A 71,697-nucleotide genomic window follows, 5' to 3' on the forward strand; every position below is an offset into this window, starting at 1 on the left:
GAAACTCATTTTTAAAGTTTTTTGCTCCAACTCTACTCCTAACAGATACTGTTCCCTCAGTACTAAGGCAGAACAGAGTCTGGCCTCCTTTTGTTGGCCCATGGAAAGTGGCTTGCACTCCAGCGGGAGCTCTCCCACACGACCTGGATTGGCAAGCCACAGCACATGTGTTTCTCTGTGAGTTGACATGGTATTGCTCAACCTCAGGGGTAACAGGCGTTGAAAACTGGAGCAGAGCCATCATCTGAAGCCTTGGCTACTTTTGTGTGTGCAGTTGCTTTGGAGGATGATTCTAGGGCGAGAGCTTTGGGTCTCATGCACTGTACATGCTGAGCTATTGGTGGAATTTGTGGTGGCACTGGTCACTCTCCAAGCTGTCACTGACGTGTGGGCTGATTCCTGCAGACGTGTATGACAGAAGCTGCCCAGAACTCCACTGGGAATTCGGTTTCTATTCTGAGAAGTCAGTCAGGCTAACTGGTCCATTTCCACACTATGGACACTGGAGACAGAAAACTATGATTGTGGCAACAATTTACAGCTGATCTGTCACCACGGATTAAAAGTTCATGTCCTCTCTGACCACCTAGTCAGAAGTGACCTTTCCACAGAAATGTCAAAGCAGTCTCTGCCACAGAACAAGGCACTTGGGTCATTGGCCAGTGTGTCTCTCCCTTCCTAAACAAAGCCCCTTAGGAGCTGAAGACTGCCTCATTCTGTTCATCCCAGTACCCAGTCCAGGGTTTCCACAAAGTGGATGCCTCGTGTGCTTGTTGGAGAGCAGTAGAAACACAATGTGCTGATGGAGTGATCCGGAAGTGACTGAACTAACGGTGAATAGAATATCACTATCCAAGATGGTCAAAAACGTTCTCGTGGGGATGGAGAGAGGGCTCAGCAGTTAAGAGCACTGGCTGATGTTCCAGAGAAGCAGGATTCAATTCCCAGCACCCACATGGCATCTCACAACCATCTGTAACTCCTGTTCCAGGAATCCAATTTCCTCTCCTGGCTTCTGTGCACACCAAGCATGCAAGTTATGCACAGACATGCATGCAGGCAAAACACTCACAATATATAAAGTGAAAAGCAAAAAAAAAAAAAAAACAAACAAACAAGTTATTGTTGTTTTTGTACTAGAACTGTTCACCCTTGGTCTTAAAGTCCTCTTGTGTCCCTTAAACATCCACAGATAGAGGAACTAGAAATGACCATTGGAAACTTTCCTTTCAAAAGTTCAGCTAAATAGAAAAGAATGACAGACTCAGGTTTGATATAATTTTCTAAAATACTTGCTAATGGATGGATGAATTTGTGTTCTTGAGTGTCTCTTCCCATCCTCATTTGGAAACACTGATAGCTTGAAATCAGTCAACTGGCAAAACACAAACAGAACTCTTATCTTTCCTCCAGAGAGCCAATCATTCAATATTTGTCAACATGCCACCGATTAAAGATGAAGTAGCTGGCATAAAAGGAGTCTGCACATGAGACCCTGCACTGTAACTCTGCTTGCCAAGGAGGCCCTTTAAGCCCCTCCAACAACCTGTGCTTCTTCCTTTTCGACACCAGCACCTTCACAGGGTGGACACCTCACCCACTGAAACTCCACGATGGAATTAGCTGGAGGTCAGACTCTCTGACACTAATGCTGCCATCCCCACCAGCTCAAGATATTGACCCCAGCTCCATACACACAGCTTCAGAAGCTGGCAGCTCAGAGCCTGGGTTGACAGCCTTCTTGGAATTAGGTTCTGATCATAGAATGAGAGCTTCCCCCAAGCTCCCCACAGGGAGGGAACAGCCTGGATGCTCTGCTCCTGCACCAGCTAGAGTGAAAAGTTCCAGAAACTGAAGGTGTTTTCCTATGCCAGCTCCTGGCATCCAGTCCCCACAGGGAACAGATGTCCATGGGGCCACTGGGATAGAAGGGTAGGCACCAGAGTCAGGATAGACACAGGTGGAGGCAATTAGCAGCTGTTACCAAAGAAGGCTGCGATGGCAGTGGCCTTCACTGCCTAGGCGACACTTGGCATCTTCCCATGAATAAGAAACTCATCTGCCTTTAGTTTTCTTGACTCCCACCATGAAGTTTTGGCTACCTATTTTTCAAGGCCTGCCACACAAAAACACTCAAAAAGCATTTGTTGAGTGAGCTAGCAATGAGAAGAGCATTGGAGAGCACAGATGGAATCCCTTTGGAGATTCTAAAAAGGTTCATTTTCTCCAAGAGACTTCCCAAACTCAGATGCCAAATAAATCTCCAACCCAGGATACCACCAGCACCTGAATCACCCTTTCCTTTCTCAAAAGCTCCACAGTGCAGTCAGACCAGCCTGGCCCTCTACTTGGGTTTGTCTTGTTTCTTCAGGGAGAACATGAGTTCTATGACATCAAGGACCACAATCTTCTGTTTGGTCCTGGGTCCTTCCATGGAGTCTAGCTCAATGTTCTTGAGTTACACATGTCATAGGAGTCCCATGAAATCATGACAGTTGGTCATTAGCTAAGATCTCATCCACTGGATCCAGTTCAGCTCTAGAAGAGGCTTTACACACACACCTTTTTTAAATATAACATTTTATTAATTCTTTTTTTATATAATGTATTTGGATCATTCACTCCCACCTTTAGTCCCCAACTCCTCCAAATCCACATATATCTTTTTTACATCCCCCAACTTCATATCACCTTTTGAAAAAACTAAATAACTATTGGGGCTGAAGAGATGCTCAGTGGTTAAGCGCACTGGCTGCTCTTCCAGAAGACACAGGTTCAATTCCCAGCATTCACATGGCAGCTCACAACTGTCTGTAATCCAGCTCCAAGTGATTTGACACCCTCATACAGACATAAATGCAGGCAAAATACCAATACACATAAAATAAAAATAAATAAATCATTTTTTAAAAAGTAACTATCAAGTCCAATTTATGCTCCCAGGAGAATTGTAGGTGTAGGGCCACCTACTGGAGCACAGTACCATCAATCTACCAGAGGCCACATCCCTAAACAAGACTGATTCTCCCTTCCCAAGAAGCAATCAGCTATCCATAGCTCCTCAGTTAGTGGGTGGAAGCTAATGAGACCCTTCCCCCTCCATGCTTGAATGTTGCTTGGCTTGGTCTTGTGCGATAGTTACTGTGAGCTTATGAGTATAGCGGTCTTCCATGTCCAGAAGACACTAGTTCTCTACTGTCCTGCCCAACCTCTGGTTCTTACAAGCTGTCTACCCTCTCTTCCATCAGGGTCCCGCAGCCCTAAAGGGGTTAATAGTCCCATTGGTGGCTGAGCACGTTACTGACAGTCTCTGCACTTTGATGAGCTGTGAGCTTCTGTCTTAACCACTGTCCACTGCACAAAGAAACTTCTCTGATGGGATCTGAGAGCTACACTTATCCGTGACCCCCCTCTATTAACACACATTGCCTAGGCGATTCCAGACGACGTTCTGTTCTTCACCTTTGGCAGTCACTGGGTTGCACAAGAGACTCCATGTTAGCATTGTCACCCCTCAGCCCCGAGGTTAACGGAGTAGCAGTCACAGCCCCAATGAGGAAGATGCATGACCAATGGGCCAAGCACAAACAACCCTGCCATTACTCAGCTGATGCTAGGGTTGGTACCTCCATCATCTTGTTAGTGAAGATCATGGGCTGTGGAAGGGTAGAGCCAGGAGCAAGGTGCCCCACAGAATCATGGGAGCTGCAGAAGGCACCTGGCTTTCCCCTATTCTAACTTGGGCTCAAAAAAAAAATCTCCAACTCTGGGAAGGAAATAATTTCCTTATCACTGAGAGACTAAGTCATGCAGGGAATATGGCAGGCACTTTGCAACCTAAGATATAAATTACATTTTTAGTTCCTTGTACAGCTTACAGTGTTAGTGTAGATATTAAAACTGAACAATGAAAGTATCTGCTACTTCACTACTGCAGAACAAGATAATCTCTCTTCTCTCCTTTAATCTTCTTAGATAAAAACTCTAAATCCAGAAGACTTGGTATTTGTAATTGATTCCAAGCTTGGCTCCATGGGAGCAGATTTGTTTGTTCAAATCAAATACTCTTATTCTATTATCCTTACATATACTTATCTGTCTTAGTCAGCACAGGCTGCCTTAAGCAAGCATCACAGACATTTATTTTCTCAAAGTAACAGAGACTGGAGGTCCAAGATCAGAAAGCTGGCACCGTCCTAGAGAGGCTTCTTCCCCCTTCTAGATGGCCATCCTAGGACGTGTTCCCATGGCTTTCCTTAGCATGTGCACATGGAGTCGGGGTAGAGAGATATGGGGACAGAACATTAAAGGCTGCCAATCCTAGTGAATCAGGACTCTACTCATCTGGTATCTTTAAGCCTAATTATCTCCCCAAGCCACACTGGGGGCCGAGTTCTCAGCATAAGCATTTGGAGGTGGGGCACATTTTGGTCCTCAGCAGCATCTGTGAAAAGTTTCACTGTGCCTCAAAGTCCAAGGTTCTTACAGCCCCAGGAATCTTTCTCATGGGGGGGGGGGGGCTGTGATTAGACTGCATAACCCACTTACAAGAATCCTGTAAAAATACTCTCCATCCGTAGCCTCCCCCTCCGAAGCACCATTAAACCACAGAGGTAATTACCCATCTGAGGTCTGCAGTCCTCCCACATAACCTGAAGCCATAGCCTTTTGTCACAAGAGATCATCTCATGAACTCTGACAGCCAGCCCTAGGAGCAGGAAGAATGCTCATTTCCCTCACCCTGCCAGGGTTTCAGAAAGAACTCAGCTCAAAATAGATGCTATTGAAGGTGGAGACACACGAGGAGGTACACACGCAGCCTGTCAATACCTCCTCACCGGCCCCTCCTCACCCGCCAATCCTATTGACTGTGAGAGCCACCGCTGGAAGCTTTGTAATCCAAGACCATTAGCATTTGTGGGGCTGGCAACCGCAAATAGAAACGGAGTTGGCTCGCTCCCTTTCAAATTAGTATAATGACATTATCTGGGAAATGATGATTTAAAAAAAAAGAGTTCAGAATATTGGTTTGAATTTTCTTCCACCCTTCTGTTCAGGCTGTTTCCTCTGTTTTTCACCATGTTTCTGTTGTGGTTTGGAGACCCTGGTGTTCAGTGGCATGTCCCCAAGGAGAGAAGCTCAAGTCAGCTTTAACTTTGTGCTCCCATCCTGATATGACTTTTCAGTCAATCCCACACACACACCTTAATACACACACACGCACACACACACACGCACACACCAAGAAGCCCTCTGAAGTTTTTCATCTTAGTTGTCCTTGAATGTGTCTCTCTAGCATTCCGTCTTCCCCTCTCTCAGTGTAGGGACCACTTCTTCACCTGGGGAACATGGCTGCTTCCCTAACAGGTCTCTGTCTGCACGTTCTCCATAGAGCAGCCCATTCTCCAAATGGATGCCCAGGTCACTCTTCTTTAGATGTCACATGTCCTTCCTCAGTCCTCAGGAAAGCTCGAGTGCCCCTGTGGCCCTCCAGATAAAGCCCATGCACTTCAGAATAGCAGACAAGGCTTTCTGACCTGATCACCTGCTAACTATGGTGTGACCGTGGTCCAGGCCTCCAGGGGTTGCTGAAACCGACCACCAAGCTTCATGAGATGTCACTGAGGTCTAATATACCTCTTCATCCTAACCTTGGCAGTCATGCAGGTAAGAGACCTGAAGAGGCACCACACAAGGGCCCTAGTCTCCAGCAAAGACACAACTGCCATGTCTCAAAGACCCTCTCCCCGACTCAGTTTGACGCTGAATGTGTCCCTTTGCCCATCAGTGTTTGGATAAAGAACAAAAATACCACACACAATGCTCTGCCCGGTGAACTTCACATGGAGCAATGGATTGAGAAGCTCTCACATGGCTGCCCTTCCTACAGAGCTAACTGAAAGCTTCATCACAGCACAGTGCTTCAGATGACTCACCCTAGAGACATCTTCTCCCCAGGGCAGCCCGCTCCATTCATGTGCAATTACAGTTGTTGTCTTACACAACACGAGAACCACTCTGACAGTTGTGCAGATCCGAGGAGAGCAAAGAGGATAAGGCAAGCAGGACAGATTCGTTCTGGAAAATTGGGCATTTGCTGGCTTACCGTGGAGCCTTCAGCTTTGAATTTGGCCTCCCAGAGCAGTAAGTCAGCCTGAAATCTTTCTAAAATAAGAACCATTACAGCACCAGTCACAAAGAGCCATTCTTGGGCTGCCAAACAGATAGGAGCTGTGTGGAGATGGAGGTTACAAAACAATGCAGGGCAAGAGCGAGTCTGGAGCATGGCCGCACCTCCACATCTTAAGTGACAAAGTCACAGTGTATCCTAGGTACTCCCAGCTCCCCTCCCAGAAAACCCATGCTCCCATTGAAGGGGACCAATAGGCAGCCAGAGCCTTGAGTGGGGAAGCTTCACTTGAAGTCTGCTTCCCCATTCATTTGCCATGCCTTCCTAAATAATCCATGGCCCCAAGTCATGGAGAACCCCATGCTCAGTACAGCAGACCATTTGGTCACATCATAGACAGCAAAAGAAAAAAATGGCCAAGGCTTTAACTGGAAGCTTCATGCAGGAAGTTCAGGGCCAATACTGGGAGCTAAAGGCACAAAGCCCTCAAGTTACAAGCCTTCTATCTGGTCTTTTGTGGGTAGATTCCAACAGCACAGAGGTGGTGCTGCCACCTTCAGGCCAGGCCCAGCCAGGACCAAGCTTGCTAGTCCATTAAATGTTGCTCAGTCCTCCCTTCCTGGTCCTCTCTTACTCTTCCACCTGCAGGCCCAGAGGGCAGAGAACTTCTGAGACTCCACTAGCTGGCTCTGTATTAGTCACTGTTCTGTCGCTGTGATAAAACACCACAGCCAACAGCAATTGTGTAAGAGTTTGTTTGGGCTTATGGTTCCGGAGGGATGAGAGTCCATAGTGGTGGGGAAGCATGTCAGCAAGCAGCAAGCATGGCAGCAGGCACTGGGAGCTGAGAGCTCACCCCTCAACCACAAGCATGAAGAACAGAGCGTGAACTGAAGAAGTGTGGGGAAGACTAGAAACACCAAAGCCCGCCCTCAGTGATGTACTTCCTCCAGCAACGCCACACCTCCTAAACCTCCATCACACACCATCACCAACCAGGGACCAAGTGTTCAAAAACCAGGAGCCTATGAAGGACATCCATCTCTCATTTAAGCCACCATGGATTCCATCTTGTGTCCTGAGCTCTGAATGCTCAAGGCTCTGCCCAGGCTTCCCACACTGGGTTTTATCATCCTTGAGAATGAGCCTCACTGTGGGATTTTCCTCCAGAGTTTTCCTCATGAGCTAGGCAAGCCTGTGTATCTGCAGGAACTGGCTGGGCTCTAGAGTACCTTCTGGTATCAACAGACTAAACATGAAAAGAGAACAGTTACCTACCCTCAACCCCAGCAACCCGCAATATTCTACTGAGTCATCTGTTCCTGGGAGTGGGCATGTTCCTTCCCTGTCTTCAGAATGGAGAAATCCTCCTGGTAGAAGTGAAGAGCATTACCCACTCCCAGAAAGTTCGTTCATGTGGGTAAACCAATTAGATCCTGAGTCCCTTGGAACCCATCACTGGTGGCACCTTGTTTAGTCCCCCTAGACCATTCTCATATCACCATATAACTTCCCACTGCAAGTCCCAAAAATTCTTTAGTTTTCCTAGACTAGTGGGGCCTGCCCAGCTCATGAACGAGAAGCCCAGAAGGCTAGACGGTTAAAAGCTGAACCTATTATGATTGGGAGTTGAGGTTCAATGCCCCAGCTTCCTTAGCCTGGTGTGACAACTCAGGACCTACTTCTCCTGTCCTCAGGAGTTCTCAAGCCAATGCATCACCCATGAAGCTGATCTGCTGGGTAACATGGCCTGCACTAGATGACATGTCCTGCTCTGAATGATGACATGTCCTGCTCTGGATAACATGTCCTGCACTAGATGACATGTCCTGCTCTGAATGATGACATGTCCTGCTCTGGATGACATGTCCTGTGCTGGATGACAACATGTCCTGCTCTGGATGACATGTCCTGCTCTGGATGACATGTCCTGCTCTGGATGACTACATGTCCTGCTCTGGATGACAACATGTCCTGCTCTGGATGACATGTCCTGCTCTGGATGACATGTCCTGCTCTGGATGACATGTCCTGCTCTGAATGATGACATGTCCTGTGCTGGATGACAACATGTCCTGCTCTGGATGACTACATGTCCTGCTCTGGATGATGACATGTCCTGCTCTGGATGACATGTCCTGCTCTGGATGATGACATGTCCTGCTCTGGATGACATGTCCTGCTCTGGATGATGACATGTCCTGCTCTGGATGACATGTCCTGCTCTGGATGATGACATGTCCTGCTCTGAATGATGACATGTCCTGCTCTGGATGACATGTCCTGTGCTGGATGACAACATGTCCTGCTCTGGATGACATGTCCTGCTCTGGATGACATGTCCTGCTCTGGATGACATGTCCTGCTCTGGATGATGACATGTCCTGCTCTGGATGATGACATGTTTTGCTCTGGATGACATGTCCTGCTCTGGATGACATGTCCTGCTCTGGATGATGACATGTCCTGCTCTGAATGATGACATGTCCTGCTCTGAATGATAACATGTCCTGCTCTGAATGATGACATATCCTGCTCTGGATGACATGTCCTGCTCTGAATGATGACATGTCCTGCTCTGAATGATAACATGTCCTGCTCTGAATGATGACATGTCCTGCTCTGGATGATGACATGTCCTGCTCTGGGTGACATGTCCTGCTCTGGATGACATGTCCTGCTCTGGATGACATGTCCTGCTCTGGATGATGACATGTCCTGCTCTGGATGACATGTCCTGCTCTGGATGACAACATGTCCTGCTCTGAATGACAACATGTCCTGCACTGGATGACATGTCCTATGCTGGATGATGACACGTCCTGCGCTGGATGATGACATGTCCTGTGCTGGATGACATGTCCTGTGCTGGATGACATGTCCTGCTCTGAATGATGACATGTCCTGTGCTGGATGACATGTCCTGCTCTGAATGATGACATGTCCTGCGCTGGATGACATGTCCTACGCTGGATGACATGTCCTGCGCTGGCTTCCATCCCTTCCCTCTTTTCCCTTCTTCTCCACCCCACCCTCAATGTCTCTTGGGAGAGAAGCCAGGCAGGTCTTTTGTGACTCCCAAGTCCCAGACTTTCACAACACTGACAACACCCTACCCACTCTGCCCCTGGTTATCCCTTAAGAGGTAGACAGGGAAGTGGGACCCCACAGAATCCTGTCTTGGAGAGCCCACATTGCCTAAGGCAGCAGCTTGACCACAGATGCTGAACTCTTGGCACTCTGTGCCTAGCCTCTGCATTCAGAGTCCAACCCAGGTGTTTGGCTGACTACCCAACCCAGAAGGTTTTTCCTTTTCTATCCAGTCCAGGAGGTTTTTTTTTTTTTCTTTCTTGAAGCTAGGCTGCCTTAAATCTCTTCTAATGTCAGGGACTCTGGCCTTAGGTACCCCTGAGGTCACTGTGGCCTTCATGTTCTACAGAATGATTCCATCACCCAAACAAAAGTGGAAGTGCAGAACGTTTCCCTTAGAAGTCAGGGTTGAAGGTTTGTTCTAATCTTGAGGTCCTGATGCAAAGAGACCACAGCATAATTAACCTAGCCCCAGCTGCAGCCTCCTGGCCCCTGTGAGGTGGACATATATCGTTGTCTTCACACATGTGCTCATCTGGATTTGGGTGGCCTCGGGGGACTGAGGCATGCAAGATGAAATCCCACAAATCTCCATTATTAAATCCACAGTACACTTGAAATCCCATCCTCCATCTTGGTCATGATGCCTCTGACATCCCTCCAAAGTGAAAGGGAGAGAGGGAAGGCATGGGAGGGAAGAGGAAAGGGGCCTCCCTGACATTTGTCCAGTACCTATAGCCGCCTTCCTGTCATCTTCCAAAACCGCCCCTACAATGACTGTCACAGGGCATTTATACTCATGACAGGTGTAAATCTGCTCAACTCCACTTACCCTGGTGCTGTGTCTCCAGGCTGCCTTGAGCTACCTTAACTCAAGAGCCCTCTACTGAGGTCCAGGATTCTCCTTGGCCTATAGCCAGTCTCCCTTCTGAGCTCCTCACACCTCAGTGCCAAGCTAGACCAGGACCAGGGTAATCTGTGCATGTCTGTTGTGAGAGGATGATCAGCAAGGTCTGAATGATCAGTCTTTAATCAGAGAGCACTAACAGGCCAACAGGAAACTGAGGGCAGAGCAGTAAGAGGATATGCCCAGGCCTGGCAGCAGATCCAGAACAACTAGAGTGGTAGCTCCTTTATCCCACCACAAACATAAAGTCAACTCCCAGGCTCCTATGGGCAGTCTGGTCTCTCAGGATGCATAGACTTAATGCACAGATCTGGGTACTACTCTAACTCATTCCAATGAAAGTACCCAAGTAGTGTGGTACATGAGAAGGTAGAATCTGGAAGCTTGCTCTACAAGAACACACACACACACACACACACACACACACACACACACACACAAAGTTCATAATACTGATTCATTTCCTGCCTTGATGGGCCAAGCCTTGCTGGCTTGAGAGCCCAGTGTTCTAACATTAACATGCCACTGCTTACCAGGACCTAGAAGTCAGTGGTCAGTCATGCTGGAAATATAGTGTAGACACTTAAGCAGAGCTCACATGCCTGTGGACATTTACAGGATGACTTGGAGGAAGTCCTGCACTGCAGAGTGACAGCTGAGTGCTTAAGGACCTTTGTGGATCTGAGCATCGCCCTTGGGAACTGACCAGTTAAACTCACTGCCATCCACTTTGCTCAAGCTTCCACAGAAGACAGGCAGGGGGCTGGTGAGAGCAGGCAGACACAGCTGCTTGGCTTGAAGTCCCAACCACACCACCCCAAAGTAGCTGGCCCACTTTCTTCTCGAAATGTAGAGACTTTCTGTGTTGAGAGTCATCCTTGAGTGCAGGGCAGGTCATGGGCTTATGGATAACTCATGGGCAGTCCAAAACCACAGGAGATGTGGGGACTGGGAACTCAAAGGCCAGTGGTGGCCGCGCAGCTCATGGAGGAAGCCAGCCTCGGTTTCTGGGCAGCCTCTTGCTCACAGGGTGCTGATGCACTTCTATGGTCAGCCTGTCCCTGCCCCTCATCCTGTGACCCCAGGGATCCTCTGTTTGGCAAATGTTACAATTAGCACAGGCAGAAATAGGGAGGGGGTCTCCCACAAGCTTGTCCCCCCCATCAGTGACTTTCTTCCCTGTTTTTCCTGGGGACAGGAAAATGAGACTTTAGAATATGTCTGTGTCTCACGGCTCAGAGAGCCTCTCAGGGTATCTAGGGGCCCTGAGAACAACAGCAGTGGCGGGAAGGTGGATGAGGAGGACCTTGCCCATCAGAGCCTGTGAACAAGTTCACCTCTCAACAGGGAGCTGAGGCCTCCTGGGTCTGGACCCAAGAACCTTACTAGCGTTATACCCTGCTGTCTCCCCTCCCCCAACTCCCAGGGATGCTCATTGCTCACACAATGTGCTGCCCCAGTGTGCTTGCCCTGGCCTTTTTCTGTCCTCCTGTGTGGCTCTTCTCCCTGGAGAAATCCTGCCTTCAAGAGCTTTGTCTGTTCTCACTTCTGAGTCCTTTCCTGGGCTCACACTCACTCAGACCCTAAAGTTGCCCTAACTGGGCTAAGTACCCCCCCATCTCCATGTCTGCTGTAGCCCTGGTCATGAACATGGGACTGAAAAGCTCTGAGCATGTCGCTCATCCTGCTGACCCCACAGACAACACCACAGGATGCATTGCGGGCCAGAGCAGGATGCACTTACTCACACAAAGAGCCACCACCCCACTTCGTCAGAGCTAAGCCACCTGATCCGGATGAACAATTCACATTTGATCTGTTGGCCACAGGCATGAAAAGGAAGACACTTTCTCTATCATCAGCCAAGAAAAAATATTCACCATTTTCTCCACACACACAATCAAACAAGCTTCAAAAAAAAAAAAAAAAAAAAAAAAGCACAAAATTAGAAAAATGTGATCTGGCCCCATCCAGATTTGGACCAATATAAGGGCTCCTCTACCTTGCAACCAGGCATTTCAGAAACCTCATGGGAAAAATCAAGGAAATACTCACTTTACCGAAAAGGTGGGCACAGAATCGCATTTCCTGAGTGGTCCCTGCCACACCACTGTCACTGTGTGTGCCACCACATAAGCATCACTGAGCTGTAACTTACTATACATTTTTCTTCAATTAGTGTCGTTCTTTCAATGTACTTCATGTTCTTGGTCTCCACTAATCTAAGTCTGAAACCATGGGCATTTCAAAAGACCTGGCTGCATTCAGTCTGTACAAAGCCACTGCACAGAAGCCCCAGTTTGCTCTGCCGACCTCTCGATGCTGGGGGTTGAAATGTCAACATTGTACTCTTCTGGTTCAGGGACCATGCACAGTGACCACAGCTCTCAGAATGACTCATGGACCCTGCCCAGCGGCTCCTAAAGGCCCAGCCAAGGAAATTTCTGTGAGCAAAATTTACAAACGCTGGAAGGCAAGGCAGTAGGTTAAAGCCAGGCCTGGTGCTCATTTCAGGGAATAACCACACCCACCCCAGTGGAGGCTCACACCCACTGCCTCCATGCTCAGGGCACCCCTACAGTGGAGAGAATCGGTACAGGGAGTCCTTTCATGAATGCCCAAGAGCTGCAGGCTCTGCTGAGGGTGGGCTGGGAAACCTACCACCCCCTCACGGGATCCCTGGGGCAGAAGCCACAGCAACAACTGAAGCATCCCTAATGGTCATGATGACATTGTGCCTTCCCAGAAGTCCTATTGCCCAAGTGCTGGGCACATTTCCTATAGCACCTGACACTTGGCATTGAGCATGGCTAACCTTTGCCAAGGCTGAGGAAGAAAAAAAAAGATCATAGTAATTCTAACTACGGGCACTTCCTCTGAATCTAACAGGGATGAGAACTCTGACTTAAGCCTCATATAGTCCCTCAAGGTAGTTATAACCAAAGGAAAACTGTTTCTAGAAAGAGGGCCAGAGGCCCAGCCTGCTGAAGCAATTTCCTTGGCTGGGCCTTTAGGAGCCGCTGGGCAGGGTCCATGAGTCATCCCGAGAGCTGTGGTCACTGTACGTGGTCCCTGATCCAGAAGAGTACAATGTTGACATTTCAACCCCCAGCATCGAGAGGTCGGCAGAGCAAACTGGGGCTTCCGTGCAGTGCTTTGTACAGACTGAATGCAGCCAGGTCTTTTGAAATGCCCATGGTTTCAGACAGCCCACAGTAGCTTCTAGATCCTTGAGTAGCCTACTGCTTTTCCAACCCCAAGACTAGCCTTCCACAGGCATGCTAGTGTCCTCAGGTAGACACAATTTTTCTTTCAGAGTGACTGACGCCCCACTCCCAGGCGATAAGCACCATGCTAACAGAGAAGCAGCTGGCTTCAGCTGACCTACCAGCTATTCTAGGCCAATGGACACCCAAGATCCGAGCCTGAGGTAGAATTCTGGGAAGGAAGAGGTGAGAAATCTAGTCAGGAAACTGAATTAAACAACTCCAGGACTTCCCAAGAGCAAGCTCTTGATGCTAAAAGGCTTTTGCCTTTCAAAGCAATGGAGCCAAGAAGGGCTGTCCATTCACCACACATTGTTGCCACGGCAACATGTGGATAAGCAGCTAATATGATGCTGCAGGCACCTTGAATACATGTCTTTGTGCTGGGTCCAAGGAATCTTCGGTGCAGGGTGACTCCAGAGGGTTCTAGTGTCTGAGAGGCTCTGGTGCTCCCTATCCTCCATGCTCCCTTCTCCCCCTCAGCCTTCCGTCTGTCTGTCCTCATGGCTCCTAGACAGTCACACAATTTTGTTTCTGCTTCACTGAGCTACAGATCAAGTCCAAGGCTACTGTCTTTCCCATTATCATCACCTTTTAGTAAAACTTATGTCAAAAATCTCTTACTCAGCCTCATCTTTTCATTATCTTCTAACATTTTTCTCGTTATAAATATATGTACATTGTGCAATCAGAAAACCTGAAAAGGAGCGGATGAGCATCACCCAAGCCAGCCGCCACCCAGACACATGCTCTGTTCCCATGCTGCTAGCACTTCTTTGCTTCTTTCCACCACTGTTTCTGTCTCTGATTATTTTTTATTTAAAAAAATGAATCATGCTATCTGTAGCTTGTATCGTGTGCTTTTCAGTTAGTATATAGTGAGCATTCTCTCATGTCATTTGGTGAAAGGATTCTTCAGAAACATGACTGCAAATGACAAGACTATCCATCATGTGAATGGGCCATGACGTAGCTAACTCTTACCACATTGTTGGAAATTTCATCTGTTTCCAATCTTTTCATATTAAAATAATGCAACAATGAGTACCTAACTATCTGAGCCTGTGTGTGGATCCATGACCCTTCCTCAGACTAAAGGCGTACAAGTTCAATTGTTTGGCCCTCACTATGGCTAGTTTTCAGATTCTTACTAAAAAGCATTTTAGAAAACTGGTCCAGGATGCCCATCAACACCTGAATATCAAAGTGGCCATTTCACTGTATCTCTGCACGCCTGGACCCTAAAATACTGAAAGCTTTTCCCTCATAAATTCTGAGAAAGGATACATTGTTATACTGTGAATTTTTTAACTTTAGTGAAGCTTGGCATTTTCCTCTTTTACGTTTTCTTTTGTGGTTGGATTGTTCGTGTCCTTTGACCTTTTTGTTATTATTTTTAACTATAAAAGTGATAAAGAGAAGTGTATCAACATACCCCCACACTGTCTTCAGGCTTCAGGCTAGCAGTTCTGATGTTCACCCTCTCATCCATCTGGAACACATTTGGATGGATCTTATTTAGCAACAGTTCCCACACTCTAATGGCAACTGTGTACCCTCCATCCCACACCCTAACTGGAGCTTGGGAGTTTATAAGTGCCCTCCCTAGAGGCTGTAAAGCCTTTGGACACAACTTGATAAGCCCGGATATAAAGAAAACTTTTTTCAGCAATGAATGAATTGTCTGATGTGTTTACTAAGTGACTGTCGCCAATTGCTGTGAAATGGGAACAATACACTGTCCCTTCATCCAGTTAGATATAGTCTTAAGTTTTACTCTCTTCTGTTTTTCAGTTCTCATATCAAAACCACCACCCTGTGGTTAGCAAGACCTCGGACTACACATAAGCAGCTGCACACAAATGCCCCTGCATCTCGGACTACACATAAGCAGCTGCACACAAATGCCCTTGCATCTCTCATTCTGGACTTTATGTTAAAGACTTCCTTTCTGACTATGCGCACGTCTGTGGGTCTGTGTGTGAGTATGTGTATGTGAATGCCAGTGCCAGCAGAAGCCAGAGATGTCGGGTCTCCATGGAGCTGGAGTTACAGACAGTTGTGAGCTACCCAGTGTGGGTTCGGGGAGCCCAACTCAGGTCCTTTTTCAAGAGTGATCTTAACCACTGAACCATCTTTCCAGCCCTGTATCTCTCAAAATTTTCTTGACTATTCTTACCAACTTGTTAAAAAAGTAGATAACCTCGGCAAAGTTTCTCCCAAATCCTTTCAGAATTTTTCTGCATATTCCCATAAACTGAAACCATTAATTTAGAGAAATGGATATAAAAATAACAGCTAACATATACTGAGCCATTTCCCCACCACAGGCACTGTTCACAGTGCTCCACAAGTACAGACTTGCAGTGATTGTATGAGGTAGATGTCATTACCATCTCCATTTTATGGATGAGAAAATCGAGACCATTGTTTAGTAACTTGACCAAGACTACACACCCAGTAAGTAGTTAGCTAGCACTTGGGTCTAGTGGTTTAACTACCAGCCCCTTTACAGGCTGCATACAGCACTTGTCTCAGACACTCAAGCTACATTCTGCTCTCTTCATGAACATAACATGCATTTCTATTGATTCAAATAATCTTTAGTGGCTTTTGGAAATGTTCAGTAGTTTTTCTCAGTATCCATCCTATGTTTTAATTCCATTTTTCCTTGGGTATTTTATATATTAAGACAATTAAAATGAGATCAATCTTTTGTATTAAATACTTTTCCAATTGGCTTATTATTGGTATGTAAGAAAATTATAGCATACAAAGCATTTACGTAGTTTGCCAACTTACTGATCTCTTTTATTTGTTTATTTATTTTTATTTTATGTGCATTGGTGTTTTTCTGCGTGTATGTCTGTGTGAGAGAGCCAGGCCTTGGAGTTACAGTTGTGAAATGCCATGTGGGTGCTGGGAATTGAACCCAGGTCTTCAGGTCTTAAGGAAGAGCTGTCAGTGCTCTCAACCTCTGAGCCATCTCTCCAGCCCTGACTTCTTTTATTAATACTAACACTTCTCTTGATGCTTTCAAGTTTTTGGAAGGTAATTATACCACTTTAAAATACTGGGGAGTTTCTTCTTTGGTTTTCGTCTTGTTTTTGTTTTTTTCAACAGTATGTATTTTCCTCTGGTTCTAAGCCTTTTTGCCTGGAGGGATATGAAGTAGAAAAGCCGTGGCGGTCAGTCATACCACACTGGTGGTTTACAAAATAAATACAGAGGAACGTCTCTATTTACTTTTCCTATTTTCTACAGTTTCGGCTATTAGTTTAGACAATATTCTTTATTGTGTTAAGGAAACACTGTTGGCACCATGGCATTTAAAACTTTTAACTATTTCTGGGCTTGGGAGATGACTCAGTCATGAAAGTGCCTTCCACAAAGAGCAAGAGGGTCTGAGTTCAAATCCCCACCACTTGCCATGGCAGCACGTGCCTGCAACCCAGCCTTGGAGATGGAACAGAGGGATGGGCAGATCCCTGAAGCTCATTGGCCTTACAGTCTAGTGGACTCAACAAGCGTCAGGTTTTGTAAGAGACCCTGGGTAGAAGACATACGAAGACATCTGATGCCAACCTCAGACCCCCACATTTGGGCACACACACATGCACACACAGAAAATAATTTTTAAACTTTTTTTTTTTTTTTTGGTTTTTTCGAGACAGGGTTTCCTCTATGTAACAGCCCTGGCTGTCCTGGAACTCACTTTGTAGACCAGGCTGGCCTTGAATTCACTGAGACCCACCTGCCTCTGCCTCCCAAGTGCTGGGATTAAAGGCATGCGCCACAACCGCCTGGCTAACTATTTCCGATTTTAGAATCTAAAACTGCTGCCTGCCTGCCTTCTTCAAACAGCGCTTATGGAACACAGCTTACATTGAATATTCAGAATTATCGATCATAGACCCATTGCCATATGACTTCAAAACAGATGGCACTCTGCTTCCCCATTCCCCAACATTGTGCCTCTTGGTATCTTGTCTCTATGCTTATTGTCATGCTTCTGTGGTGTCATTTCTTGCTGTCAGAGGACCCATCTACTTACCCAGCTTTGGCTTCCAATTTTTTGTCAACATAGGAATTAGAAAACTCCACCCAAGAAAATAATACAGGAAGTGTGGATAAGCCCTCTGGAAGTGATTTTATATGATTAAGGGTCAGAGGTCATTTCATAGTGCACCTTGAACCATTTGGACCATTCAGCAAACTCTTAGCTTTGATTGCCTCTGCTGTGGACAGGAAAGAACTCCAGGTGGCTGAAGTACTGTGCAGAAAGCAAACACAACATGCCTTGAGAGTTTCAGCAACAGCAGTGAGCGGCACAATAAATCAGGGGAAAAGATTGATTCCAACACATTCTGCAACCATCAGTAGGCATCCCACAAGCTTAGTGGAGGTTTCTATAATAAAATATAATGAGAGATATTTTCATCAAAATCCTTACTGCCTTGGAATGGGTTTGGAGGGAGGGGATAAATAATCTAGAACGAATAAACCCGTTTTGTTGTATGCATTCTACTCTTGCTAAATTGCTGACATTACATAAGGCGTGAGACTCTCAGGGAATTCTAGGGGGCACATAATTCTGTATGAGAATCAGACTTGCACATAAATAATTAGAAGGAAATCAGCACGCATGTGAGGGTTGGGGGTGGAATTTTTCAGGCCCAAGAAACACAATTTAAGTTGGAATATCAGCCATGGGGGATAGGCAATTCCTTCATATGCAGCAAGAAGAAAAGGCCATAAAACTGTGTCTGCATGTGGGGCTGCATGTGGGGGTCACTCATTCCCCTGCCTGGGTTCTGCCTGCCAGAGCTGGCCTCAGGCTGTCTTTGATTGGACTAGGAATATTTTATTGGCACCTAGCAGATCCTCCATACCCCTCTCATTTTTTTGTTACCAAATGGCCTACAGACATCTACTTTAAATAAGTACGCACTTATAACTGACTTTTAAAACTGAGTTTTTCACTGTAAAGTGATATAAGCACATGGTTTTTAAAAAAAAGTAAAAATAGACACACATTTAAAAGTGAATCTGTTTTACCTCAGCCCCTCCAACACACACTTCATAATATACCCATCAATTTCTAGTGTATCCTTCCAGAGAGGTCTGCATATATGAATAGACAAGCAGTTCCCTTTCACACAGCTTACAGCAGCCCACATGCTTTGTTCTTCCCCTGGCTTTGGTCGGTGTTGCGTGGCCCTGTTCCCAGGAGATGTGCACAAATGTCTACTCACCCCAGAAAGGAATTCACCAACAGCACAAAGCATGGAAACTACCAGAGGCCAACCTGGGGAACCAACGAGTCCTACAGGAGTTACTTAAAGGGGTGGGGGTGAATGGGTAGTCACAGGAGCAGAAATGTCCCAAAGACAGCTGCACCACCAAAGCCCACCCTAGCATGACTGACAGCTCATGAAAGCTGGAAACCTGGAGCTCACTGCACAGCCTGCGGGCAGCTTGTCAGGTCGGAGAGTGTCCTTTCCAGGTAGTTCAGCTGGTCTCTGCTTCTTCCAGGTACCTTGGCTGATCTGAGCACTCCCTGGGCCACTCAGCTCATCTCAGCTTATATATGCTTGGGGAGGGAGAGGTCCAGTGAATCTTATCAGCCTCAAGGACTTCCTGAAGTTAATGAATTGTTACTCCTCCAGTTTAATGATTTTCCCTGAGGACAGAACATACCACCTCCCTCAGAACATTCTGTTGTCTTACCTCCTTCTAGTATCCTGTGTCCTCCAACTTGGAAGGTTTATCTCAGAAAACTGTTATGCAACAATTGGCTGTCTTAAAGATGAAGCTAGTTCTACACTGGACGGACTCAAACCATCTCCTATGGTCCCAGTGGGGAGGATATCTAAACCACATACTGGAGATGGTAACAGGACTGTGTATCTTTTCCACCTCAAATGAGCTCTGCACCCTGCCTCCTTGAGCCCACGATTCAGCACCAAGTCCCCTCAGAGATGAGTCTTCTCTGGTCCAGGAAGCACCCTCTTCCCCATCCCACATGACTTCTTCACTACATGCAACATAGTATCCAACTATTTTACATGCCATTTATTATTAGTTTATCATTAATCTCTTCTCACGAGACAGGGAGTTCCATGAGGGCCAAGCTCTGATGACCTGAGCACCATTATATTCTTGGCACTCAACAGGTCCACCCCTATGGTAGATGCTCTATGTATCCTCAGTGAGTAAATAACAGGGCACTGCTTACAAAGCTCATTGACGTCTCAGGGGAGCATAGCTGAGGTGCTAAGAGATGGCTGGGTTTAAGAGGGAACCCCAATTTACAGATGGATAAGTAGGTTTTGGTCCCATCGTGGATCACTGGTGAAGCCAATGGTACAATTCAACATGATCCCCAAACCCATGTCCCTTTCACCTGCAGGAAATGCCAAGTCATGATGATTGAATCTCAGCATCCAACATGCCAGACCCTGCTTTCAAATAGAATGTCCACTTGACAAAAGTCCCCAAAGGCCTGTGACCTCCTTCATACTCCCTCCAGTTAAGACTAAAGATGTGCCCCAGGTCACTTCAGGAAGCAGCAGGTCTCTCAACAGACACAAACCACCCTCTACATGTACACTTCCTCTGCCACCCAGCCTGCCTACTTCCATGAGTCAGTGACGAAGACAATGAAGCAGGCCAATCTGCGACATGCTCCCTGGGTGTTGTCACCCTGCATGCCGCAACATATGTACTGCCACTGCATAGCCAAGGGTGGAGAGGCATGGCCCAGGGCGAATCCTGCCCCTCCGCAGATGCACCCGCCTTCTGAGAACTGATTCTTTAGCTGGCCCACTGGGAGACATGCCAGGCCAGCTACATGTGAGTAAAGCTCTGCTCCCTAGACAGCAGTGGCTCACCTCTGAAATGAGCTACACAGCACACTCATCTTCATGGAGGAGCCCGATCCCGCTGTGGGCATCGTCAAATGAACCTGAACTATAATAGCCATTTGAGGTATCTTTCAAACTAAGACCGTTCTGAGAATAGACAGAGATGTCGTAATATTTGCACAGGGATTTCAGGGCTACTTCAGGCAAACCAAGCATAGACTAAGGTAACAAATCTGCTGTCTGGACTCATTTCCAAGCTTGAATCTTTTCGCCAAAGGCTCACTAAGCTGCACATCTCCACTACCTTCACTTATTTATTTAAAATTCCTAAGCTTTTTTGTAGCCATAATGTTCTTGGGAGCCATGAAAACAAGTGTAAGCCCTACTTTAGAAACGAGGGCACAGAGGTGAGACAAGGCAAGGACACTTGTCCAACCTACACAGAGGTCAGTGGCAGAGATGAAAAAGAAACTCAAATCCAGTGAAGAAACTAATCCTGCCTCCCTTTCCACTGCCATACTGATAGCCAGACGTGTCAAGACAGAAAACCAGCCTGTTCTGAAGTCTCCAGATACATTTCCTAAGAATGAATTCAGTAAGAATCCCCAGCTGAAGGAATTCTCCCTCCACCTGTTAGGGTTTGAATATGCAATGTCTTCCATAGACTGTTTTGAATGCTTGCTCCCATGTTGGTGGTGATATTTGGGGAGCCTGTGGAGCCTTCAAGCAGTGAGACCTACTAGACAGGTCACTCGAGGCCAAACTTTGATGACAGGCAGGCCCTGCCAATCTCTGTGTGTCCTGGTCTGCTGTGATGTGAACAGCCTTTGCCACATACTCCCACCACCATGGGCTCCTCTGTCATCCTTCTCCATCATAACAGACTAGAACCCTCTAAAACTGTGAACCAAAATTAATCTCACCTCCGCTTTACAGTGTTTCTGCAAGGTGTCGTGGCCATGGTGACATAAAGGTAGCGAACAAACTACTTAACCAATCCGTAGGGTTTTAACTTATTTCACTTAGAAGCAGGAAGATACACACACACACTCAGAGATGCACATGCAATCGGCGTCTAAGCCAATCAGCAACAGTACATAGAATCTACACAGCATCTCTGAGCACTGCTGGCCTCATTCCAGAACACTGTGTGGGCCTCATCCTCCTGGAGGCAAGAAGCTGTGTCACACAGAAAGCCCAGTCCAGGTCCTCAAATCTCACAATTGGATGGACTGTGGAAGAAGAAATGCACACGTGCCTAAGTATGTACCTGCATGGAAGTGAACTTGTCTCTTCTAGTTGCTACGTTATACAGCTTTCCGTCAAGACAAAATACCTGAGAAAAATCAACCTAACAGGAATAATGGCTTCTTTTGGTTCAGAGTCGTCGATATTCATGGGCTCTAGAGCCGTGGGCCCGTGGTAATGGACGGTATGGGAAAGAATGTGGTAAGGCAAAGATGCTTACCACATAGCAGCTAGGAAGCTGAGAGAGGAAGGGGTGGGCTCCAAAATACCCTTTAAGGCCACACCCCAGTGACCTAAACTTAAGTTTCCACCATCTCCCAACAGCTCCATAGCCTGATGACCAAGCCTTTACCCTACAGCTCTTTGGGGACATTTAAGATCAAACCAGATGACTAAGGATCAACTATAATTATCTATCCAGTAAAACTTGAAAGTAGATCACAGTCTGGTTTAGTCTTTGATGTCAACTGCTTTCCCCATTGATAATTCAAGGGCGACCCAGGAAATGAAGGAAAGGGGCTGGAGGCCATTCTACCTCACTCAGTGAATACAATGAACACAGGAACCCGAGCTGCTGGGCAACCTTTGGAAAGCAGCCTAGGAGGTGACAAGCAGACTTGGTGACACTTTGAGGTTGTGGGGTCCAGACTATGTCCCCTGGGGAAGAGTTCTTGAGGCTGAGATGAGCCCAGGGCAGGTCAAAGCAGGACACAGTGTGAAGAGGGAGGGGGTACAGAGAACAGAAAAAGAATTATGTGCTTCGCAGGCAAGGAATTCTAATTTACTGTTCACAAGCCATGGGGTAATTTCATCTGTTTTATTGTTCTCTGAACTATAAAAGCAAAGCAAACACATTCAGGCCTGCTTCTCCAGGCCTGGAAATCCTCTCCTTTATGGTTAGGGGGGGTTTGCTCAGAGCCACAAAAACAAAGGTACTGAAGGTAGAGATGCTGTTTTCCCAAGACCCCCTTGCTGGTCTTTTGTAGAACACAGGCCCCAGAAACTTTCCTGGACAGGAACTTGTCCTGTGTACCAGGGAAGATCCTAGATCCCAGAAGCTGGGCTCTGGTTCAGGGTCTGCCATTAATTGGACAGGACCCTGGCAAGCCACTTGACTTCGAGCCTGGGCTTCTTACATGTTAAACCAACTTGACAATGGTGCTGGTTCCGGCAGTGATGAAACTATCGTGACACACAGCGGGCTTTTTCTTGACCTCGAAGCATTCTATACATGTACACTGGAATCACCTATTTAGAGGATTAAAAAATCTGATGTTTTGTCTGAAGGTAAATGCTTCTCAAATATTAAAAATAAAAATTAAAAAAACCGGAGTCAGACTCGAGCAAACAGTGAGAGGGTCTCAAATTAATGTTGAGTTGAATCCTAATTAACACATTGCCCTGCCTTGCCCAGATAGACAATAACTCTTACTCCTTCCTGCTCCATAAAGATGGGCATTTATTGGGAAGAAAACAAGACTGCTAGAATACAAGTCTGCGCAAATATCTGGGTCTCTGTCCAGAGGCAGGCCCAGACGCGGTTTGGTTGCATGTCTATGCAAATCCAGCCCAAAGAGTTTCGAGCCTGTCTGCTCTGACTAAATGGCCAGATGTCATTCTTTCCTCTAGGGCTGAGACTGTCCTCAGAGTACTCTGCAGAGAAAACTTGGGCTCTCTCTGCTACCGGTCTGCACTGTGTGTCATTTCGAATGGAAAAGGAAACTGCCATGCTCATCACTGCCAACAACTCTGACATGTGCTAAGCAGGCCTTGCAGGTGGTAAAGCTTCCAGTGCCATGTTCCAGTTCCCCTCCATTGTTGGGTCCCCCGACACCAGGGTGTCATGGAGGGCATGGGCAAGAAGGACATCTGTGTATGTAGGAGGTAAGATCCAGAGCAAGAAGGATGTTCCAACCCTGAAGTATCCTAGCAAGCATGGCGCTGTCACCAACTGCGACAACATGGAAAAGATCTGGTACCACCCCTTCTACAGCAAACTTCACACTGCCCCTTAGGGTCACCTGGTGCTTCTGACTGAGGCCCCCAGAGCCACAAGGCTATAAGACAGATGATGATGTAGATAATGTCTGAAACCTTCAACACCCCAGCCATGTAGGTGGCCATTCAGGTGGTGCTGTCCCTGTACATCTCTGGATGCACCACTGGTATTGTTATGGACTCTGGTGACCAGAACATATATACAGTGCCCATCTATGAAGGCTATGCCCTTTCCCATGCCATCTTCCATTTGGACCTGGCTAGCCAGGTTCTGACAGACCATCTCAGGATGATCCTACTGAGCAGGGCTACAACGTCACCGTCATGGCTAAGTGAAAGTTTGTGAGTGATATTAGGAGAAGCTATGTTATGTTGTCCTGGGTTCTGAGCAAGAAATGGCTACTGCTACATCCTCATCCTCTTTGAAGAAGAGGGGTAAGTGATCACCATCAGCAATCAGTGGTTCCAGTGTCCAGAGGTGCTCTTCCAGCCCTCCTTCCTGGGCATCCCTGAGACTGCCTTCAACCCTATCATGAAGTGTTATGTGGACATCTGCAAGGACCTGTGTGCCAACACAGTGCCGTCTGTGGCACCAGCATGTACCCAGGCATTGCAGACAAGAAGAGAGATTATATCCCAGCATCCAGCACAGTGAAGTTCAAGAGGGTAAGCACCCATCTTGATTGGTAGCTTTATCCTAGCCTCCCTGTCCACCTTCCAGCAGATGTAAACCAGCAAGAAGGAGTATGGTGAGTCGGGTCCCTCCATCATCCACTACGAATGAATGCTAGATGGACTGAGCAGCTTACAGGCATCTGCCCCACGAACTTGATCACTTGGTGGTTGGAGAGAGCATGCTGTGCAAGAGAATCCCCAGCCTGGTGAGCATCGTGCAGGGTATTAACTGGCAGCTGACAGTTCCCTGATTTCTTGAGGCTGCTGGGTTTCCATCTTGCCAGCCTAACAAAGTGGGAAATCAGAGCCTTAGGACCCAGTTTCCATTGCAGTGATTTCCCCTGACCACCATGGGTTATTACTTGCCTTGAATTAGGAACGTTTGCATTTACACCTGTAAATTTATTCATCCTTGAATTTATGCAAAGGTTTTGTGCTTGATTCTTGAAAAAAAAAATGACCAATTTTTGGTTTTCTATGCTTAAGTGAGAACATTAGGACCCAGAAACACATCAACACATCGTTGTGCAACAAAAAATGAAAGGGGTTCAATTAAAAAGAGAGAGAGGAAACTTATTCCATCTTAGGCACAATAAGCACGGCCCTACTTGGGCATTATATCGGAAAATACAGTGACATGAAATGCTGGCTTTGACCAGCCAACGCACTCTCAAAGCAAGGACTTCATCACTCCAAACTTGCATTTTCTGCGTCCACATAGATATCTCTCAGCTCAACACTGAGACTCATAAAAATAAGCATCTTCCCAGGTACCCACGACAGTGCAGAAGTGTCTCATCTAGCTAGAGATTTCATGGTATCTCTCAACATGGAACAATCTTCACGTTCACTAGCACATTCACAGATATCAAATGCTCAGCAAGAATGTTAAATGCACATATTTTTTTGGAAAGCTGGTATTCAAAGAAAATTCAGTCTACAGTGGCCATTGTGGATAAGGGTCCCTACAGCATTTCTATAGGAACAGGGACCACTCAGGACAGGACAAAGGAGAGCCTGGAAGAGGCAGGCCTTAACAGCCTTACTCTCTGGGCATTCAAACAAGCCTTTGAGTGTCTCCACACAAGAACTCCCAGGCTCTCAGAAGATCACAGTACTCGCCATTTAGAATTGATCTTGTAACAGGGATGGGACTGGAGTCTGGCATAGAAAAATACTCTTTGTTTTTAAATGTCATTTTTAATTTAAAGTAATCCATGCTCATTGTAGATAATAGAGAAAATACAGAATGTTATAAAGAAATCAAAACCATTCCCTTTTTACAACAGAGACAATCATTTGCATGTATATAAATGCATGTGTACACATAAAATTAGAAGCATAATGTATATAATTTTGCAGCCCACAGTTCTCACCTAAAATTACTTAAAAGCATCTTTCAGTGACACTCAGTGTTTGCATTCCACGAACACCCACACAACACTTACTCTGTGCCAGAGACTGTTCTAAGTATCCCACAAGCATCCATTCTTCACGGCACGTCCATGGGCTGTTATTATGAGCCTGTCTGCAGCTGGAGACAGTAAGAGACCATGGAGCTGATGGAGAAATGAACTCATTCTTTCCTGACTCCCAAGGCATGCCCTTGACCACCACACTGGACATCTCTGTGGACTCAGGGACCTTCCTGCTTATGACTCTGTAGTACTCTAGGGTGGTCTTCTATGACTGGGACAATACCATATTAAAGATCTTGATGTCCCTTCTTAGTGAGGTCCCTCCAGCTCTGTGACTACAAGGTATTAAGTGGGACCCACCCAGATAAGTAATTCATCGTGAACTGTGGGAAGACACCGCCCAGGCACTGTGCTGCAGGCTGTTCTGACCCTGGCCTCCTGTTCCGTGGGTCTGGGGACTGGCTAACCCCACATACTGGTGAAGTCCGGCACTGAGCTATTAGCCTCCATTCCTCAGCGCTGACGTGAGAGTTTGTAACTGCCCATCTGGGCACAGAGATTCCTACCAGGCACCTGGCCCACGCCAGGGCAAAGGAAAGGCCTGTCTGCCTTTTTGTTTGCTTGGCTTTATGGTTTACTCATTCACTCAGTTGGACACATACTTGTACAGCACCTACTGGGGTTACACTGACAGATTCTGGAGACCAACAACCCTGGGATAGACCACTAAGCACATCTGTGGCACTCAGAAGAGTTCCTTCCTGCCTCGACCACTTTCCTCTTTTATTATCAGGTGAACCCACACTCAAGGCTCCTGGGAAGACTCTGAGAGTCAAGTTCAAGTCAAAGAAGTTAGCCTGCCTATAGCAAGGACTCAGTAGCTGTGGGCTTTGTTTCCTGCCCCTTGCCTACTCTTTCTGCTCCCCCTGAGCACATCTGCTTGCCTCTCCACTGGGTGAATTGGGAGGGGAGTAAGGCATCAACCACCAACTCCAGCCCTGTGATTCGGGAACCCTCAGCATCCTCTCTAGTTCACAGCTGAGGTGGTCGGTGTGCCCAGTCACCAAACCACGTGGGACAGTGAAGACTCTTCCAGAAGTGCCCAGAGCCATCAGCATCCTGTTCTTAGGTGTCCTGATTTGCTCTATGTTGCTGCAATAGACAAATAAAAAGACACGGTGGCCAAAAATCACTTGGAAAGGGTTAATTTGGCTTCTACTTCCTGATCATAGTCCATTATCGAGAGAAGCCAAGGCAGGAACCTGAAGTCGGGAACTAAGACCGAGAGCATGGAGGAATGATGCTTACTGCCTTGCTACCTTTCTTATATAGCCCAAGCCCACCTGTCTAGGGATGGTACTATAGACCAGGCCCTCTACATCAGTTAGCAATCAAGAAAATGCCCCACAGACATGACCACAAGCTAACCCCAGAGGGGCAATCCCTCAATGGAGGGTCCCTTTTCCCAGGTGTGTCAAGTTGACAACCAAGATTAGCCACCACACTAAGGCAATTGCCTTCTCCTTCCAGCGAGTAAGTTGGGGGAGCTGCGTCCAGTCCCTAGGCTAGAGGACCCTGCTTCTGACACTGTTGGTTCCATGGGTCCTGAGGCATGCAGGAAGCTGCCTGTCATCACCACTCAAGTCGGCCAGCCTCAGGACACTGGTCCCCAAGCTCTGAGCAGCATTTCCAGATGAGGCACAGGGAGCCACATCTGAGCACGTGACCAAAGGCAGTGCCGCCCTGCAGAGTTTGCTCTTCTTCATCAGGATTTCCACTCTGCCCTGGAGCTGAAAGGGAAGAATGGGCTTCTCAGAGCCTGAGTGGTAATTGCAGGAGACTCTAAGCTCAGTGAGGCTAGCCTCTGCCTGGAGTCATCCACCTGCCCTCCTAAGAGGAGCTTCACAAAGCATCCCAGAGTGGCCAGGGGCTGGATGGTGCTGTGGAGGGTGGGGAGCATGGCCTGAGGAAACTTGAGAGGCAGGGGCCAGAACAGTAAAACAGCCCCAAGCTACAGTGTGGGCCACTGAGGGCATTTTTTTTCTTTTCTTTGAAGCCTATTTGACCTAATCAGTAGAGACCCAAGGAAGCTGACTGCAAGGCAGACCCAGCAGGTCCCTCGAGGTTTCTGCTGCTCAACTGTTTCACTCTATATCTATAGCCTCCTGCTGTCAGACCCAGACAGACAGACAGCAGTGTTTAAGGTTGTGTGTCTGACCAACAGAAAGCCTAGTACTCATCTGGGGGCCTGGCCCTTTACCCAGAAAACTGCATGTAAGGGTTGCAAAGCTCAGCCGGGAGTAAATGTGCTTTGCAACAAAAATAAATGTTCCACACAATAACCAAATACACCCCCAGGACTCAAGAGCTCCAGGGAAAAGAGATGACCAAGCCATCGCACACAAACTCTCCATGGGACAAGGGCAGAGACAAAGCCCCTTAGAAGCTGGTCTCTTCCTTGGCACTTCAGAAGCCCATACCCCTCCGCTGTGGTAAAATCCACTGAAGGATGTGGAACATCTGGCTTTCTCCCCTTTGCCTGCTGGTGAGCACATGGTGGGAAATGGTCAATGTCACTGAATCTTCTCTGCTTCTGCAGCGTGTAGTAGCACGTGAGGATAAAACACAGCTCACCTTATCAAGTGCAGCAGAGCTGACTCTCTCCACAGCAGAGGCTCAGGTTATTGACTGTGGGCTCTGGCTGAGTACCTGTGAGGAGACAGGAGGTTTAAAGACTGGTGCCTGACCTGGACTGGAAGGAAGATCCATGCCTACCATGTGCTAAGTGGCAGGCACTGAACGAGGGAATCGATATTGGCAACATCCCTCCCAATACACCTATGGGGTGGGCATTGATAACTGTGCTTTGTAAAGTGCAAGGACCAAAGCCAAGAAACATTAAAAGCCAGGGCCATGAGCAGGGGAGATATTGTATACAAACTCAGATCTTCAGGCCTTACTTGGGGTCCCAGGAATTTGAAACTGCAATGCCTTTTGGCTGGCCAGGCCCTGACCCAGGTGACAATGGGGGACAAGAAGGCAGAAGCCACAGTGACAAGTCTTGCTGAGCAGCTCATGGCTCTAAAGCCCAATAGAAGGGGGTCTGGGTAACAATGGGATGGGACCAACTAAACAGAGCTGGAAACCTAGAGACAGAGAGAAACATTCAAATGCTATGTGACCCTAGAGTTCCAGTCAACCCAACATTCTCTCCAGAGGAGCCCCATTGGGTTCCAAGGTACACCCCCAAGTGCTACTGGAGTTGTTGGGTCAGAACTGGTCCCTGGCAGCCCTAACAAGCTCATTCCACCACTGGTCTTCAACATACCAGTGAAAGACACAAAGTAGTGATGAAAAGGAGGGGAAATTTAGTCTATGTGGCCACACTTGGGAGAACAAAGAGCTCACTGCACTTCTCCACATCCCCAAGTCCATCATCTGGGTTCTGACACAAGATTTACATTTAAATAGCAAGCAAGAAACATTGGGCTGGTGAGATGGCTCAGTAGGCAAAGGCACCTGCTACCAAACCTTTTGATTTGAGTTTGATCCCCAGGACCTACGGGGTGGAAGGAGAGACCTAACTATGATGTCCACATGTGAGTTATGGATGCACATGTAAATAAATAAGTGTGAGGGGGGAAACCAAGGTAAGTATTTGTAACTAAGCAGTTCTGGTCCAGGTGTGATGCTCCCCAACCTCATCCACGCTGTCTCTGCTCTGGTCTCTCCAGCTAAGTGGGCTGACAAGTTGTCAGAACTCTGTGAATTCTTTTTCCAGGAGAAAGCTAGTTCCCACTCTGGCTGGTACCAGGCTCCCAGCAGGAGATTCCTAAGGACATTCTAATGGGGTGGTCTATTGTTTTCAAAGTCCACCAACCAAAGGGAGGGGCATAAGTGTCTCTTCAGGACATTGTTAGGATTTCTGCCAGGGCCCTGCAGGAGAATCCCACCTCTGCCACTGACCTCTGGGTTCTCAGACCCAGCATCCCCCAGCCTTGGGAGCTGTGAGCAGCCTGCAGAGAATGTGGGGACAGACCTTGCCCAACCTGGAGCAAGAAGACAATGTTACTCATCTACTTCCCAACAGCTTCTAGTTGGAATGTTCCAGAACCACCAACGTGGCCCTGGAGCTATGAAAGCCTGGAAGCATCGTTCCTACCTTAGTAGTTTAACCTACTTTCAATCAGCCAAGTGCCAAAGACGAGTCCCTGGCATGAGAAGCTATAATGAGGTCAACATAGGTTTCCTTGACTACTCAACACAGCACAGTGATGTACTGAAGCCCCAGGGAACATGGAGAGAGACAAATGGATTTTTTTTTTCCTTTCAGATATTGTCATGGCAGGGACAAACAGGAACAGGCTCTTCCCAAGCTCCTTGCCATGTTCTGACTTCCCACAAAGTTTGTGAAGTTTCACAAGTTTCCCAGAGAGGCCACCCCCATCCTTCCTGGGCAAGCCCTGGAGTACTGCAGCCAGGCTAGGGCTGCGTCTTCTCCATCACGGCTGCCTGCACAGGGACGGGCCAAGGTGACACCAAGACATGTCGGCGGGATGAAATGAGCAGAAAGGGAGGATACAGCTCCACCCTCTGCCCACCCCCTCCCACCTCCTTCTCAACCGCATCCCTGGACCTGCACTCTCACCCACAACAAAAGCACCTAACTTCCTGCCTAGTTCACCTCCCATACCTCTCAACCACCAGGTGTCCTTCCTTCTCTTGTTAAAACCAGGTGACTTAACATTTTAACTCCTTTACTCCTCAAACAGCCTGATCAAAAATGGCCGTGGGCAAGTCACCTGCCTTCTGCCTTTGGTTTTTCCTACTGGCAAGCTGCGGTTCATAGCCATCTGGCTCAAGGTGCTGGGCACTGTGCTGGCAGGTTTTACATGTGCTAGCTCCTCCTCCACAGATCTACTCTTTTCAACACAGAGTGAGTCATAGAAATGCTAAGTAATCCAATGAAGTCACACAGGCAGCTAAGTAGCACTGGATTTCAGCCCCCTGCCAAGGGTAGCCAACCCCAACACTCCATCAAAGGGAGCAGATTCCAGCAAAAGCTGACACATGGGCATCTGGAGGCTGAGATCTTTCAGCGTATCCACTGGACAGAGGAGAAGGGAAGGCCAATTCTGGGATCATGGCTGCTGGATGACTGTGTTCTGTATTCAGCTCAAAGGGTCGCTAAGGAAGAATGGGTAGTTAGCACATGACATGTGATGCTCTGCTTGCTCAGCAGCTGCTACAGGATAAGAACCCCCTCACCTGTTCTAAAGAACAGTGTGGGGAGGTGACAAATGGAGATGATGGCCAAGACAAGGTAGCTGGCCACCCTCCTTCCAGGCCATGAACACCTGAGCATGTGTGCTCACTTGAGGGCCTGCATCCAGGAACTCTGACCCCACAAATCAGGCAAGAGACCCCTCAGATGATGGACATGAGGAGAAGGGACCAGGGTGCACCTGACTGACAACTGCAGAGGCTGAGCCCTTAGGCCAGATCCTGAGCCCCTCAAAGACCCTCCCCTCTCTAAGGGACAGGGGATACAGTTTTGCTGATAAGCCTTGCTAACCTTTTCCTTTCCCCAGACTTTCCCCTGGCTGCTTAGCCCAGGGGTGAAATCATGCGTCTTTGTGCACAAGTTCAACAACTGTAATTTGCAGGGAGTTAATTACCTTCAGACTTTGATCTGTGGCATTTCATCTCTATGGTTACCAATCTAGCATAAACAGTTATCACTTGTCTCTTTCTCATAAAATATTCTCAAAAAAATACCCCCAGGGCTCCAGTCATGGAAATCAAATACACAAAATGTTCATGGACTCTTAAATGTTTTATGTGAAATATCTCTAACTGCAAAAATAGAGAAAATTGAGCAACTATTGGCTATAAATAATAAGTCAAGGATTATGAAAGTTTGCTTTTCAGCCCAACCTTCCAGAGCATAGGCTCCTGTGTGAGGCAAGTGTGGAGGGGGATGAGGGGTTGACTGAGTGATGGGCAAGGTGTCCTGAAAGCATGTCTAGCCATGAGTGTGTTCACACTCAGTGACCAGAGTACAGAGGACTGATGCTCAAAAGGACCATTGGGTAGGGGATCACATAGTTGATTGTACCTACAAGGTGCCCCATAAGACCTATACAACTAGAATCAACTCACGTTGCATGAATAAATGAATAATGATAATGATAGTTAGGGTGTCTAACATGTAGAGTGTATGCCAAGCTGCTGGGATGTACACTTTACAAGTAATTCTTCATGTGACCCTCACAGTATTCCTAGGAGCTAAATGGGCTTAATGCATAACTTGCAAATGAGTGAACAGAGATTCAAGAAGGTCATTGCACCTAAGGGACAGAGCCAGGGCTCACACCCAAGCCCATCTCCATTCAGAGCTCCTGTTCTCTCTGCCACTCCTCCACTGTCACCAAATAGCAACCTCTCAAGTCCTGATGTCAGGTCTGCTTAGCCAAACTGAGGTTTTCAATGCAAGAGGTAACTGTTCTGCTAACCTACTGAGGGGCGCTCCTTAGACAGATGACCCAGTATCTCTGGTCAGTGGTGTCCATCTGTACTGTGCCCCTGGCAAATAGCATCTATTCACTGGTCATTCTGCATCCCTGGCCAGAAGTACCTGTCCACAGGTAAACTTCTAATATAGGACCCATGTCATAACTCCAAAGGTGTGCAATGGTGTTCTATTTTGCTTTCTGATACTATAATAAATACCATGACCAAAAGCAACTTTGTGAAGAAAGGAATTACTTAGCTTACAGGGTATAGTCCATCACTGAGAATAGCCAAGGAAGGAGCTTAAAGCAGAACCCACCTAGGGAACGCTGCTCACTATCTTGCTCCCAGGCTCATGTTCAGCTACAATTTTTATATAGCCAGACTCACCTGCCTAAGGATGGTACCACCCACAGTGGGCTGAGCCTTTGACATCAATAAGCAATCAAGAAAATGCCCCACAGGCGTGACCACAGGCAAATCTAATGGAAGCAGTTTTTCAATTGAGGGTCCTTCTTCCCAAGTGTTTCAAGTTGACACCCAAGATCAGCCACCACTAATAAGAATATGGTACCCGGTGGACTTGAGCAACACCACAGCACTGCCCATACTGCACACAGCAAGAGATGGATGGAGGCACAGCTGGGTAGGGCAGTGAGCACTTCAACCATGACATTGCCTCAAGATGCTAGATGCCACCTACCTTGATCAGGGACCATTTGGAAATGAGGCCTAAGACAATGCCCACAAAGCTTAGGCCTGGGGTCCTAAACTGGAAGTTAGGAGACCACTGTTCTAGTCCTAGTACCGTTCCTGGCTCTGAACTTTAGATTCCTTATCTTTGAAATGGGTGTAAGGATCAGGGCAGCTCTAACGGCAAGACAAAGGCTTATTTACGTAAATGCATGCATGAATGGGCACTTCCCCCTCTAAAGACCACCAGATGAGGCTCCTGGGCGTCCTCCAAGCTGTGATGCTTGAGAGAAGGAAGCATGGACTCCACCAGGCTTTATCACCCTCATCCTCATTCACTCATCTCTCCTGTATTTCCCCTTCCTCTTGGAGGCAGCTGCCAGAAGAGCACTCAGGAGCAGTCCAACCGTCAACCACGCCCACAGTCCAGACCTTCCCAGGCCAGGCACTGGGCAAATACTGTCTCATGTTCTCTCCACGGGCATCCTACCTGGGGACTGAATGCCCCATTTGACAAAGTAGGAAACTGAGGTTCAGAGTTCTGGTAACCTGCCAAAGTAACAGAGGCCATTAGCCAGCAAAATTTGAACTGCACACTGCTGGGTTCCAATCCCTACAGGTCTCACCATACATCATCAGCTCTGCACTGGGACAGCTCTGCACTTAGGACCCCAACCTTCCAAGTTTTCCCAAATCTTGGTTCTATCCAAGAATCCCCAAATGAAGCCATTTCCCCCAAGGAGAAATTTGCACAGAAAACCATTCCACAGTTAGAGAGCTGCCATCTCAGCGAGACTAAAAGGTGCTATTGCTGAAACCCTGGTGTCCTTAGACGCAAAGACAAAGTTGCTGTGGTGGCCCTCCAACTGTCCTCCTTCACCCCTGAGGTCACTGTGGTGGCCCTCCAACTGTCCTCCTTGACCCCTGAGGTGACTGTGGCTCAGAGTGTCTTTCTTGCTCTTGAATGAGCTTTATTCCTCACCAGGGTGGTCCCTCCAGGGAAGTATTCATTTACTCAATGCTATTTTTCCAAGTCCCTACTGTGGATGGGACGCTAAGCCCTGACAATGAAATAACATGGCTCCTGTGGCACGTAGCTTGTGGTCCAGAGTGGTGATCAAATTCCTATAGAAATGCTTGTCTGTCAGTCCACCCCTCACATACCATCCTCCAACATGCATCCTGGAATGCCCTGGAAACTGTGTCCAGAATGGGAATTGGAGATGCTACTTAATTCAACGACATTGCTACCCCAGGTCCATCAAAGGCCCTTTCATTTCTTATTTCAACTGTACTTGCCAAAGTTTAGAAAGGCTAAGTGTCCACTCAGTGGGGCCTGAGATTGTGACATGAGGGTTATGGCTGATGTTGACTCTAGGGTCACAGCACAAAGATCTAGATATGGCTGAGCCTCAAGGAACAAAGTAAACAGGTCACTATGGTTGACCAGCATCCCCTGAGGGGGTGTTGTATGCTTGACTCTGTAGCTATCAAGGTCGAGAAACCCTGGCTCTGCCCTCTGGAATATGGATGCTGAGAACTTAACACGGTCAGGAGGAAGAGGAGGAGGAGCAAGGAGAGGCTAGAAGAGGAGGCCATCAGAGGCAGTTGTTGGGGTCACTGGTACAAGCAAATGAGGGTCCATTTTCACCAGGATCTTCTGAATTTGCCCTATCAGAAGCAGAACAAGGTGCTGCCTTTGAAAGGAAGGGCTGACTCACCAACACCCATGTCTAGGGGGCAGGGGGTGTGTGCGCTGGCCTCTTGTAGCCTTCTCCATCTCCAGGCTGAGCCTCAGAAAGAGCAGCAGGGGACACTATGGTAGAAAAATGTCCATTGTGAGCTGCCCTGCCAGACAGCCAGAGAGAGTCTGGATCTGAAGTCCTGTGCAGACAGGCTGTTGTCTTTCCTACAAAGCCTCCATCCTGGGAGGGAGCAGAGCAGGCCGGGCCCAGGTGGTGGGGAGGAGCAGGCCAGCAGCAGCCCTGGAAATGCTCAAGCTTTACAATCCCTCAGCACATCTCTGTTCTCCTCCACGAGCTCAGCCCTCAGCCCTCAGACATTTCAAAGCCATGAATTTAAGCAAACCAGGTGCCTTCATTTAAAAAATAAAAATCTAAAATGCAAGTGATTTTGCAAGGGGAATGTGGTGTGTTCTTGGTGTCCCCAGTTTTATAAGCCCAGACACCAAGCAAGGACACTCAGGGACCATGCAACACTCCCCAGCACCCATAGGCTGCCTGCCAAAGTCAGGTCCTGTGGGCAGAGACAGGGTGAGAAAGGCCTCTCCTCCTTTACCCACCCCTATCCACCTGCAGCCCTGCACCTTGCCAGAGGGCTGTGATGCTTTGCACCTTGACGGGGGGGGGGGGGGGGGGGGGGGGGGGGGGGGGGGCGGCGAGGACAGAGGCCCATTCCACGGGAAGCTCCTGTTGGGGCCTGCCTTTCCCCTGAATCTGCTTTACCCTGTAAAGTATAAGATGGTGTTTTGGAAGCCCCAGATGGGAACACTCCAAATGCCACCTCTTCAGGCACCCACGGAAAGCAGCCCCTGCTCTGCTCCGAGCAGGCGAACCTGAGAAATGTTCTGCATCAAGAAAGACAATAGACTGGGTTGAAAAGACACCTGTAAAATCTCCCATATTTACAACCCATGAGACATCCAAAATTCAAAGTACTTGAGACAAGACTGTGGCTGCCACTCAGTACACTGAAAATGGGCAGCTGTGGCAAGACCCGGAGGCCATAATGTTATCTTAGTTATAGAAACCAAGTTGTGGTTAGCAGATACTTCAAAACCCCAGCCCTTCTGCATAATAATGTTTGGGAAACTCCCCTGGAGCCCCAGTGGACTGAGCCCCATGCCTCAGAGGCTGTAGTCAGCCCAGCTGCCTGGCAGGGGCCGGGACACAGCTCACCTGGAGGCAGCATGCAGCTGAGAGAGGTGGGAGTGAGCTCTGAGGGCTTCCTAAACCCATACTGCAGATTCACACTAGAGAAATTTATTTACACCCCCAAACTTAAAACCACTAAGCTAAGGTTCATGCATAGTTCACAAAGCTTGCATCTTACCCCAGGGTCCTGTTAAGCCTCCCTGGGCATTTAAAATAGGAATTAAACAGAGTAAGAGATCTTGTGAAATGATACATGCGAAAGAAAGATGGGTAGAGGGGGCTATGATGTCATACTGTAATTACCAAAAGCCCCTTCATGCAGGGATAGCCTGGGCTGAGTCCTGGAGGGACAGAAGGTTCCATGGTGCCCCTTCTTTCACGTTGCCGCACTGATTTCAGAGTGGTGGGACTGACTTGGTTTCGGGTTTTGTTACACTGTTTTGTTTTTGGCTGATTTTAGCTTGTTTATTTCCTGTTTGTTGGTTTAAGTAATAAACACTAAGCCCAATTTTCTAGTACAATTAAGTACATGCTCCTGGTACCAACACTCAAGACTCTGGCCAAGACCCCCTTGCTGTCCACTGGTTCTTGTTCATCAAGCAGTATCTCCCTGGTCACAGCCCACATCTAACTTGTAGTTCCTGCCTCCACTGTTCTGCCCTGTAGGCTGCTCACTCACCCTCCTCTACCCATGGAGGTACCACCTGTCCTTAAAAGTCAGTCACTACTACCGGCTCAGGAATACTTTCCTGAACCTTTAACTAGAACCCACAATATCGTTCCAGGCTGCTGGTCTGGGATCCCTCTCCCTGGTAGATCTCCAGTGAGCTGCTGGCTGGCTTGCAGCCCTGCAACCAAACACAATCCCTCCCCTATCCCAGGAAAAGATGGCAGCCTAGTCAAGCATGTTTCTTGCCCATGGATTTCTACATGCCTTCACTGCTTTTCATTCCTGTTTGGAATAAACACATTTAGTCTCTAAACACGTTTTCAAGAGTTATGCCAAGTGTTGTGCCTTCAAAGACGAAATCACAGAATCTTGTGAGATGCTTGTTAGTCCAACACGTGTAACCTCAGCTTCTGCCTTTCCCTCTGACCCGGAGCTTCCGGCTGAGGCCTGCGGGCGGACCACGGCCTGAGCCAACTGAAGGAGAGGCTCCTGCCTTTGCAGAGGGGTTCTTGCTCAGCATCTCTCCCTCTTGCCCGGCTCCCAGCATCCACATCTGGTTTCCCTTCAGCACAAATGTCACAATGGACAGATTTTGCACTTCGAGGATTTATGATTCTTGCCGCCTCTCTTGCTTTTGATATGATTCCATTATGTGCTTAAAATCTGGGCTGTGCTCTTGGCTCCCAGGAGCTGTTTATGACATTTCTTTTATGGCCTTAAATTGCTCACTGTTAAGAACCTGGTCTTGTCAGAAGCAGTGAGTAGCCGGCTAGACACAAAATTGCAACATCTCTCCCCAGCCTGAGAAGTTTTCTTCATCTGAGGATAGTCAGAGCTAACATTTACCTGGCAGGTAACCCCTCAAAGCAAGGCCTTTGACCCTCTTCTCCCACCTGAGGGCCAAATGCTGATTTCAATGCAAATTAGTCACAACCACCCTCCCCCCAGGCCAGTCATTCCCTCTCTCCTCTAGGCTCCTGGCTCTAATGGTAGACATTCCAGGCAGAAGATCTTTAACCAAAGAGCGCCAATGTCACAAATGCTTCACTCTTAATAATTTTCCATGTCTGCATTGTATTTTTCAAGAAAGGGCCAAGAATTCCAAGAAAAGGAGACCAACTGTTAAGCTGTCAGCAAGATTTCTCCTGCCTCCCAACCCCCTTCTGCCAGATTTCCCTCACACAACAGCCAGAGTTCTTCCTAGAGGGCTTGTGAGAAGAACCCAGCCCTTGTGCCTGGAATTCTCTGTTGGGTCCCTGATGTCAGTCAGGGCTGAAGTCAGAGCTTCACAGCAGACCACACCAACAGGGGTTATTCTCCACAGCCAGCCTCACACTGTCCCCATGACTCGCACTCAACACTCAGTGTTCCCGTGTTATCCAAGAGTACCTTCCCCCCATCAGAGCACCGCAAGGCTCTTACCAACTCTAACATGTCTCTTGCATGCCAGCCCGTTCAGCCTGCCTCCCCTGCTCCACTGCATCAGGAATGCCAACAGAGCCTGCAAGAGAGTTCATAGCATGCCTGTCCCTCCTCTCCCACCCCTGCCCAGCCACACACCACAGAGATTTAAGAATCCTCTTAAAAGATGGGTGGCCCAAGCCACATTACCACCCTCTGGTATGGGATACAGGGGTACCAGTTAAAATACAGGACACTCAGTTCAATTCAAATTTCTGATAAGCAATGGCTAATTTCTAACGTAATGTCTCAAGTAGCCCATGGCCATCCTGCCTTCTTTCTTGCTGACTCTGGCAGCTCAAGTGGATGGGAGCTCTGAAGTGCCCTGGAGGGAAAGCCCTAAGCATGGGACAGCATCAGGACCTGGAGAAGAGGGCAGGGTAGTGAGTAGGACCCCTGTCCTTCTGGGAGATAGCACATTGCTGTACAGAGCAGGACTCCAGAGCCAGGCTGCTCAGATCTGAATCACAGCCCTGGGACCTGTGCCTCAGTTTCCCTTCTCTAAATGAGGCTAGCCACATCATGCGGATGTTCTAAAAATTAAGTAAGTTAACATTTGTATATCCCTCAGAACAATTAATGACACATAAGTGCTACCCCAAGCATTTAATGTAAAGGAAAAGAGCACAGCCAAGTGAACTCCCAGGCCAGGCTGGAGCTGAGGGTGTTGAACGCTGTGACATCACATCCATGCATCATGTACCACATGACAAGGCAACATATGCATGTCCTGTGTCGGCTCCTTTGATCCTCATTACAGCTTTATTATTTATTTATTGCTATTATTTTCCTTTTCTTGACCACCTAGCAATAAAGGCACAGGGCTGTTGAATAGGATTCTAAACCAGGAAGCCTGGCTCCATAGTTCACCAGTAGGCAATAAAGGGAAAGGTGAAAAATGCTCCCATTGTCCACTGGGCACCTGTCAGGACACGTCCTTGACCGAAGCTGTGTGAGGAGATTTCTGAGAGCTTGTGAGAAAACTCCAAGTAAACAAGACAAGAGTCTTGTAACCTCTGTTCCTCCATAACATGGGCTGTTCCTGGAATGTGCTTCCGCGCCCTCCCAGGTGGCGTGAGTTCGCTTCAGATTATTCATTACAGCTGGCTGTGGCTATTTGTTTATACGTCTCTATGGAAAAACATGTTTTCGCCACGAGTGGCCAGTCCTTGTGATGGTACACTTGTGTGACTCTTCTTAACCCTCAGAGTATAAACTGTCTGATGCTCTCAATAAAGTTGGCTATTGCAGGAGACTTCAGTCCGCCTCATTTTTAGGCCTTGTTCTGCCAGGTGCATGCCGCCAACTAGAGTGGTAAGCAGGCACCTACTGTGTGCCAGGCCCTGGAGTAAACAAGAAAGCCACAGAGCAACTTGTGCCGTTAGATGCTCAGTCCATGGAGGGGAAGATTCTGGAGGGCAACAGGAATAAGCAGCCAAGGGCTAGAAGAGCCCGCCCTGCACACAGGCAGCTCGAGGGCTTCAGGTTGGGAAGCAGCTTTCAAAAAAAGCCGAAGAACACATGGTGTGGTTAGAGGCAGGGTGGCAGTGCAGACCCGTGAGGTCCGTTACCAGACACCTGGATATTAGGAGAGTGCAGGGCCTTCGTGCTGTGTCTCCATGAAGTACATCCACCAAGAGAAGCCCAAAGCAGGACAAGACACACTGAGGCAGGTCTAGCCACATGGAGTGGGCTGCACAAAGTGGGCATAATTCTGAAGACAGGGCCTGAGCCTCGAACATGGCATGGTCCACCAAGGACTCCCCTCTCCTGTAGCATCTGCCACAAAGCCTCACATGCCTCTCACAGGTGCCCAGGAGTGGCTAAGCGGTCTGAGTACAGGGCTCCTGGGTTTCTATGATAAGATCATTCTCATAAATCCTAGGACACCTAACCTTCTGCCTCTCAGAGGAAGACTTCTGTGTCCCTTTCTCCACCACCCTCCACCTTGCCACTTGATGACCTTGTCATAGTAACACTCAGCTGACTTTCTTTTCCTGCAAGTGTGACCATGCAGCATTCCACAGTCACTGCAGTCAGGATCTTCAGACCGGTGTTATTATTCTTCGGCTCTCATTAGCTACTTGATCCCTCCTAGGGCTGTGCGTGCAGACACAAGGAACTCTTTCAAGGACATGTCTCTCTGGTACAGATTTTTTTTTTTTTGAAACAGGATCTCTCTAGCTCTAGCTCTTCTAGAATTTGATATGTAGACCAGACCGTTCTCAAACTCACAGAGATCCGCCTGCCTCTGCCTCCCAAGTGCTGGGATTAAAGGTGTGAGCCACCACTGCCCACTTCGTTATAGATTTTTAAATAGAGTTTTCTCAAGTGAATGAGGCGAGCTCACTGACATCAAGTTGTAACATAAATATCATCCCCAAACCTCGTGCCCACTGATGGTCCCAGCACGATGCTCCCTTCAAACACTGCTCTTTAAGCTAAGTGGTTCCTTCCTGGATAGGATGCAGGTGTAAATGCTACAACACCACGCCATTACTAGATTTTTCTTTGGCCACTAATAAAGACGGGCATTTGTGAATTGTTTGATAATTATTTCTCCTGAAATTATCCTTTGTCCATTTATATGTTAAGGCCTTCGCTGAAAGCATTTTTTTCTGTATTAAGATAGTAGAATGTCTATTTGCTGGTAAATAATAGCAGAATAAATGCTATTCACTGACAAGTCATATTTGCTTCCAGCATCTTCTGTCATGTTTGGGCATATCCTTCAGAGTGGCCCTGTTACTTGTCTGAATGTAATAACCCCTCTGCTGCCAAAGCTACCTGGCTGTCCAGAGAACCATTCCCTCCAGGTAGAAGTCCTTCAGAAAATCTAAATATTCCCAGTATAAAGAACAAGCCGCCGGGTGGTGGTGGCACACGCCTTTAATCCCAGCACTCGGGAGGCAGAGCCAGGCGGATCTCTGTGAGTTCGAGGCCAGCCTGGGCTACCAAGTGAGTTCCAGGAAAAGGCACAAAGCTACACAGAGAAACCCTGTCTCGAAAAACCAAAAAAAAAAAAAAAAAAGAACAAGCCAGGGCCGGGCGGTGGTGGTGCATGCCTTTAATCCCAGCACTCGGGAAGCAGAGGCAGGCGGATCTCTGTGAGTTCGAGGCCAGCCTGGACTACAGAGTGAGTTCTAGGAAAGGTGCAAAGCTACACAGAGAAACCCTGTCTCAAAAAACCAAAAAAAAAAAAAAAAAAAACACACACACACACAAAAAAACACAAAGAACAAGCCAGGATCTGTCCTTGGGGACCTCAGCCCTTTATCCCCTCCATCTCAGAGCAAGACCCTAGGAAGGGAACCAGTTCCAAAGGCCTGTGACTAGAGGAACCCCGCAAAGGAGGTGCACCCCTCCTGATATTCCACAGGCTGGGGTCGCACTCAGAAAGAGACACACAGGCCAGCAGGCAAAGGAGACGCTTCAGGGTGGAAGGTGCTGTATTAGTTTAATCTCTATTGGTGTGATTAAACACTGGCCAAAACCTACTTGTTGGGGAGAAGAAGGCTTGGTTGGGTTACACATCTGGATCACAGCCCATCATGAAGGAAAGTCAGGACAGGAACTCAAGGCTGGAACTGAAGCAGAGGCCATGGAGGGGTGCTGCTTACTGACTTACTCCTCATGGCTTGCTCAGCCTGCTTTCTTATTCAACTCAGGACCACTAGCCCAGGGATGGCACTGCCCACAGTGGGCTGGACCCTCCCACATCCATCGATAATCAAGAAAATGCCTCACAGACTTACCTACAGACCAATCTGAGGGAGGCAATTCCTCAGTTGAGGTTCCCTCTTCCCAGGTGACTCCAGCTGTGTCAACTTGACAAAAATTCCAGCCAACACAGGTACCCACCATTACACTCCGTCAGCGGAACCAGGTAGAAGTAAATATTCATCAGACCCACCATGTCAAGTGTCATGAGTGGCAAATGGCTACACATGTATGTGGCTGAAGCATGGGATCCTGTTGTCTGCTAAACATCTAGGGAGAGGACACAGAAACAGGATCCCGGCTAACACTAATGTCCTTTTTGACCTGTGTGAAAGCCTACTCCCTTCCTAGGCCTCAGTTTCCCTGTATGTTCAATAAGGGTGGAAGAGGCTTACACCCCTCTTGGAGCTTGACTCTAGGATTCCTGTCCCAACAGAGTAGAGGGACCCTCCTTCTGAGAAGAGTCATGGAGACAGATTGGGATAAAGAGGAAGAGAATCTCCTTTTCTTCTAGTTCCTGGGGCTGGAAGGTAGCTGTGACCAAGCCCTACCCTTGGAGTGGTGATACCTGGGTGGAGAGCTGTGACCTCCAGGAAACCACCCCATTCCTCCTCCCAACCCCATTCGAAACAATGCTGGAGGGAGAGATGGCTTTCCTCAGACCTTGGGCAGGCACAAACACTCGTCCCCTCTTCCAGTGCATGCATATACACACACTCTTACGCATAGTCTCATGCTCTGCACAGCCTAGGTTCAGCAATGTTCTCAACGGCCCTAAGCTACTGCCTAAAGCATGCGCCTATTTACCCAATGGATACAGAACAAGGCTGTAGTAGTTTTCTATTGTGATATAACACCATGACCAAGACAGTTTATAAAAGGCAGGGTTTACTTGGCTTACCGCTCCAGAGGGATAAGAGTGTGAGGTGGCAGAGATGCACCGCAGCACCACCAACTGAGGACCAAGTACTCAAACAGCTGAGTCTATGGGGGATGTTTTCATCCAAACCACCTCAGAGGCCAGGCTGCACACAGTGTTCACCTGAGGATGCTGAGGATGGAGATGACTTAGGGACTCCCCTACAGTACACCCCCCAACGAACATGAAAGTAACAGTGTGCCGTGGTAGTACGTGATGTGCCTGAAGTGATCTCCTCGGCATGGGAGCAGCTGCTGCTGGGCTGCCCAGTGCTCGGGTCTGAAGCATGGATGTGGGCACAGAAGATGGGAGGTACTAGGAAGAGCAAGCACTGTGGGCAAGAGGGTTGGTGAGCAAAGATTCCCCAGCTGGGACCATTGCATGCCAGAGAGATATGTCAAGGCAGGGTCACAAGCATGGCCAGTGGAAGGGATGGCAAGCGCTGGCCACCGGGGGCGGGCACTGTGGGGCATTCACCTGAGGCTCCAGATCAGGCTACCCTATCGGCCACCTTATCAGCCTTTATACCCAGCCCAGTAGTCACTTCATCCCGAAAGCCATCCTTACTTCTGCCCAGGATCATACCACACAGCACCAGCTTCTTCATGGTATCTACCTCTGAGGAATTTTCACACATCCCACAGTTGTGATGGCATCATCAACCCTCCCCTGGGAACAAGTGCATGTGCTTGCTCATGTGAGTCCCCAGTATGTGCATAGAGCCTGGCCCACAGCAGGTGCTCAGTGAGTATAAAAAGAAAAAGATGCGCAAATTCCCAGGGGAGTTTCCTCCCTGGGATGGCAACTTGACTACATCTGGAATTAATTGAAAAATCCAAGTCACTGGGCACACCTGTGAGGGATATTTTAGTTAACGGGAATCATTTGAAGTAGGAAAACCTGCCTTAAATCCAGATCATTTGAGATCAGAAGCCCCTCCCTAAGTCTGGGCCACACCCTCTCCTAGCAGCCTATATTAAGGACATGGAAGAAAGCAGCTTTTGCTTTCTGCCCTTCTTTGGGATTCTGATGTATACTGAAGACCAGCTGAGACATCCAGCCTCATGGACTGAACACCTACTGAACTCTTGGACTTTCCATGGGAGACAGCTGTTGTTGGACTAGCTGGACCACAGTCTGTGAACCTCTCTAACAAATCCCTGTTTAATATATATAGATGCAGCCTGTCATTTGTGTTCCTGTAGAGAACCCTGACTGATCCACTCCCTCACTGAGTCCTGCTTCTTCTGCTCTCTCTCCATGTCCATGCTCTCACTCCTGGGTCTACCCTCCTGTAGAAGCAGCAGGCTGGTGTCATGCTTACGCACACACGCATCAGATTGTCCTCTAAGTGACAGGCATAGGTGTTGCCCAGAGGGCAGGCAGCATTATTGGACAAAGAACTTCCGTCTTTGTGCCCACCTAATACTGTCTCCACACCCTACTCAAAGCCCCAGCTTGAACCCAATAGAAAGTTCACACCCTGAGGCAACTTGGGAGTCAAGCTTCCTCCCTTTCCCAGCTGGGCAATGTCACATACATAGTCAGTGGAAGAAGGGATACCCCCTTTTCTATGCCCTGTCTCCAAGTGCCCACACAGAAAGGATACAGTGTATGCATTTTGCAAACCAAAGATGGGCATACATAGAGTGAGGTATACACCAGGAGGCAAAAGGCTGGCACATCTGACCTCTAGTCTAGCCCAGGAAATGGAGAAACTTTGTCCCATATTTTCAGGGTCTATAAATCTCAGCGCTGAGTCGGTGGGTTGGCTCTGCAGGTAAGCATTTGTTGCCAAGTCTGCTATCCCAAGTTCAATCCCTGGAACCCACAAGGTAGGAGAGAACTGATTTCCATAGGTTGTCTACTGACCTCCATATGTGGGCCATGGCACATCTGTGTCTTCACACACACGCACAAATAATTAAGTATAATAAAAATATAAAAATGGGCTCAGGGCCTTTAGAGCTGTCAGACCTCCGTATATTATTGAGCCAATATAGTAAGGAGCACTAAGTTTTCAGTAGTAAAAATACTTTACATGCTTTGACAAAGTGTAGTAGTTAAGAAATTCCTTTTGTAAGATTGAAGTGCATGGGTTTTTAAAGGTGTATGGTAATTGTGTACTTAAGTCTTGCAATGGGCGTGTATTATGTGGTTCTGTTTCTGAGAACTGGTCTGATTTTGAAAGACATCTCTCCAACTTCAATGGTGAGAATATTTGTTGCACAGCACCGCTGAGGATAATATATGGTAGCAAACAGCCCAAGAGCCCAGAAGGGCGTGATCAACTAAATCAGTCACGGCATATCTGTACAATCAGGTATTTACTATGAAAATAATGACCAAAACCAAAAAAAACATCAAAACTTTTGAGAGCTTATTACTGTTAGGGACCACATTAAACCCTTGACATGAGTCAACACTCTTCTTTCTCACCATACTCAAAATACTTTATTCCCATCTCACGGATGAGGAAAATTGAGGGCTAAAAAATCATTTGCCCAAAGTCACATGCAGGCCATCTGAAGTCAAACACAGATCTCTTAGCCACTATACTACATGGTTTCAAATGACACCATTTTTAAAGACATACAAAGCAAGACGGCCCCACAACAAGAAAGACATCAAACCAGACAGGCAGCTGGGTCTTAGCTGAGTACATGCATTCAGACCCCAAGGATAGTGCTGTCTCCATCTTGGTATAGACCTCTGCACGGATAAGATTGCCAGGTTTTCTTATTTTTATGAAATAAACCCATGCTGTTGTACATGAAGAAGAACAAATTTTAATTTTTTTAAAGTAACATAAGTGGCAAAAATCATCTCGCATTCCCTCTGCTGACCCCAGTGTCCATCTGCCAGCCTGACTTCAAGGACAAGCACAATGGTGGACATGGATGGGTTCTGCTTGCTTTTCAAGCTTAGCTTCCCCTAGAGGCAACAAGCACTCTCCAACTGGGAAGAGAGCACAGATTCAAGCATGTTCACCAGTCAGCTCCCTATGGCCTCCCACCCCAGAAGCCCCAGGGATACTTGCACTTCTGGGGGCTGCCAGCCTAACACTGCAGGGAGCAAGCTCTTGCCTGGGAGCCAAGGCCAGGCCTCCATGAGCCTAAGATACAGGGACCTTGTCTCTGGGTCTCTCAAAGCAGCCCTTCACCAGAATGAAGGGGCGTGAAGACAGTAGAGCAGCCCCTCGGCAGCCACATCTCCAGAGACCCTGCTGGCTTAGTGACCTGCTTCCTGGCTGTAGAGCCTTGGATGGAAGGTCTCTTCCTCCCTATGCCTATTTCTGTACTGGCCAATGAACAATTTAAGAGTACCAGTTTGAAGGAAAGCTGTCCCACTCAAAGTGAAACACAAAATATGTTCCTAACAATGTCCTAAAGTAACAGTGCCTGAGCACATTCTGCTAACTGCTTGGTGTGATCTTATGTACTTCTCACGGGTGTCTTTGATGGGCACTATGACAACCTACAGTTTTACAGATAGAAAATAAAAAGACTTTTAATGTAAAGTCACATGCTAATGAACAGTGGGGCGGGGTAGAATTTCATCCACCATCTACTGCAATGTACACGAGGTGGGATAGCCTTCATCCAGTTACCATGGTCATAGCTGCCTACTGGGCTCCACCTGGCTTTGGAGATACTTATAATGTATGTGATGAGTACCCCGGGTTTTCCACAGCCCCTGGGCAGCCACACATGGACACCAAGCCATAGACCCCTTGTAGGAGTGTGTAGTCCCCTCCCTTCTTCACCCCCACTGCCGCACCCAGTGACCCAATGATCAAAAGCTTATACAACCTGTGACAAGCCCCTAACTACACCTGGCCTTGAGCTGCTGGCCCAGCAGAGACCCACACCCCAGGCCAGGCCTGCTGGCACTCTCCCTTGGCACCTGTTGGAAGACTCTAGGCTCTTAGCCAGACCTGGGACTCTCGGTGGCTTGGGACAGTAAACCTGTGTGGCCTGAGAAGTATCCACAGGAAACAGAAAACCAGCACCCTTCCGCAAGCTGCGCACCCGCCTGGCCTCTCCAAGACAGGGCAGTGGCACCGATGTCTGGGTGTGCAAGTGCGTGAAGGCGAGCGAGAGGGTAGCGGATGTGAGTGTGTGCGTGTGCGCGGGTGGCTCCGAGTGTGTGCGGCTGTGATCGCGATGGGTCTGGAGCGGGCGGCAGGGCGGGCTGGGAGATCTCCTCCCCCCACCACATTGAGAAATCTCAGTGAGTCACCGAGTGGTTCTGCATATTAATGAGCTCGCTCTCGGAGAGGGCAGGAGCGAATTTAAAAGAGGCCAGGGTGGGCGGAGGGAGGTTGTGGGGAGATCGCAGCACCCAGCGCCAAGCGCAGCGCGCAGCACCAGACAGACGGCAGGAGCTCCCACCGACGGGCGCAGCTGGAGTGAGCCGAGCAGGGAGGCGTGCTCTAAGCAGAGAACCGAACCGCGCGGCATCCCCCGGCCGCCGCACGCACAGGCCGGCTCCCTTCTCGCGTCCCTGCTCCCCCACCGCGCCCCTCCGGCCAGCATGAGGCTCCTGGCGGCCGCGCTGCTCCTGCTGCTCCTGGCGCTGTGCGCCTCGCGCGTGGACGGTGAGTGTCGCGAGGGCCCTCTGTCGCCGACCTGTCCCCTCCTAGGGAGCCCGAGCACCACCTAAGTATCCTGGAACCCCGGGGATCCCGGGCGGGCACCTTGGGCGGTCACTGAGCCGGAGACCCCTCTAGCGACTCAGCAGCCTGGCCGTACTCTCCCGCAGGGTCCAAGTGTAAGTGTTCCCGGAAGGGGCCCAAGATCCGCTACAGCGACGTGAAGAAGCTGGAAATGAAGCCAAAGTACCCGCACTGCGAGGAGAAGATGGTTATGTGAGTTCTGAGGGGGCATGTCCCGTGGCCGGGCACAACCTGGGGCTGGATCCGGCTGATACGCCTTTCCGCTTTTGCCAAGGTCCTGGGGAGCAGTTTATAATCGTCTGGCAAGTCCTCGGGACATTGCCTGACAGTCTGGAAAGGGGGTCTCTGGCCGGTCCCTCTGAGCCTGTCCTTGTTAGGATTCCAACCGGCAGGCTGGGGTGTTACTGTGGGCTAGTGGTTCTGGGTCGCCCACTTAGAACATCTACACCAGATCCATTCGGGACACACACCCAGCGCTGCCTTCCTCTTCCTGAAGAGAGAAGTAACAGACCCTTCTTTCCTTTCAGAGCTGCTTTTCAGTCGGGGTTTTGGCCACAGGGGTGGACAGTTTGGGGCTCCCGGGGCTTTCATTGTGAGAATGCCCCTGTCTCTTCCTTCTCCGGCAGCCGGGCTCCTTGTGGGTCCGTGAGTGTGAACAGTGTTGGAGAAAGTGCTCTCCTGGGGTTAATGTGCCATGCCACCACCGCAGCTGCTTGGTGGGGATGTCGGCAAAGTCTTTAAAACTGGGGCAGAGAGAGAACACTGAGTTTCCTTGCGCCTCAGCCTTCCCAATTAACCACTTGAAGCCAGCGCAGACGTTTCCCCTCAATGCACTCTTGGCCAGGAAGGCAGCCCTTGGCAAAACAGCTCCCAAATATTTGCCATGGACCATTGGCCCCTCTTCCCCTCCCCCAGAAACAGGACACACTTCATTCTCAGTCTGGGCAAGTGCCTTCCACCGGCTGCCCTTGCCGGCCCAGAGGCCTTCAGGCAGTGTCTGTGAAGGAAGGGCACACCCCCACCGGGCACCTCAAACCTCCACCCGGGCAAGTTCGGGAATTCAGAAAGCCACGGGGCCTGAGCTGACCCGAGTCATGAGCTTCCAAATTAACCTCCTTACACCGCCCCTTGTCTTGCAGGTCAGATAAAGGAAAACTACCCTTTTAGGTGTGGGCTGGCTAAGGGTTCGAAGAGCTGTGGCAGATGACACAGCACCTCAGAATTTCTAGTTTGGGGGTCAAAAATGTTAGAGAAGATTTCAAGTTGTCTCTCAAACCTCCAGGAATAAAATAGTGCAGGGTGCAACAGCAACTCAAAGGGACGTTCTCTGCCCTAGACAGGCTTCTTCTCTCCTTGACTAAACTCTGGGTAAAGAGAGAAACTGCAGCCAAGCCAGTCCACGGGAAGGTGTCATGCAGCCTTGGGAAAACTTGCAGGGGCCTCGTGAGACCAGCACCTCTCCAAGGCCTCCCTCTCCACCCCATCCTTGACAGCCCCAAGACTCCTGTCCCTTTCATCAGACAGGGGACCGCACTTTTTGCCAAAAACGGGTTTTCAGCCTCAAAAGCTGAAGGAGAGTTCTCTAGCTCACCCTGAGTCACCCAGAGACCACTGCTGGGGGTTTGGGTCGGTGGAGTCAGGATATGGAAAAGCCTGGATTCCTTTTTTAAAAAATATGTATTTGTTACTGGGGAGGGAGTTGGGGCCATGGCACATTGTGGGGATCAGAGGGTGACATGCAGGGGGTTCACCCCTTCCATCAGGTGTGTTCCGGGAACCAAACTCAGCTCCAGGCTTGGCGGCAAGGGCACTTACCTACTGAGCCATCTTGCCAGCTCAAGTCCATGTTCTTGAAGAGCAATTTGTGTCATATGTCCACGGAGTTCTCATCCAAACCATTGGCACCCCCAGAGCTGCTGTGACCCAGAATTTCTGATAGTTATTAGGCCTTGAATCCCAGACTCTGTATGCTGCTGCTGCTGATTTGCATGACCCCAAGATTCTGAGCAGCTCTGGTAGAGGGGTGGGGGAGCAGGATGCCCTCCCTGACTTTCAGAAGTGGGATGCTCAGTATGCACTCTAGCCTATGGAGAAAGGGGTTTTTACTGGAGTTGGCCACTGGGGCAACAGCAGCATTGTGGGTGTGGAGGAAATACAGGAGGTAATTCTGCAGGATGGCAGAGGGGTAGAGGGAGGGCCCCACGCTTGGAGCCTGCAAGGATCCACCTGTCTCCAGCGAAGTGCGATCCAATTACCTGGCATTATCAAATGTCCATCCCTGGTCTTGGATGAGCGAGAACAGGCTCCTGAAGCAGTATCCTGTCCCCATTCTGCGGGCAAGAGTCTGTTTTCTGTCCTTAGATTGGGAGATTGCATTCACAGCAACCCTGCCCCCTTCTAGAATTTGACCTATAAGCCCTGACTCTTCACCTTGGAGACCAGGTAGGGAACAAGCTGACCTCCCTACCCATCTGTGACCCCTTAGGAAGTCAGGTCTCCACTTTACATGTTCCAAGTGGACCCTCATTCTTGACCATAGTACATCTCCCCCTCCCAGAAGTTTCCTGTAACTCCCACCATCCCCCTGATCATCCTGGCTGAGAAAGGTACCTCAGGCCATCCAGGACTGAGCTCACACATGAAGTGTGACTTCCCCCTGGCTGCCTCGTCTTTCCTGACTAATTAGTAGTAACAGTGGTCACTGGATGCCTACCAGGGGCTGAGCACTGTGCAAGGGTAATACCTTTAGCTCCTTCTATAACTCTGTGAGGTAGGTCCTTATACTGTATCTATCTGCTAAGCAGTCAGCAGCTTACAGGGATTCAGACTCAGCTGACTGTCTCAGTACCCAGCCCTACTTCTCCTCTGCACAGCTAGGCCTCCGTGGAGTTGGAGTTTTGGCTAAGAGAGGCCCAGAGAAGGAAGGCCTTATTTTTCTGCCCCCAAATGAGATAACTGCAACCTCACACTCAAGCATAAAACTGGGCTAACAGGGCAACAAGGCCCTTGCTCCAGGATCAGCAAATGCCCAGCCCAGGGACAACTGTGGAGGGTTCAGGTGCTGGGCTTAAGGGCCAGAGACTATGGTATGCGCAGGGTATGACTCGGCCCCTTGATAGAGTTCCTCAAATCCAAGGATGGTACTTGGCATGCTCACCTTCTAGCAGTGGTTCTGTCTACCTCTGCACCTCTGGAAGCACCCCCTGGTCATTGCTCCCCAAGGGAGCCTATGCTGGGGATCACAGATCACTGGGTGCTGACGGGGGTAGGAATTCCCAAGGGAAAAGTGAAACTCACTCCATATAGGCTAACCCCATCATGGAGGCTGAGACACAAAACATGAAAAGGCTGACCTGGGGTTGAGCACTTGAGACTTGAGGGAGGGACCGAGCCTCCCAGTCCTGCAGACTGTTATTCAGACATTGAAACCTGTACCCATTCTGCTCTGTTTCAGCATCACCACCAAGAGTATGTCCCGGTACCGGGGCCAGGAGCACTGTCTGCACCCTAAGCTGCAGAGCACCAAACGCTTCATCAAATGGTACAATGCCTGGAATGAGAAGCGCAGGTACAACATCTCTTCTCACCTCCCCCCCCCTCCCGCCCACACCCCCCCTCTGCCCACCCCACCCATTCCCCCACCCCACCCACCCAGAAGGGCTTGGCTATTGGCTGTGGCTTTCAGGGCAGGAAGGGACCCACACACCATATCATCTACTAGCCTCATCTCATGTGAGACACCCACAAAAGTAGACACTCTGACACTGTTTCCACCTACCGCTGATGAGGAACCCACCACCTAACCAAGGAGGCTACTGCTCTCTGGTCAGCTGTGAGCACTGCAGCTGTATCCTTTTGTGAACTAAAATCTGCCTCATTCGAGTTTTCCTATTCTAGTCCTTTGTGAACATTTTTATAAAGACTTGTTTTTAATCTTGTGTGTACCGGTACTAAGCCTGCATGTATGTTTATGTGCCCCCTACGTGATTGATGCCCAAGGACTCCAAAACAGACTCATCAGATCCCCTGACGCTGCAGTTACAAATGGCTGTGGGCCTCCATGTGGATGTCAGGTCCTCTGCAAGGACCAATGCTTTTAACTGTTGAGCCATCCCTCCGGCCCTAACTTACACACTACGGTCTTTATTGCTCTTTTTATGGAAGTCACATAAGCTGAAAATGGCTGGGTGAGCACCAAGGTGCCCAGTGCCCTATTTTTCCCCGACACCTTCTCAGGCAGGTTCTGGAAGCTGCTTGAGTTCAGCCCCTTCCAATCAGAGCCACTTTGCCCAAAGGAGCAGCAGTTAAAATGATCAGCGCCTTGGGTCAAACACCTCTGCTAGCTGGGCAGTCTCCATCAGAGGGGGGCTTCCTAGTTCTAATCTTGGGGTCTCCAGGTCTGGCCATGGAAGGACAGGCTACTTCCCAGCTCCTTCGTACCATGTGACAATGAGCCTGTCCTGGGGCAGGCCACTGCTCAAACACCCAAGGCTTGTTCTCTTATACCTTTACCTGCAAAGCAAAGCTGGGAAGGACACACACTTGGGTGACTTCTGAGGACCCCAGCCCCTTGCCCTAAGACAGGGGAACCGGATGGGGACAGGGTGTGACTTCCACAGCACCTGGAAAAGTCAGGGCAAGAAGCCAGGGCCCTGTGGGGTGTTTGGGTCCCTGGTGCTGCCTTTCCTAGCATGTGCCCCCCCAACCCCAGCCTTGTGACCAGCTCTCTCCGAGCTGGCACCCTGTTCAGCTTCTGCACCTGAATCCTTTCTTGCTCCCTCCAAAACTGCCTCATCTGCAGTTGCCTGAAATAGAAAGTGGCGAGGTGAGCGACTGTTCCCTACGTATCTGATGGGAGTGAAGCCCTCTTTCTGGCCAGAGCATGCGGTTCACATGGCGAAAGCAGAGCCTGCCCCACCCCCACCCCCACCCCCACCCCCACCCCCCACCCCCACCCCCACCCCCGCCACCTCCCAGGCCTGTGTCATCAAAAGCGAAATGGCTGCAGGCTTAGCTTCTGGAGGGTTGAAAAGTCTTGCCCAGACAACTGGAGACATCAGACCTTCCCCCCACCGCGTTTCTTCCTCCACCTGGGCCATGTCTTTGAAGAGGTGGCACCTGTGGGGATCCTGCACCCCCCCCCTCGCTGTTTCACTTTTGTAGATTGCTCTCATGAGGGCTACAGAGCTCTCTGCTAGTCCTCTGACAATTTACCACATCAAGAGTCCGGCCCTTTTGGGGGGTGGGGGAGGTGCAGGCGCCATTTGCTTGTGTGTATATCTGTTAAGACAAGGTCTCACATAGCCCAGGTTAGTATCGACTCAAACTCAAAGCAAAGGATGACTCTGAACCATGAATCCTAATCCCACCACCTCCCAAGTGTCGGGATTACGTGATTACAGGCCTGAGTTCTGGATTCATCCATTTCTTGGGACACTGAGGCATCCCAGAATAGGAAACTGCCATGCCTGCCCTTTCCCTTTCTACCCTTCCTGGTAAAGGATTAAAAGTGACTTAGTGAATATAGATGGAGATAAAAGAACTGCTCAAAGTCAGAGGAGAGCGAACATACATGCTCAATAGCTCAGGGTGGAGGACAGGGAAGGATGTGTGGCCGGGCCCCTGGTCCATGGCACCAGTAAGTGAGCCCAGAGCCCCTTAGAGACCAGAATCTCTGACTGTCATGAGGCAGCTCTATTGGGCATTTCATTGTATTTCTGTATTATTTATATGTATGTGTCTGTCTACCTGGCTGCCTGGATGCCTTGTGAGTGCAGTTCCTGAGATGGCCAGAAGAGGGCCCTGGATCCCCTGGAGCTGGAGTTACAGGTTTTTGCAAACTGTCTGATAGGGTGCAGGAAACTGAACTTGGGTCCTCTGAGCAGTGACAGGTCTTGGATGCCATCTCTCCAGTCCCCAGGCAGTTTATTTCAATGCATAATTAGGGGATCTTACTTGGAAATCAGGATCAAGGAAAAAGGAGCAGTGAGCTGAGTGGGCAGTACAGCCCAGAGCTAGGATTTCAGGTGTGAAGGAGCACACCCATCCTTGTGTGAACTTTTGCGTTGGTTCAATCCCATCCTCAGAGCCACCTCCCCTCTCCGGGCCCCAGGCCTGGGAGGGGGTCCACAGATGAAGCCACGAAGCAGCAGCTGTAAGTGGCCTGCACGGCGTCCTGAGCCACTGACAACTGTGTCCTTTCTTCCCAGAGTCTACGAAGAATAGGAGGACTGATCTCAGGAAGAAAAACTCCAGGCCAGTTGAGAGACTTCAGCAGAGGACTTCGCAGATTAAAATAAAAGCCCTTTCTTTCTCACAAGCATACGACAAATTATATATTGCTATGAAGCTCTTCTTACCAGGGTCAGTTTTTACATTTTATAGCTGTGTGTGAAAGGCTTCCAGATGTGAGACCCAGCTCTCCTGCACTCCAGACTTCATTTCCAGTGGCTTTTTGCCGAAAGGGGGATGGGGGTGGGACAACTCAAGCCTTTCCTTTTTAAAATAAGGGGTTTTGTATTTGTCCATATGTCACTACACATCTGAGCTTTATAAGCGTCTGGAAGGAACAATGAGCTTGGTTGAGGCATTTCATTGCACCATTGCTCTGGTCCAGGCTTGCGAAGCTTCCGCTCAGAGGTCCTGGCGCCTCGGCACAGCTGCCATGGGCTCTCCTGGACTTGTGACTGGTCAGGGTTTCAGTGGGACTCCACAGTGGCCCCTGTTGCAGGGCAATTGGGAGCAGGTCCTTCAACATCTGTACCTCGAGAAACTCAGTCTAGTTACCAGGATAAGCTTCTTCCCCGCCCCCAGCCCAGTTCACAGCCAGGCAAGCGATTGATCCTTAGAGGAGCTGGGTCTTCCTTCCAACCTGAGGGTTTCTGAAAAGTCTGCTGCTTTGGTAGATGATGCTTCCAAAGCCTGAGAAGTTCCAAGCACTGTGGAAAATAACCTAAGGAGGGAAGATTCAGGAATAAATGCACAACACACAGCGGGAGCGACACATCCTATAGGCAAGGGGAAACTTTCAAAGCTTTGTTTCTTTCCCTCACCCCAACAGAAAGCACACTCCCCCTCTAGGCAGATGCAAACAGCACAGTCCTCTTTGGGGGTTCGGATGATCCTGAACCCACTCCTGTGTACATACCACCCTCGGGGTGCCCTACCGCATCCTACGGCTGTTTCTCTGCTCTGTACATGCTGAGAGCCGCGAGCTGCATGCAGGTTTCATGTTCTTTCTAAGATGAAAAAGAAAGTAATAAAATATATTTGAAGTTACCAAAATTCTAGACTCCTGGGCTCTTTTCTTTCTAGTTAAGCCAGAGAACAATAAAATGTTTGCCTCACCCTAAATAAATGGGCACTAATGTGTGGGAGAGAAAATGGGTGTCTCACAAATACCTGTCAACAGTCTCTGTGGAAGGCGTGGGGCTGTTGCTGTTTCTAGAAGCCAGGCGGCCAGGCCTGGAGGCTAATGCCCGCCACATCCCACTGCAGCAGCTTGGTGGGAGCAGGCAGGTGGAGGTTGGCAGGACTTTGGGGTCCCAAAGAAGAAGCTGTTCAAGATGCCTTGGGGCCCTCAGCTCTGAGAGCCCCTGCAGAGGGGCTGGGTGGGTCTGCTTCTGCTTCTGCTTCTGGAAGATACCTGTAACTGCAGAGCACACCTGATGGTGTCTCTGGGAAGTGGGTGATGGAGGCGAAGCGCCGGAAGGGAGGGCCCTGGGGCTGGTGACCTGCGTCTTACTGAGTGTAGCTAAGTCAGTCAGCTGCATCTGTCCTCCAGTCTTGCTCCCCAAGGCAAGAAGTCCCTAGACTAGGAACCTGGAGCCACACCCCTTCACTTCCATAGACCGTTTCCTGACATTGGCTCTGCTCACATTTGCAAGGACACACAGCAAGTCTCTTCTGCTGGTGTGAACCACAGGATGACGCTGTGGCCCTCTCTGTCACAGCCAGGCTTCCTCTCGGTAGCTCCAAGCTGCCTCTCATGAGCTACTGAGCCCACCGAGGACTGCATCCCAGGGTGCCCAGGGCCCCTACTGTCACACTCACAGTGGCTGGATGGCCACTTTCTGCTGGGGACTGGAACCATGAATCCGCCACGCCACCTTTTCCTTCCCCTCATTAGAGAGGAAAATGGCGTAGTAACCCTAACCCAAAGCCTGAGACCAATAGATGTTACAGGGTAGGGGAGCCCCCATCGACAGTCACATGCCAGAGCAGGGACAGCAGAAGACAGGCTCCACCTCCCAGGGGCCCCAAAGTCTGCTTGGTCCTGGTTTGGTACCAACAGGGCCTCCCAGGCGAGGACCCCGTGTAAAGCAATCTAGAGAAGGAGCTCTGCTTCATTCCAGTGGACCTTCCTCACTGTAGCTGACAGCATGGGGTGCTGGACACTCATGTTCCAAGTTCTAGACTCACTTGGCCCTTCCACACACTCTGCACACCACACACTTTCTCACACTTGACTCACCGAAGGGCCTGTCCTGTTCACCTAGACTCCCGTTAGAACAGGCTACAGGGTTTACTCCCTGTTCAAATGAACCTTTATGTAAGAATAATTAACTTGCTGCGTGTTTTAAATAGGGTGTTTTGAATGTTTTCATCATGAGGAAATAGTTAATGTTTGGGGTAATGGATATGATAATTAGCCCGTCTGATTAGTATGCATGGTACCCATGTATGGAAATATCGCACTGTACCACATGAATATGTACAACTCACTTCTGTCAATTGAAAAAGCGTTTGAGTGACAAAAAGAAAAAGGGCAAGTTTCAAGCTGGTAACAGCTGAACATCAACCCAGCACGGTCCTTCCTAGACAGGCCCAGGGCAACTCACGTGCTGCAAACCCAAGAGGCAGCCTGTCTCCAGTGTCAACTTCAGTACCTAGCTGGATGGTTCACTGGCCTCGAATTACTACAGGATTTGCTCTGTGATGTGGCCATTTTGAATGTCCAGTGAGATGTGTTCTCAGAGGTCATCTTTGTTTAAAACCTCCCCAGATCTGTGAAGGTACAAGGCACGATGTTTGCTCCTCACCCATGAGCACTCTCTGCCACCATGAAGGCCTGAGGCTGAGGACAATCCTGAGCCTGTATGAACCATGTCGTTCCTCTGCAGACAAGTTAAGTTTAACTTATAAACCGGGTACAATAAAAGACCCAACACACCCCACTGTACATTACCAACTTCGACATGGCATCATTCCTTTACTGTGGTGTCTAACCTGGGGGTGGAACTCAGTAGGAGAGCTCCTGTTGGCACATGTGAGGCCCTGGGTTTGATTTCAACAACACCAGTCAACCTAAAACTCGCCTGTCATAGTTAGCTTCAGCTGTTAACTCAAGCCTGGCGCCTCCTGGAACCACACAGTAGAGTTGCCTTCATCAGAATGTCCTGTGGCCATGTCAAAGAGGCATTTTCTTAATTGCTGGTCAATGCAGGGAGTCCAGCCCCTGTCAGAGGTGCCATCCCTAGGCAGTAGGCCTGGGTTGTATAAGGAAAGCAATCAATCGAGCAAGCTATGGGCGTGAGTACCTCCACGGCTTTTGCTTCACCTTCCTGCCTCCAGGTGTCGGCCTTGGCTTCCCTCGATGGTGACCTGTAACCTGTGAGGTAAAATCATTGCTTCACTCCCTGAGTTACTTTGGGGCATGGTATTTACCATAGCATTAGAGACTCAAACCAGGACATCTCCTCTTTCACTTAACCGAAGAAGCACTTTCAGCTTCTCCTTGGTGTATCGGACATCAGCACTGTACACTGCAGGGTCATTACTAAGTAAAATAAGAGGTACTGGCACAACCCTGCAAGGGCTGGTCTGATAACTAAAACAAGGACTGGTAACGAAAGGGCAGAGCATACAGCATGGAAACACTGCACAAAAGGGTCATTCATGTCCCTGAAGGACGGAGCAGAAAGCTGCAAGATTTGATTATGATCTTAAAATGGCCTACCAGCTAAGATAGTGTTTATTTCTGGAATCTTCCACCTCATATTTTTGGGCCATGATTGACCACAGTTAACAGAACATCCGACACTTGAAAACACTGAAGGTGAAACCTTGGTGAGGAGACCGCTGTTCTCAAACATCACTGGCCAGCTGTTGGCATTCTGGCTTCAGGGCCCTTTCCAGGAGCAGTGAGCGGCTGCTGTGTGCAGAACTCTGCCCTGAGCCCCTGAGCGGGGGATTAACTGCTGTGCCCCAGCACGAGCTGCTGGGGACAGGGAATTCCCACAGTGAGAGGAGTTTGAAAAAGTGAGAGCGCCAGCCAGCGTCCTTCCTGGGGACTGCAGTTGGTGTAGATCCAAACTGAACTTGATAGAGAAAGAGGAGATGGGGAAGGTGTTAGCTGGGAGGGCGGGGGCGGGCGGGGGCGGGAGAGCTTTCAGAGCTAGGACCCTGGCTCCTGAGATGGACCGACTGGCCAACCTGAGACATCCAAATTCCCCTTACCCCGGACCTCTCCATCACCATGGGCAGACAGGTGGGAGCTTTTAGGAGATGCCCAGGCTCCTGTCACTTCTGGCGAGTATGACAGTGCAAAATTCACATCCCCGATGAGGAATCTTCCCAACATTCTCCTATGAGTTCAGGCCGTCCTACCTGCACACTGGGTAGGATGCACTAACGTTCCCACACATTCCTCACATGTTCCTCACACGGGGCACCGGAATGTGTGGATTAAGTGAATTAGTGATTGATTCTGAGTCACAATAATGCATTAGTGTGGAATTAAGGAGAGAAATAAAAGCACACCCCGCCCCCGAAATCATCTAAGCGAGTCCAGGTTTGAATTCTCTCCTCCATGCTTCCGTCCGTCCGTGTGTCTCCCTCCCTGACACAGGTCTTTGCTCTCTTTTTATCAAATAGCACAGACACATCACATGGGGATAGGTGTGGGACACTTTACAGAAGTATGTAACAGAATTTTACTATGGATTACGTCACTGACCCCAACTGATCTAGAGAGCAAAGGACACCACAAGCACCATCGTTTACCGACCTGTGTCAGTAACCGGTTGCTTCCAACTTGTGGATTTGCTGCTTTCAGCAAATGATACGCATGCGTTGTCTGTGTCGGGGGCCTGGGAGAGGACATAACTTAAGACTGCAGGTGTGCACTAGCTTGGGTTATAAAAGTTGACTACATGGCAAATCCAAGGCTGGTTGGTTACACTGTTCTCTTAAAGGCACATTAATAAACAGGTTGAGCACACAGTAGGACAACAGTCTTAAGTGACCTCAAGGTGTATTATTAAGGCTGGCTGTGAGGTTCATCAAAAGTTTTAGTCTTTAAGGATGTAAGAAATATTTCCATCATATTTCATCGGCACAGTGAGGAACAGCTTTGGCCCAGGTTGGTCCCCTTTCCTTAGAGGCAGAACTCACGTATCATGGGCAGAGCTGCCACCGCTTCCTCATCAGACCCCTGCTACACCCCTACACTCTGAGCTGGACGCCAGAGACGCTTTGCTGTCTATGAGACAAAGGCACTGCCTGGATTGCATGTTGGTCTACACACCATGCAACAGGGGCTCACAACAAGCTCCAGAGGCACCTCAAAAACCGTGCCTGGTCCCAGGTTCAAAGGGGACCCCGACCCAGCCCTTGAAATTGCCAAAGAAAATGACAAGTTGTTATCAAGCACAATGCACTGCTCCCATACCTGCTCTGACGGGCTGTGGCCATGAGCTGTGACAGAACAGGTTTAAGGGGTACACTCCATCACGACAGGAAGGCATGGCAGCAGTGCAAGTGGGGGGGGACCCCAGACTAGACAGCTCCATGCGTATAAAGAAAGGTTTATTTGGGGGAATTCAAAACTGCCATGGCTACCTCTCAGAACAGCAAGAGTAGCAAGAATGGGCAGTTATGGGTGGAGGGGGGCGGGGGTGGGGGGACGGCAGGGGGAGGCGTGTCATGTTGCAGAGGGAGGAGGTAAGTTAACTGGAACAGCCTGGGAGCTAACGTGGGGATCTGATCTGTTGGAGGCTTGTCTGCATTACCAGGGAACTGGATGCCCTAGAAGGGGATTGTAGGGCAAATAAGAAAGTCATGAGTTTTCCCAGCAGAGAGAAACCCACTTTACAAGGTTCCTGAGGAATGCTGATTTTAAGTAGCAACCCTTCCGTTTCCTGGTCAGAGTCTAGCTGGAGCTGAGCCAGACTGTCATCCATGACACTGTCAATGGCACTGCTATTTTAGGGGCTTGGGACCTGACAAGCAGGAGCATGGGGCAGCAGCGGTAACATCTCATCCACTGTCAGGAGTCCGAGTGCAGTGAAGGCCATCCTGAGTCTACATTATTCATTCAGTCCAGGCCCCCAGATGGGACGGTGGCACCCACATTCCAGGGGGGTCTCCCTTCTCTGTCAACCCTCTTTAGAAACACCACTGGCTGTCTCTCTGAGGTCGTTCTTAGACAATGAAGTCAACCATCACTCACCCTCCGATGTCCCAGGGTGGTCGGGGTATACTATTTATGGTTACTGTCATGAGCCTGGCAGGAAAGCACACAGACTCTGGGGTCACAGGTTATCTACAGACTAATCAGTCACTTCCGTCACCTCCTCCAGGTGAGACTGCATGCTTTGGAAGCGATGGTTTCTCAAAGCCCTCCAGAGTACCTAGTAGTCTTTGTGGACCATCCCTTGGTGCTCCCTGTTCCACACTGACCTGCCTCAGCAGCTAGGTGAAGAACTGGATCTAATGTTGGCATACTGGTACCACTTGAGGAAGCAGGGAGCCCTTTGGAGAACCATCTGGTGAGTAAGCTCCTCCCCCACCATATGTCTGTCCACAGGAGATGCCCAATTAGGTATCAGGTTCTGCTTTCCAGAGAACAAAAGTCAGCCACACAGCGGCACCCCCAGGAGAACGAGGGAAAAGGCTTCCCTTGCGGTTTGGTTGGCATGAGCTTAAGTGAGGCATTAGCTACCTCGGCACCTGGGATGGGATACAGGCCTTCGACAACCTCATTCCAACTCAGGACAAGTGGGCAGTGCCGAGCACGGGGCAGCCTGAGGATCTGTGGAGACCCTGGACTGTACCACCCAACTCAGGACAAGTGGGCAGTGCCGAGCACGGAGCAGCCTGGGGATCTGTGGAGACCCTGGCCTGGGTGGATCAAATCTGCAATGTTGTTCCTTCTCCTTCTCTTGACCCTGGAAAGTGCTGGGATAGGAGAGAGAACAGAGAGCCGAATGCACTCTGTGGAGCCTTGCTGGTTCTGTGGGCTAGAGGAGCCTCCTGGAGCCAGGGGAGCTCTGGGGTGGTACCTGAGCTCCTCAGGCCCTCCATTTCCCTCTTTATGTGTAGCCCTTAACTGATACCCTATTCCAGAACTTTGGACTCTGTCCAGACCCCTGTGCCGAGGGCCACCCTACAGCCATAGGCCAGTGATAGTGTAACTATCCACTAATCAGAACTAAATAATCCATGAAGTAGATGGCTCCATAGTTGAAAAATCCAAATGCTGTGTCCTTAAGCAGAACACAAAATGATGCATCCTGGAGCCGCCCCTGGGCTCCTCAGAGGCAAAGCCTTTCTCAGCTGGTAACCAGGGGAAGTGATGGGAAGGTGGAGCCCGGCTGTGACACACCTCCCTTCTCCATGCTAGCCCTGTCTGTCCTCAGCCACTCCGGGAGGTAGCCTCAAGCCCTGTACCATCCAAGGTACCCTTCCCACATCACCTTCCAGGTGGAGATGGCTTGTTTTCTCGGTCCTGAATGCAATGTTTTTATTAACCCCACTTGAGTCCATACAACTGCCCCTAGCCACTTGAGGACACACATCAAGAAGGTGTTTAACTGACCTTGAAGGCCTCATCACAAGAGAACAGTCTTTGCGCCCCAACCCCAGCTCCAGCCTTGGTTTAGGCAGTCAACACTTTGGACCTGAGCTACTGGTTCCAACTAAACTTGGTCTCCCTGGTTCTTCCCCACAATTCCAACCTTTGGGGAGAGTTTGAAATTCATGTCACTTATTCTGTATTAGAGCCTTGAGCTGTTTGGGAGCTCTACAGAGGACCAGGGAATTAGGAAGACTCACACTTGCCCATGCTGAGCCCACAGCCCTGTGCCTTACACATGGCCTCCCTCGGCCATGGCAGCTCTATGTAATGGACACAGACATCATCTACTTCATTGGGGTTGTGTGCTGGAAGCTTCGGGTGGACACGGCAGAGCCTCTAAAAGCCAAGGCCCAGTGGAGAGCACTGAGACTAGGAGGATGCTGTCTTGGGAGGGGCGACATTGCCTCAGGGAGAGTCTGGCTGCCTCAACTCATTCTCACCTCCTTCCTGTCTCACCATGTGGAACTTTCTACCCCTACTTCTGCCACCTAAACACCACCCACCACGTGGCCCTCGCCAGCACCAGGCAGTGACCAGTGCCATGTTCTCAACCCTCTGTAACTGTTAACTGAATAAACCTCTTTTCTTTATACGTTACCCAGCATCACACATTTCATTATAGCAACAACAGACTCCTAAAATGTACCCTTGGGTTTTGTCTTGTTTTGTTAGGTCTTGGTTTTTCTTGTGTGTTGTGGGGTGTACACCTGTGAGTGCAGTGCCCATAGAGTCCAGCAGAGGGCTTTGGATCCCCTGGAGTTAGAGTGACAGGCAGCTATGACCCATTTGATGTGGATGCCGGGAAGTGAACTCAGGTCTTCTGCAAGAGCTGAACCATCTCTCCGGCCCCCATCCTTCTTTGTAGTCAATAAAAGTTCAGTCACACAAGGACATCCAGGAACCAAATCACCACGTCAGGATCTCTTTTCTTTCTTTCTCTTTTGGTTTTTCCAGACAGGGTTTCTCTGTGTAGTCTTGGTGCCTGTCCTGGAACTTGCTCTGTCGACCAGGCTGGCCTTGAACTTGCAGAGATCTGCCTGCCTCTGCCTCCCAAGCCGCCGCGCCGCCGCCGCCACCACCCAGTCCACGTCAGGATTTCTATCAACCAGGCCTCAGCAAGCCTCCATATTTCAACACACCTTGATGCTGCTACATGAAATAACATTTTCCTTGATACATTTATGTCCTCTTAGGCTTTGGGATCCTTGAATATAGCGAATGAGTTTCTCTCTGGGATTAGTCTGGTGTGCATTATAACCTAAGGAACATGATTTACCCCCCATCCCCGCATGCCCGGAAGGTTCACTGTCCCTCAGAGCATGAGGACTGTAAGACAGACACATTTATCTGTTCAGATCCTTGAAAAGCTGACCGCATCCCTCCCTCCCACCCCTGGACCCACCCCTGGGCCCTGTGGGTGGACTCCCCCTCTTGCCTTAACCCTCACTCCATGGCACAAGGAGGCTGCAGGGCAGAAGAGCTGTTGAGGGGACACCCAGCTCCTAACCTACTCTCCTTTCTAGACCAGACTCACAGAACTATTCGGGGAAACTGGGCTGACAAGAGACTCAGAATGAAGTGGCCCAATGGTACTGTTTATTGCGAACTGCGGCCTAGTTCAGGCGCCTAGTTCTGCCCACAAACTACTTGCTATGCTCATGGAATCACACCTACTTTGGCTAGACCCTTTCTCTACAAGTTTTAAAGCCTTCAATCGGACAACTAAACACAAATGGCCCACTAAACTCATCTCCGCAGGATCATAGGCCAAGGAACTAAGTCTGGAGCTCGCATTCTGGAGACAGTGCAAAAGCGCCACCTTGTGGTCACTTTATTTATTGCATGCTTATGGGCAGCAGAAGTTGGCATCATTAGAAGGAGAAAGCAATGTGGCTTCTGGTACTTTGTTCACCATGAAACCTAAAGCAGAATGTTTCCTCGATGTAAAACCCATCTCTGGGAACTAATGAGGGGCCTGTTTAACAACTGAGGCAAAATTACAGCGCTGGAGTTGGACAGAGCCTCCTGGGTTCAAAGCCCAGTGCGGCCACTTTCAATCTGTGCGGCTTTGATCATATTATGTTCCTGGATGGAAAGTCTGTTTAAATGCAAAGAACAACAGAAAATCTACCTGAGATTAAAGCCAGCAGACAGATAAAACCACAGCAAAGAAATGGTCTCCCAGACGAAGACCTGTGGATGAACTCTGGATCCATGGGTCAGTTATTCCCACCTTGCTAGAGCCAAGGCATTTTCTTTTTCCTAAGCAGAGTCATTCTGGTTGGCCTCTCTCTGAGAGGTGCAGTCAGCAAAGATTGGGAGGAGGAGGAGGAGGAGGAGGAGGAGGAGGAGGAGGAGGAGGAGAAAAGGGAGGAGGAGGGGGAAGAGGAGGAAGGGGAGGAGAAGGAAGAGGAGGAGGGGGAGGAAGAGGAGGAAGGCAACAGCTGGGTGTGGTGGCATATACTTGTACCCCCAGCTATTTGGAAGACTGAGGCAGGAGGATCACTTGGGTCTCCGGGGGTTGAATACCAGCCTAGGAAAGGTCGTGAGGGCACAACCTCAGGCCCCCATAAATGAAGAGTAAGGTCCAATTGCAGAAAATAAATGATTGTTACATTAACTTTGTGGTTGGCTAGTGAGGTTTTGAAAAACAAATAACTGAGTAAAGATTCTATGTAATCAGACTTGAAAGATACTTAATGGGACGAGGCTGAAAGCCATGACTTCAGTCTGATGGATTATAATACCGAGCTGGCACAGAAGAAAGCTTTGTCCTGGACGGGTGTGCTTTGCTTTGTTTTTGGTCAACATAACAAGCTTCAGTCATTTGGTGTCTTAGGGTTTCTATTGTTGTGAAGAGACACCATAACCACGGCAACTCTTATAAAGGAAAACGTTAAATTAGGGCTGGCTTACAGGTTCAGAGGTTTAGTCCATTACCATCATGGCCAGGAATGTGTTAGGGGTGTCTCTGAATGGAGGCCTGGAGAGGTCATTGCATGAAGCTGTGAAGTTGAAGCCTGGATTTCCTTGAAGAATCCAAGATGTTAGAGATGCCAGAGTCGTGGGATACCTGCAAGGAAAATGGCTAATATGGAGTGGAACCAGCCCAAGAGAAAGAAATGTATTGCAGTCAACAACGATGAAAGGAGCTGGAGATCTGAAGAGTGTTTTGACATCGAGCGACATGGAGATGCAGGTTTGAAGTTTGCCCTGTTGGTTTTCGGTCTTGCTTTGGTCCAATGTTTTCTCACTATGCTCCCTTTCCTGTGTTTTGGAATGGTCATGTATATCCTGTGCCATTATATGTTGGAAGTATGTGATCTGCTTTTTTATTTTTGTTTTACAGGGAATTACAGTTAAGAGAGTATATGAATCTCAGAAGAGACTTTGAACTTTAGACTTTTAAACAAGGCTGAGACTATGGTGGACTATGAGGACTTTTGAAGTTGGACTGAATGCATTTTGACATTATGATATTCCCTGTTGCCTCTCAGCTAGTCTAACTGATTGCCTGAAGGCTGTGGAAATACTTATCCAAAGCTGCTTCCACCAACAATTCAGGTTGTACTACCTCCTGTAAGTTGCCATTCAGGGAGATCTTGGACCTACAAAAGAGACTAGTACTTTATTTTTTATATTTTTTATTTATGTGTGTGAGCATTTGCCTGCATGTGTATGTGCACCATGTGTGTGCAGTCCTCACAGAGTCCAGAAGAGAGTATTGGATCCCCTGAGCCAAGAGTTACAGGAAGTTGTGAGACACCGTGTGGGGGCACTGGGACCCAAACCCAAGTCTTCTGCAAGAGCAGCCGGCACTCCAAATCACTGACCGGGTGTTCAACTGCTTTTCTAATCTACAGTCCCAAAGTCTGTATTCCTTCGAACAAAAGCATGGTCAGCATTGCCTATCACAGCAACACCCCAGTTCCTGGTACCAATTCTGTCTGTCTTAGGGTTTCTGTTGCTGTGAAGAGACACCATGGCCACAGAAACTCTTATGAAGGAAAACCATTTAATTGGGGTGGCTCATTTACAGTTTCAGAGGTTCAGTTCATTATCATCATGGCCAGGAGTATGTTGGTGTGCAGGCAGACATGATGCTGGAGAGGTAGATGAGAGTCTTACATCTTGCAGGAAACAGGAAATGGTTTCTGACACTAGGAGTAGCTTGAGCACAGGAAACCTCAAAGCTCACTCCCACAGCGATGCATTTCCTCCAACAAGGCCACACCTACTCCAAAAAAGTACACTTCCTAATAGTACTAGTAGGTTTTTCCATCAATGCAGTAAGCCAGATCGAGTTGAATTGAAAAAGTAAAAGAGCAGGTATATTTGAGCAAAGCAACTCCCAGGTGAGCCCTCAGGTCTCAGAGATCAGGGCCGGAGAAAGTCACATTGCTGAACTAAAGCAGGGTGCTTTGTGTGTCCTGTAGGCAAGGAGTGATGAAGTGTCCCCTACAGCGGGGGTTGTGCCCAATTGTAATGCTTTGGGTGGGAACTTGGGCCACTGGCAACTTCAGGGGAGGAGCCACCACAGCCGCCAAGAACTCGAAACTAGGCTTTTTGGTGGTTTTTCTTCGTTGGAGATTCTCTGAGACTCCTCTCTCTGGTTTGGAGAGAGAGGAGTGGGGCTTTCTGGATCAAGCAGGGGTGAGCTGGAGGTTACAGGTGAACAAGTGTCACTCCTTTTGGGGGCCGTTTTCTTTCAACCCACCACAATAGGCATCATGCTGGTGAGACAGACTATTGTTTGCCTCCCTCCCTTGAGAGCATGCATGGTACCTTTTGGGGCCACAAGAACACATCCTCAGGGAGGAGGCTTTCAGGCCATTTGCAGCTCAGATCCTCTGGGCCTGATGTCCAAAGTTCATGGTGTCGTTGTTATGCCGAGATTGCAGGGACCCTCAAAAGACCACCATGGAGACTGAATCCCATATGTAAAAGCAAAAAGCCTTTATTTCAAGCTCGGAGCTTGGACTCTCCGTCTGACGCTGTTTTACTTAAAGTACATGATGTAACTGTTAAATGGCCTTCTAAATATTTATGTGTGAGCCCATAAACTAGTACTACTGTCAGTACTGGCCAGTGGAGCTTCCCTTTGCAGTAGGCAGCAGTTACTATGGTCAGTGTTGAGAATAAGCGACAGTGACTGCTGATGTTTAGTCCCCAGTGAGAGGTCCATATCACCCCTTCCAAGGCTCAAAGAACATCCTGGAAGAAAGAGTGGAAACAATACTAAAGAATACTAGAGGGAGAGATGGGGTGATGTGGACTGCGATCTTCTGGGCACAACACAGCTGTTGCACTCATGAATTCACAGCAGCAGCAGCAGCAGCATTTAACTGTATATGACCTGTACAAGATTGGACCCATCAACATTCTGTGGCCAAGCCCCGCCCCTCCCTGGGGGTCTATAGGCTGTTAGTGGCCACTGGGAGAGAGAGATTTTCTTCAATGGTGTAGCCACTGGCTGGTTGCCCACAACCCTGTCCATAATCCCTCACCAATCCCCTGTGAGCAACCTTAATTAAACTATTAGATCCACCAAAAAAAAAGAGTGGAATGAAACTAGAATGGCCTAGTTAGGAAGAGGATGACAGCTATTAGAAGAGAGGGAGAGGAGTGAATGTGATTGAAATACATCATAATGTGTATAAAGATGTCATCGTGAAACACGCTACTATTTATAATTAATATGTGAAGATAGTACTTCCACCTTAGAAAACCACAATCCAGAATCCCATCTTCTTTGAACGCTAAGAGTGTTTAAACCTGGAGTTGTGAGCCACACCTGGGCAGAAGGCATCAGGTCCCCTGGAACTGAAATTGTAGATGGTTGTAAGTCACCACGTGAGTGCTGAGAACCAAACCTAGGTCCTTTGCAAGGGCAGCAAGTTCTGTTAACTGCTGAGCCATTTCCCCAACCCCAATAATTTATTATGAGCTGGTTACATGTTTTGTATAATCCTTAGGCCATTTAAAATAGGCGCTCTTTTGTTTGTTTGTTTGTTTGTTTGTTTGTTTGTTTGTTTTTGTTTTTCAAGACAGGGTTTCTCTGTTACTGCCCTAGTTGTCTTGGAACTCTATCTGTAGACCAGGCTGGCCTGGAACTCATAGAGATCCACCTGCCTCTGACTCCCAAGTGCCGGAATTAAAGGCATGCGCCACCATGTCCAGCTTAAAACAGGCACTTTAAACAAACCACTTTATAGGTAAGCTGTGGGTTAGAAGAATCTACAACTTTTTGGTGAAAGTGGCAAAGAAGGATTTGAACCCAGCCATGTCAATCAGAAGTCCACAGACGCGCACATTCCCTCACTCTCTGTGGACAAGGGAGCTGCTGGAAGGACCTACTGAGTTCCAGGTACAGGTCCACGTGGCCTGGTGGGAGGTGCCTTATTTGTTCTTTCCCTGCTCACTTTCCAGGTAAGGTGAAGGGAACACCTGGTTCAGCAGCTTCTGGGGACCAGGCCCATGCTAGCTACTGGATTTCCATCATCTACCTGTGTAGTTGGACTTTCTTTTCAGCTGCTGGCTCACAAATAACAACACAGAGACTTATTATTAATTATTATTAATGCCAACTAGCTCTTATAACTTAAATTAACCCATTTTTATCCGTCTATGTCCTGCCGCGTGGCTGGGTTTCCTCTGTACTGTATGTCCACCTTCTTCAGTGTCTCCCTGGTGTCTCCCCACCTCTCTTCTTCCCACAGTCCTCTCTCTGCCAGGAAGTCCCACCTATTCTCTCCTGCCTAGCTATTGACCATTCAGCTCTTTAGTAAACCAATCACAGTGACACATATTCACACAGTGTAAACAAATATTCCACAATATTTCTCCCTTTTTGTCTAAATAAAAAGGAAAAGGTGTAACTCTAACACAGTAAAACTATATATAATAAGAATGATTATCAGGTAAGAATGACATTCACAATGTCCACTTCCTTTGTTTTTGGCAATTTCAGAGAAAATACTCTATTATCTATCCTATTTTGGTGAGTCCAAAGTTTTGTACCTAATTTACTCATAATTTGTATTACCAATCTAGAAATATCTTTTTAGACTTTAAATCATTTTCTTACATAAAAAAACTTAAGCTTTTATGTCTCTCAACCTTATACACTTTACAGCTCTTTTGTGAATTTCATTTCTGAATTTGGTAACAAGGAAAATTGTAACTATAACTACCTTGTCTTCAACTCCATCAGAGACCTGAGAAGGGTATATTACCTGAGTAAACAGGAAGTGCAGAGCAAACAGCTTTCAAAACTATAGAAACAACAGATAGCTGGCTGTCTGGACAGTCACCCAAGGTTCCTCTGCAAAGTTGAGGCATCCACCTTTGGCCTACAGGCCTAGAATATCTGACAGACTTTTCTGTGAAGGACTATCCTACATTATCCTGGCAAAGTTCAGCAGTTGCCTTCTTTTGTGTCCTGTTTGTCCAATTTGGACAGCATACTGTCAGCAGTCAAGGCAAGGGCAGTTTCTTGCCCAGTGGCTAACTTTGCCACATTGAAAGCAAAGTCCATATGGAGGTTCTTCAATGCCCATCACCTCCTCTGTAGTAAATTTGTACTGCCAGGAGCAGATATATCTCAATATCATGAAAAACCTTATGTTATTAAAACATCTTAAATGCCATATTCTGTAGGTCTCCAAAGTGTCTGAAGACCATCTGCCTATCTAAAATATATGTTTGACCTTGAAAACATACCTAACATGACTATAAGCTGGATTGTTACAGATGACTAATTACTTACCTGCATTTCTTATCTTAAATAGTTTGTAATAATAACTTCTAAGGACTAGAAATTTAAATTATATTGTTAAATGAGCTGCATAGGCACAATACCTTTAACAAGACTAGAAACATATATATAATATGTCATAACAAAAATAACCTTAAATTTTATCAATATACAAAAATCCATATCAATTTAAAATATTTGAGACAAGTAGTTGCTTTTGTTTAGTTTAAAAGTAGATTCAATAATCTACCTTTTTATCCTATCATTCCTATATGCCCCCTTAGAAAGAGATCCTTGAGTCCAACCTCCCTTGCTTAGTTTCTTCCCTTACCATGACCAGTAACAATTTGTAACCAATCCCACTAAATAATTACAAACATCCATACCCCACTAACCAACCAAAAACCACCCTCCCCACCCTTTTGGGAATGTGGACATCATGTTCTGAAAGCAGCAGCTGGCTACTGTCAGTGCTCAAGGAGAGGCCCAGGCAGTGACTGCGTGCAACAGCACCAGGTAGCATGACTTCCGTCCATGAGGCCGTGCCCCAGGTAGCATGACTTCCGTCCATGAGGCCGTGCCCCAGGTAGCATGACTTCCGTCCATGAGGCCGTGCCCCAGGTTGGGCACCAAATGTATTGGACTTTCTTTTTGGCTGCCAGCTCACAAATAACAATACAGAAACTTATTATGAAAGCTTGGCCTTAGCTTAGGCTTTTCCCCAACTAGCTTTTTTTTTTTTTTTTTTTGGTTTTTCGACAGGGTTTCTCTGTGTAGCTTTGCGCCTTTTCCTGGAACTCACTTGGTAGCCCAGGCTGGCCTCAAACTCACAGTTATCCACCTGGCTCTGCCTCCCGAGTGCTGGGATTAAAGGTGTGCGCCACCACCGCCGGGCCCCAACTAGCTTTTATAATTTAAATTAACCTATTTTGTATTCATCTATGTTCTGCCACGTGGCTTGGTTACCTCTCCTCTACAGCACTTCTTCAGTGTCTCACTGGCATCTCCCTGCCTCCCTTCTTCCCACAGTTCTCTCTCTCTGCCCAGAAGTCCCACCTAGTCTCTCCTGCCTAGTTATTGGCCATCCATTTCTTTATTACACTAATCACAGTGACACATCTTCCCACAGTGTAAACAAATATTCCAAAGTATACCTGTATCTTTGCAATCATCTGTCTTCCTAAGGAAGATTGAGACATGGCTTGACCATGGAGCCTTGCTCAGTCAGAGCAGAGAGTGGGCAGCTGACAAGGGTTTGGGAGGCTTTGATGGACAGGCAGAGGGAAACGTGTACTATAAAAAGGCAGAGTGGAATGGGAAGGACAGAAATACTCCTCAACAACTGTCATTACCTCTCATTCTAGGACAAACACTATTCATTATGATTTCCATGTTTCTCCCCAGGGACTCCTGAGCAAGAAGCTTGGACCTCAGGATAGCGATGCTGGGAGGTGGTCAGACCTTTAAGATGTGAGGCCCAGGAGAAGAATCAGCATCAGAATGGGTTAATGTAGTTCTCACGAGACCTGGCTAACTCCCACTAGTATGAGTGTTATAAAGGCAGTTAGAGTGCCCCCACCACCTGGCCTCTGGCACCTGACTTGCCAGATGATCGTCCTTACACGAGCTCCTGCATGCCCTACTGCTGTGATGTCATCCACCAGAAGGCCCTCACCAGACCCAAATGAATGCCAGTGGACCTTAGAACTGTGAGTCAGATAACCTTTGTGTATTACTCAGCCTTAGGCATTTCATTACAGCAAAAGAAAGGAAGGTAGTAGACGATCCATGATGGTCTCACTTCACCCAATAATAGGTCTTAAGTCCAGGCACTATTATTCCAGATCATGACATTCGAAGTAGCCCGACAGGCTACACATGGAATAAAGGCCCTCCGTATCCAGCAGAGAAAGCTTCCTCTTCTGAGGCAGGCACTTCCCACTCCCAGGGGGCTGAGATGGAGGAGGCTGGCATGGTGCACCTCGCTGGGCTCTCGGGACCTAAGGATCAGAACAGTAGCGACACAGCTGGTGGGAGAAGGAGCCCTTTTTGTGTTCAGTTAGGGACTCAGAAGAAACCAATCTCTGTGCCTTTTCATGGTCAGAATTCTACATGGAAATGAAACCTCAAAGCAACCACCAAGCTAGTCTTTGTCGGTTCCTACACGATCCAGACGCTACACCTCGGCACTGAGCACTCGTACAAAAAGCACTCGGCTGTTCAGGGGAGCTGAACAGGAGCTTTGTTTTCCCAAGTCCTGGAGGTCTGGTCATTTCAGGCTCACTTTGAATGTCCAGAAGAAATGTTGTGCAGGGAATACACACACACACACACACACACACACACACCCTTCCTCCTATACACCACAGCACTGTTCCTGTGGGCTCAGGAGCTGCTGGTGGAAGAATTTCATGAGTGACTAAACAGTCCCTGTTTTCATTCTAGTAGAAGCAGCTTGGCTTTCAGACCCCCAGACTCCAGATGTGTTTTAAAGATGAACACATCCAGATATGAGCCTATACACACACACATTAATATATAATATGGTGGAGAGTGGTTAGGAAGACACATGATGTCAGTCTCTGACACCCGTGTACACATGCACACATACACAAACATGTACACACATACAAAGAAAAGACATTAAATTCTCATCTCTGGAATGTGTCTCTTCTCTGGAGAAATGAAAATCCCCCAGCCCCAAGTACAAGAGACAGTGCAGTGATATCAGCTTAGCAGTTTGCTCTGTTAGAGATGAGAACCATCCATTGATGATGTTAGAGATGGGAACCATCCATTGATGATGTTAGAGATGGGAACCATCCATTGATGATGTTATGTTAGAGATGGGAACCATCCATTGATGATGTATGTTAGAGATGGAAACCATCCATTGATGAGCCAGGTTTGTAGGCAAAGGTCCCCATTTCTCTATCT

At 48.5% G+C, this 71,697-nt stretch overlaps 1 protein-coding gene, 1 long non-coding RNA gene and 1 pseudogene across 2 annotated transcripts; 2 read left to right on the forward strand and 1 right to left on the reverse strand.

Moving 5' to 3' along the window:
- Positions 1-22,310: 22,310 nt before the first annotated feature.
- On the reverse strand, positions 22,311-30,508 carry LOC131910901 (uncharacterized). Its single transcript, XR_009379241.1, has 2 exons — positions 30,401-30,508; positions 22,311-22,755 (listed from the first exon to the last, which is right to left on the reverse strand). It is a non-coding gene; the product is annotated as an uncharacterized LOC131910901 (long non-coding RNA).
- On the forward strand, positions 23,217-24,289 carry LOC131910900 (actin, cytoplasmic 2-like; annotated as a pseudogene).
- A 16,268-nt stretch (positions 30,509-46,776) lies between the features above and the next one.
- Cxcl14 (C-X-C motif chemokine ligand 14) lies at positions 46,777-54,367 on the forward strand. Its single transcript, XM_059262250.1, has 4 exons — positions 46,777-47,068; positions 47,233-47,338; positions 50,601-50,714; positions 53,356-54,367. The coding sequence occupies exons 1-4, from the start codon at positions 47,005-47,007 to the stop codon at positions 53,369-53,371; spliced, it is 300 nt and encodes a 99-aa protein (XP_059118233.1). The 5' UTR covers positions 46,777-47,004; the 3' UTR covers positions 53,372-54,367.
- Positions 54,368-71,697: the final 17,330 nt, after the last annotated feature.

This window comes from Peromyscus eremicus, chromosome 5 (assembly GCF_949786415.1).
Source record: "Peromyscus eremicus chromosome 5, PerEre_H2_v1, whole genome shotgun sequence".
NCBI classification, from domain to species: Eukaryota; Metazoa; Chordata; class Mammalia; order Rodentia; family Cricetidae; genus Peromyscus; species Peromyscus eremicus.

What these genes read in the sequence shown, in the direction of transcription:
- Cxcl14 (XM_059262250.1), top strand. Translation starts at nt 47,005, where the DNA reads ATGAGGCTCCTGGCGGCCGCGCTGCTCCTGCTGCTCCTGGCGCTGTGC. An exon ending in GTGCGCCTCGCGCGTGGACG is followed by an intron (nt 47,069 to 47,232) that starts GTGAGTGTCGCG and finishes ACTCTCCCGCAG; the next exon opens with GGTCCAAGTGTAAGTGTTCC. An exon ending in TGCGAGGAGAAGATGGTTAT is followed by an intron (nt 47,339 to 50,600) that starts GTGAGTTCTGAG and finishes GCTCTGTTTCAG; the next exon opens with CATCACCACCAAGAGTATGT.